The 52,059-nt window shown below is 52.6% G+C and overlaps 1 protein-coding gene, 2 long non-coding RNA genes and 1 pseudogene across 6 annotated transcripts; 1 reads left to right on the top strand and 3 right to left on the bottom strand.

Moving 5' to 3' along the window:
- Positions 1–3,523: 3,523 nt before the first annotated feature.
- On the bottom strand, positions 3,524–6,657 carry LOC147828192 (uncharacterized). The gene is made up of 3 exons (XR_015451190.1): positions 6,459–6,657; positions 6,216–6,348; positions 3,524–4,688 (listed from the first exon to the last, which is right to left on the bottom strand). It is a non-coding gene; the product is annotated as an uncharacterized LOC147828192 (long non-coding RNA).
- Positions 6,658–12,527: 5,870 nt separating this feature from the next.
- LOC101718104 (synaptotagmin-15-like) lies at positions 12,528–19,434 on the bottom strand (annotated as a pseudogene). The gene is made up of 7 exons (XR_015451183.1): positions 19,306–19,434; positions 18,662–18,804; positions 17,663–17,958; positions 15,982–16,151; positions 14,982–15,102; positions 13,955–14,134; positions 12,528–13,350 (listed from the first exon to the last, which is right to left on the bottom strand). The product of XR_015451183.1 is annotated as a synaptotagmin-15-like (transcript).
- Positions 19,435–19,548: 114 nt separating this feature from the next.
- Positions 19,549–23,829, bottom strand: LOC147828191 (uncharacterized). Its single transcript, XR_015451184.1, has 5 exons — positions 23,784–23,829; positions 23,601–23,708; positions 23,295–23,372; positions 20,200–20,806; positions 19,549–19,885 (listed from the first exon to the last, which is right to left on the bottom strand). It is a non-coding gene; the product is annotated as an uncharacterized LOC147828191 (long non-coding RNA).
- Positions 23,830–28,205: 4,376 nt separating this feature from the next.
- LOC147828190 (anthrax toxin receptor-like) lies at positions 28,206–50,864 on the top strand. Of its 3 annotated transcripts, none has more exons than XM_087210906.1 (15): positions 28,209–30,232; positions 35,090–35,161; positions 36,333–36,404; positions 38,617–38,698; positions 38,798–38,831; positions 39,536–39,615; positions 39,691–39,759; positions 39,901–39,981; positions 40,071–40,131; positions 42,530–42,625; positions 46,843–46,912; positions 47,486–47,564; positions 48,542–48,739; positions 49,709–49,747; positions 50,694–50,864. In XM_087210906.1, exons 1-15 carry the CDS (start codon positions 29,988–29,990, stop codon positions 50,847–50,849), a joined length of 1,434 nt encoding a protein of 477 aa, XP_087067032.1. In that variant the 5' UTR covers positions 28,209–29,987; the 3' UTR covers positions 50,850–50,864. The 3 variants fall into 3 exon arrangements, with proteins under 3 accessions (XP_087067033.1, XP_087067032.1, XP_087067034.1); XM_087210908.1 differs by having other exon boundaries at positions 28,211–28,485; XM_087210907.1 differs by lacking the exon at positions 49,709–49,747 and having other exon boundaries at positions 28,206–30,232.
- Positions 50,865–52,059: the final 1,195 nt, after the last annotated feature.

Raw genomic sequence — 52,059 nt, 5'->3', positions numbered from 1 at the left:
TTCTAACTGTACACGATAAAGAATTTCTTTGAATAATCCTCTGCTTAGTTCAGGTTTGAGACTAGCATGTCTTTCTGTAAAAGAGCCCTACAAATCGGGCAAACAAGACCATTTTCAACTCGTGAAAGGGGGAAGAGAGTCGTGTGTGAGTCGCATCCAGGACTCAGTGCCTTGGTGGATTAACAGTGCCTGTAATTTGTTCTCCAGACCAGGGCAGAGTGGCTTGTGTGTCCGAGCTGCGTGAGTGAGGGATGCAGAGAGCCTCTTCATCCCGGAGTCCCAGGGCTTGGAAACCACTAACTCTATGCTGAAATGAATGTGTTTATTTCATTGTACGTGTTTAAAAATTCTTATGGTTTGTTGAAATTTTTTTCTCTAATTCAGGTTATGCATGCACAGACATGAGGCCAGCAGTTAGACAGGAATGGGCCTGAGAGCGCCCCTGATGAGATGTGGAAATGCAGATGTTTTATATTCTCCATCCTGGAAGGGCTAGAAGTAAAGTCGAACCAGAAACCGTGCTGAATTGGCTCCCATATATCAGGGTTCAAGTGAAAAGCAACTTAGAGAAGCCTTGGGAAGGCGCACTGTGCCTGCCCCGGGCCTGTAAGGTAGAGGTAGCGTTCACTCCTTTAAGATGGTCTCAGCTCCAGACATTGGAAAGGAGTTGCAGTTGTCTCTGGGACTCAAATTCCCATTGATGACGTGGACATAGAGGAGGAATAGGGAAAAGGAGGCTAAGATTAAATGAGAATGGCAGACAGAATCATGTGGTGCTTCCCACTGAATTACCAAATGTTACCCAGTGGGTTTCCCTATCCCACCTGCTGACAGGCCACTGGGAGAGACACCTCCCTAATGGCTGCCAATTTCCTAAGTCACCTTGCCCTAAATGTGACCAAAACAGGACAGGAGAGGACTTACTGTCCTGGGACGTGAAGGATCCCTGGTCCAGATCCCCAGTTTTTGTACCTGGAATGAGGAAGCTCCAGTTGTTTCCCAGCCCATCATCACCATCAATCGGACAGAGTCTTGTGTAACACTGGACGTTGCAGGTGAGACTACAAACTTCCTCCTTGACAGTGGGGCCTCTTATTTTCTGGTAGCAGGAATCGAACTCGGGACTTTGCACTTGCCAGGGAGGTATGGCACCACTGAGCTAAATCTCTGTCTGGGGCCTCTTACTCCGTTCTTACCTTCTATCCCAGACAGGTGGCCTCCGACCTGTCAGGTTATGAGCATCAGTGGGACTCTGGTGACCAAATGGTTTACTCTTTCTGTATGTTGCTTATGGAATACTTTTTTCCTTACTCATGCTTTTTGGCAATGCCTGGATGTTTTGTCCTTTTCCTGGGCTGAGACTTATTAACAAAGGTGGGAACTCGAATTATTTTTTGCTCACCTGACAGCCCCACAGTTAGGACAAGGATTGCCTGTCCCAGAAATGTCAACAATGACTTGATCCTTCCTGTTAAATTTCTGGTGTGAGCACCTACGCATCTGGGAGGGCTATCCCTTCCATCCCAGCAGTGAATCCTTAAGTTAAAGGATTCTCATCCCTTCCCACACTGGAAACAGTATTTTCTTCCACTTGAAACCCAAACAGGGCTGCAGCCTCTGATAAATAAGCTCCTTCACTATGGGCTTTTAGTGATTCTTCACTTTGTAATACCCCTGTTTTAGCTGTCAAGAAGCCCAATGGTGATTGCTATTTAGGGCAAGATCTCTGTGCTATAAATGAGGCAATTATTCCTATACATCCAGAAGTCCCCCGCCCCCCTTGCTGGGCCAGTACCTTCAAATACCCAATGGTGTATGGTGCTAGATCTTAGAGATATTTTACATTCTGGTAGCACCTGAGTCCCTTTGAGTGAACTGACGAGCTAGATTGGAGCAGATGGCTTACCTAGACTGTCTTTCCCCAAGCATTCAGGGACCACCCCTCTATTTTTGGACAGGCATTCGCCAGGGACTTAGGTGACCTAACTTTAATGAATGGGGCCATTGTATGATATATGGATGATCTTTTGTGTTCCCCTTCTCTAACAAAGGCCTGAGTTCATCTGGTTCAGAGTTTAAACTTCCTGGTTGGCAGGAGATGTTGAATCTCAAAGCCTAGGGCCCAGTGATGGCCCAAAGAGTCCACTACTTAGGGTTATTTTAATCCCAGGGCATCAAGCACTTTCAGCAGAATGTATACAGGCCACCAAGCCCTTTCAAGCCTTATGCCAGAAAACAGCTTTATGCTTTCCGAGGATTAACAGGCTACTGTTGGCTATGGAACCCTGGGTGTAGCCTAATGGCTGAACATGTATGAGTCCCTAAAATGAAATAATCATCAAATTCCCCTTTCCTGGGAGTAGGAACAACAGCAGGCCTATGATAAAAATCCTCTCTCCTCAAGGCCCTGTTTTGGACTACCTTTCAGGTTATAGGTGTGGCTTCAGGATCCTTAGCCAGGCCTTAGGGCCTGTTCAAAGGACTAGGACATTTATCAAGGTGGTGGACACAGTAGCCCAGGGACAGCCTGGATGCGTCAGGGCAATGGCTGCTTCTGTTTTAGTAGCGGCTCAAGCCCCAGGCTAGTGCACATCTACACTAAATATTTTCCAGTAGGCAGCAGGACAATATGCTTTACAGGTATTGCTACTAGTGTCCCAAGAGTCTGAAAGGCCTCTCCAGCAACCTGGAGCATTAGTGCTCATGAAAACCTACAGGGAGGACCTGCATGGTCAGTTAACTTCTTTGGAAGGACCTTCTAAGTACTCTGCAACAGCTAGCAAAGTTCCAGGAATTGTCAGCCGGATCTGTCATTCCCAAGTCAAACTTTGGAAGGAAGAGCCCCTCCAGAGACCCCACTATCTTGGGAAAGCCAACCTTTGAGAGACTGAAATACTTGTTCGAGCAGACATCAGTTAAATACCTGTAAACGCCTCACCATCCCCGCCCGCACATCCATCAGAGGGCTGTGCACTTTGGGTATTCTAATCAGAACATTTATTGTAATTGCTTTCTCTCATCTGTGCCTGCAGGGCATATGGGCTCACCTGCTGGTGCCTATAAGATGCCCCATAAAAGTGGTTATAGGGTGCTCAATTGCCATCCCCCTTATTTAACTATATTTCAGATGGACTTTTTTGTCCTGGACCTGCCTTGCAGGACCTAAAACAATGATCCCAGGCTACACCAGGTTCCAATCCTAGCTTTGGGGAAATGTTATGGTCTTGGCTTTCTGGATCAACCTGATGGAAAAGGTTCATAACCATTTTAGTCTTGGTTCCAATTTGGATCGTCTATAATAAATTTTCTCCTGAACTTCATTTCTTCTCATTAATAGTCAATCCATGTTTAGATGGTCCTGCACACTTCTGACCCAACTATCTATATTGATGCCTCAGCCACCCATCGGAGTTAGCAAGGGAAGGGACCCTAACTCCTTCCCTGCAACAGCAACACCCTCACTCAGTAGGAAATAGCCAGAGTGACACAGCACCCCAATACCCTAAATGATTTTAGGGTCTAAACTGTTGGAGGGGAATGTTAGGCAGGTATTTAGACATTAGCAGGCCTGAGGGACAAAGAGGAATCCAAAAGAGTGTGCTGGGTGAGTTATCGTTCATTGACTCCACAGAGAACTCAGTGTATAATTCATAATCATTTGTCAGGTCTCAGACCTAAAGCAGCCCACAGAAGACAAACCATCACTGTACCACCCCACGAGCTTGCTCAGATACCCTTCCCACCAGGCTCCGATGAGTGTAGGTAGCAGGTAAGCAGCTTCTCTGAAGAGGTGACCAGAAACAAGACCTCACACATTTACATAATGTATCCAGTTTGTTTAACATTGTAATCATTCTGTCTGGAAGACTCTTGTTCATATGGTATAGTTATTATCTTACATAGGGAACTAGGGCCTGGGTTTTATTTTATTTTGATTAACATGTATTAATTTTACATTCTAATGGGGTTTGGCATGATATTTCAATTGAAAAATTAAATATATTCAGTGCAGTATGGCATGAACCGGCCAAATCCAGCCTCCCCTTGTATTTTGTTCATTATTGTCTTCGTTTTGCAGTGCTGGAGATTAAACCTCAGGCCTCAAACATGCTAGGCAAATGCTCTACCCCTGAGCAGTACACCAGGCCTTTCTTTATTTCATTTTACCTTTTGAGACAAGGTCTTGCTATGCAATTCAGGCTGGCCTTGAACTCATTATGTAGCCCAGGATGGCCTCAGACTCATGGTGATCCTCCTGCCTTAGCCTCCCCAGAGCTGGGATTACAGGCTGCACCACCACATCTGGTTCTTTATTATCATTTTTATCTGATCAGATAATTAAAATCTCCCTTAACTTTTAAAGAATAAAAATTCCACATAAAACTGAGGCTGTAGCTCAGCAGTAGAGTGCTTGTTTAGCATGTGCAAGGTCCCAGGTTAGATTCCCAACCCTTAAAAATATATATGAAAAGATCACTCGTGATGAAATATAGAAAAAGATGGAATGGTTGTGAACACAGAGCCTAACACCACACAGTAAGTAGTGCTGCTACGTGGGTGGCAGCCACACACAGACTGATGCCCCTTCTTTGGGCCCCACTCTTCTGTTTGCTTTGATTCCTTGGCAGAAACTGATTACTCCAGGAAAGTGAGACCTCTGACTCAAATGACCCATCAGATTCTTTTGCCTGGAATTAAAAAGAAATCAAGTTAAAATATATAGGTACACCTTGCTGATTTTTTTCCTGATAAATCTGTTTTTCTTTCTTTCTATTTATTTATTTATTTATTGCTTAAATACTTTTATTGGTACATTTTAGGTATACAATACATTTATATTTATCATGGGTACTTGTACCTGTACATGATGTATCTTGGTTCTTATTTTTTCCCCATTACCTGTGCGCCCTTCACCCCCTCCATCCCTCCCCATTTACATAGACTTTGTTTCCATTTTTTTCTTTTCTCATAATTTTTCTTTTCTCTTCTTTCCTTTCCCCTTCCCCTCCCACTTCCCCTATCCCTTTCGACCTTTTCTTCCTATTTCAAATTATCAATTATTCATTTTAATCGTTTTAATCCTTATTTATACTTTCAGTTTCTCACACTAGAGAAGCTATTTGTTATTCACACACATGTGTCCTATATATTTCACTTAAGAGTATGGCCTCAATATCCTTCCATGTAGCTATAACTGTCTCTAGTTTGTCGTTCTTTATGGCTGAACCTTGCTGAGTTTTGACAAGCACACACGTTTATGAGACCAACAGCCCAGCCTGTTGGCCTCCTGCATATCTTCAGGTAGGAAGTGCCTGCTCCAGTCATTGTTTAATTAGTTTGTGTTTTCATTGAGCATATGTGCATCTAAATAAGAGTCAGATATGTAATACATATGTATAGCATAAATAGATGGTAAAAACAAACAACAACAAAAAACCCCTAAAGAAGTGATCACCACTGAGAGCAGGGAGGAGAGGCAGTGTTTGGAGGGGCTCAGCCCCAAGCTCCAATCCATCCTGCACCACGTGGGCCAGGAGTCAGCCGCAACCAAGAGAGCGTCTCTTCCGCGGCGAGGTCGACGCTGGGCGTAGAGGGCTCTGCAGACACTGCGAGAGCGGCGCGGTCCCTGGGCCACCTGGCTGCCCGCCCGCGCCGCCTGTCACCTCCCCTCCGCCACCTGGCGGGGACTCCAGGTGTTGCAGGCTGCGCCCCCACAGTGCCCCCCCCCCCCCCAGCGTGGTGATCCGCAAGCGGATGTAAGCCAAGATGGTAGGTGAAAGTAATCAGGCTCACGTTTGAATATCGCATGACTATTACATGAGAAACCCGAAGTTCAAAAATATTCAAAATATTATTTAAAATAATTTTTAAAACAAAATAAAAGACAAGCAATAGGAAACAGGGTGGGGAGGGGAAAGGGAGGGGAATAAAAAGAATTAAGATGTGTTAAGTACATGTAGCTGCCTCTTAAAATGTATGTAAACACTATGTACTGCAAACATGTCCTAAGAATCTTTTTTTTAAAGCCAAGCCAGATTTACTTCTCCCTCTGTGGAAAGGAACAGGTGATTTTCCTGAAAAGAGGTTGGGAGAGAGCCATACCGCCTTGCTAGCCCCAAGTAGGGCACAGAAGGCCCTTGGAGACCCCACCCACCGGGGCCGCGTCCCTATCACCTTGCGGCGCTCTCTGAGGCTGTCATCGCGATGACACTCACAGACATCTGGAATCCGATTCAAATTCCAGCTGCGGGCCCCTGGACCAAGTCCTCCCCATCCGATCCTCCTTGGGCCTCCCTCCTCGCCGTCCTCAGTCTTGGGGCTGTGCGGGTATCTTGTCTGCAGCGCTTCCTAATGGCATATAAATTCAATCAAAATAGATCCACTGTGTTGAAAGAACTGGGCTTGTGGACTCTGATCAATCCAATCAAGGAACTGCTCCATTCTGTTTTTTTAGTTACCTATTCAAAACTGCTGCTGGGTGTGGTGGCCCACCCCTCTGATCCCAGCACTCAGGAAGCTGAGGCAGGAGGATCGCTGTAAATTCCTGTGAGATTGCTGTGAGCCAGACTATAAGTAGTGAGCTCAAGTCCAGCCTGAACTACTTAGCAAGACCTTGTCTTAAAAAACAAAACAAAACCCTGCTAAACAGGTTGCTTCTCTTTTCCCCTTGCATAAAATTTAGGGCAAGTTCTGGGATTTTTTTTTTTTTTTTTTTTTTTTAGTCCCATGACTATTTCTATCAGTTAGGCAACACAGAGTTTCTCATGCAACTTGTAGTTGCAAAAACAGGCTCTGTTCAGCTCTAACAGTGCCCAATCTTCCTTAGTTGGTGGCACAACTGGCTTCCTGCTCATGCCTCTTACTCCTCTCCCAAGCTGGCCTGGGCTGCAGCCTGGATGGACACCAGGCACTGCTTCCTGCCTGTCCAGTTTGAGCTTCCATCCCTCCTGCCCCAAATCCTGGGGGATGGACGATGTGGAAGGGAAAGGAGGGACATCACCTAAGGGACAGGGGCTCTAGGTGAACCTGTCACTGTGGATGTCTTCTGTGCTGTGCTGTCCCTGTGGACTTGGATTGCCCCCATGTGTGTCCTGGCACACAGCATCATTCCATCTCTTTTACAGGTTTGTATTACTTTAAAAAAAAATTTCCCAGACACTTTCCCCACTCCCCTTTTTTGTGGTGCTGGGTTGGAGCCCAGAGCCTTGGGAATGCTAGGCAAGAGCTGTGCCCCTGAGCTCCACCCAGTCTTCCACCCAGTCTTCCCAGATACTGTTATGAGCAAAGTAGATACTGCCAAATAAGAGGTGCTTAGGTGAGACCAGAGATCAGCAAGACGGTACAAGTCATCATTTTTTCTTTTGCCTCTGGTAATTATGGCTGCAGGATGCTCAAGTTTCTTACAACAATTTGGGCAAAGAATCCCACAATGAAAAGAAAAAATATACCTGGCAAATGGCCATGTAGATGACAGCCCCACATCAGTACAGGATGCCAGGTCAGCTGCAATGGCATTGAGGCCCAACTGCACCTGCACAGAGGGGTTCTCCTTGGTGACACTCAGGCACAGCCAAGCACAGGCCCCTGCTGTTCCTGCCCCTAGGGACCATCCAGATGGTGAATGGACTTAGCCACTCCAATTCCCTCCTCTGGCTTTGTAGCTATGCCCATTGTGATGTAGTCTTGCAGGTTCTCTCACAGAAAAAGACAGTTAATTTCTTTGCCTTTGCTCTCAGCTTGGTTATGTGACTTGTTCTGGCTAAAGGACATCAGGTCCTCAGCCAAGGCCAGAGATGTGCTTGCATGCTGAGGTTCACCCTTTTGTGCTTCTGCCTTCACCATGAACAGAGCTTTCCCTGGGTGGCTGTGATACATCAGCCTGTGCTCAGAATGAACAAACAAGGAGCAGGCTGAGGAGCCTAGCCTGACTCAGCTTGAAATCCAGTTATCTACCATAGATCAATGCAACCAGCTGACCCCAGGGTGCAGGAGACATGAACATACATGCTGTGATTGTTTGTTATGCACCATTACTGTACAAATAGCTGATGGACACAAGCACCTTTTACCCCTTTGGCTTCACCAGCTTCCCAAGAACAGTGAGACTAACTCCCTGTACAAATTGTTCTCTACTGAGAATTATTTGGCTGGGAAAAGAATTCTTCTTCTGCTCGATGCAGACTGATGTTCATGCTGAGAAAAAGGGAGAAAGCCAAACAAGATCCAGAAAGCCTATTCTTAACATTGTTGGAGATGCCAAGTTGAAAGCACTCAAAGGGCTATGATCTCAGCAGGAGAGCAAAAGGTGGTGAGGTGACATTCTGCAAACACTTCCCCCAGGAAACTCTCTGGCTCTGGCTAAGAGGCTGAGCACTTCTGTTAGGACAGCAGAGGCAGCAGTATCTCCAGAGCTGGGGAGATGAGACCCTGGAGACTGAGGTTGCCCAGGAGGGGCCCTGGAACAGCCAAGATATCAGAGAAGAGAGGGACACAGAAATGTCCCTAGGAGTTTTCCCTGGAAGTATTTGCTGGATTACTAAAGCAAGCAGAAAGCCCATGAGTTGTAGCAGTTTTTGTCAGTCCACAATCAGAGTTCAGGACCCACAGAGGGAGAGAAGCCTGGTAAATATGCCAGGCTCTCAGTTGGGATCCTTGCAAAGCTGCACTGCAGAAGAGGGGGCAAACCAGAGGTAGAGAGAGCCCAGATTCTAGTCAGTTCAGGGCCAGATTCAATTAAGATGACCTCTCCACTCTGTCTGCCAGAAGACACAGTAAACCATCTCTGCAGGAAGACATTATCCACAAACTATGTTTCTGGAGCCACTAAAATGGGTCATAACCATTAGCATTCAACCATATATGATCAAGCAAACCAGCGAAAATGACCAAGGATGAAAAACATACGCACAATAATGACCCAGCTATTGATGTCATCAGACACAGACTTGTTGGGAAAAAAGATGGATACTTTCATCAAAGACCTGGAAGTTATCAGAAAGAATCACACAGAAATTTAGAACTGGAAGATGCAGTAATTTAAATTAAGAACTTAGCATATGAGTTAAGCAGTTAGCATAAGAAGGATTTATTGAACTAGTAATATAGGACAGTAAAACAATTCCAAGCTATAGCACAGAGGTACAGTATGGCAAATACAGAAAAGAACCTAAGAGACTTGTGGGAAATGGTGAGAAGAGCTAAGATATATGGAACTGGAGTCTTTGAAGAAGAGGAAAGGAGGAATAAGAGCAGAAACAATAGTGAAAGGAAATTAGTTAAAAGGCTGATACATGGAAAATTAGGCTATTTTCCAGCATTGATAGAGCTTCATGACCCCCAAGCAGGATGAATACAAAGAAAGGTGCATCTGAAAACCAGTGACAAAGAGAAGGCACTGAAAGGAGAGCAGGAGACACATGATTTTCAAAGGAGAAACAATAGCACCGACAGTGACTTGTTAACAGAGATTATGGAGGAGAGGAGATATTGGAATGCCACTTTTAAATTGCTGAAAAAAAAAATCAACCCAGAATTCCACATCCACAAAAAATCTTTAAAAATGATTAGAAATGGACATCACTATTTAAAAAAAAACCGAGAAAATGTGCAGCCAGCAGATCTGCACTGAAAGAAATAATAAAAGGAATTCTTGGGTGGAAGGAAATTGATTTAAGATAGAATCACAGAAATATGGGAAAGAATAAAAAAGCAGCAAAGAGTAAATGTGTGGTTGAATATAAATGAATCTTGATTGAACATAGCATTAATAGTACTGTCTTATTGGGTGTAAAATATAGATGGATAAATGGATACTATAACACAAACAGAACAAAGTAGAAGGGGAGTAAGTAAAGATTGTTGTGGGATTAAAGCACTGTCTGAGAAGAGATTAAAAACTAAAATTGTATTATACTATAATAAATAATATATACAAATAGTAATCTCTGGGAGAACCATTAAAGGAATAACAGAATGTGCAAGTCACAACTAATGGTTAGAGAGATGAAATAAAAAGCCCAAGTAAATCTAAAAGAAGGCAACAGAGGAGAGAAAAAGAAACCTTAATTAGGGAAGCAAATGGAAAAATAGCAAGGTAGTGTCTATGAACACAATGGTACCTGGAATTATATTAAATGTCAATGCACCACACACACAGAAGATGGAAACTCATAGACTTGATTTTGAGACTACAGTTAGGAAACACTGTAATTATAAGAAAAAAAGGGTATTGAAAAATAAAGAGAGAATGGAATAAATATACCATTGTAAATGGGTTCAATCTACCAAAAGCATGTCAATTTTAAATGAGCATGAGCCTAACAACACAGCCTCAAGATACATAAAACAAAATTTGACAAAACTAAAAGGAGAAATGAGTAATCCATCAATTATGGTGGAAGGTTTTAACCTTTCTCAATAATAGAAAAGCAGACAAAAATATCAGTAAAGACAGATGATTTGATCAATCTGATTAACAAACTTGACCAATGGAACTACATATAATACTTGCTTATGAATGCAAAACACACATTCAAATGCAAGAATCATTACAATAAAATACCATAGAAAAATCTCTCATGAACATGACTTAACTGAAAACCTAAGCCAGGTGTGCTGGCAAATGCCTGTAGTCCCAGCACACTGGGAGGCTAAGGCAGGAGGATCTCAAGTTTGAACCCAGCCTGGGCATCTTAGTAACTTAGTGAGAGCCTGTTTTAAAAAACAAAGAAATAAATGGCTGGAGATGTAGCTCTTGTGTTCAACTCCTAGTACCACTAGGAAAAAAAGAACTTCAACATAAATAAATGCAAATTTTAAAAATTCCAAGTATTTGTGTGTGTGTGTGTGTGTGTTTGGGACACATGATTGGTGTCTGTTATAAAAATGTAAGTTTGGTTTGACATCCAAAATTGAATCACTATAATTCATCACATTAAAAATAAAAGAAGGGCCAGGGATTTAGCTCAGTGGTTCCCCTGCCTGCCTCACAAGTGCAAGGACCTGAGTTTGATCCCCGGTACCAAAAAAAAAAAAAAAAAAAAAAAAAGAAAAGAAAAGAAAAAAATATTATCTCAAAAGATACAAGAAAAATCCTTGATAAAATTTAATAGTAATTGTGATGAAAAGAGAATTTTAATGAATTGGGACTATTGATCATGAATACGTTAAAAATCCTATACCAAAGCCAGAGATTTAGCTTAGTGGTTCTGCCGCCTGCCTCACAAACACAAGGTCCCAAGTTCAATCCCTGGTACAAAAAAAAAAAAATTCCTGTGGCAAACATCATGCTTAGAGGTGAATATTGACAGCCCAAACCCAGGATTGAAACTGAGAGAATATCCACAGTCATTATTTTCAGTCAGTGTTCTGCTGCCTGTGCAATTTGTGTACTGATCTATCTTGAAACTTTGCTGAACTTATTGGCCCTAATAGTTTTAAATGTGGTGTGTGTGTGTGTGTGTGTGTGTGTGTGTGTGAGTGAAATGAATTTAGCAAGACCACTCACTAGATACAAAGTCAACATAGCTTTTTTTGTAGTGCTTGGAATTGGAATTAAATTCAGGACCTTGTGCATGCTAGGCAAATGCTCTACCACTGATCCACACTCCCAGCCCAAATGTACTTTTGTGTTATTAGAATCTCTCTATATTAGCAACAGACAAATATACAATACCATAAGAATAAATCTAGTGAATGATGTGCAAGGACATTTTTACTGGAAAATGTTCTAACAAAACAAGACTAACCTTGAAGAAATGGAGAGATATACCATGTTAAGGGATAGGAAGAGTCAATATATAATGTTATCAGATGGTTCCCAAATTACTCTACATATTCAATGAAATTCAAATTCTAGTACTTTTTTGGAAGGAGATTGACCTGCTTCTGTTAAAATGATTTATGGAGGTGCATAGGGCTTCTTTCTGCTGGATCACATGCACACAGGATTTGAGATGACTCAGGCAGTCCTGGCCCATGTATTTATTGCTCTGGTCATATGTGTAGCCCCATGTAGCAACCTATTTTTCCTCCACATCAGAGTAAAGAATCTACTAGTCTTTTGTCATGTAGATTTTTCAGGGAGGAGTTAGAGACATCAGTCCTTTCTGTCCTGCAAAGAGGACATTTACCACCTTTCCCAATGTCCCTAGAAAGGCCACTGCTAATCAGGAGCCTCACTCACCTGGAAGGAATGTGGGGGTGATTGGCAACTACAGGGTCCTCAGATGAAATAGAAACAGTTCCATTTTAGTAGCTTGCTCTACAGACATACAGAGAACTCCTATGATGTGTGTGCTATGAAGTATCAGAAACAATTGAGGTATGGACTGGATTGAAAATGTGCAAGACAAATGAATGAGAAAAAGCAAAGACAGTCTGTCCATATGGACCATTGCCAGGCAAAGCTTGGGAGTGTATTTGTGCACTGACAGAGATCAAAAGTGAAGTAAAGAGACACAAACTCAACATAATGGTCAGTACTTCTTTTGCAGAAGTTGCTTTACTGCAGAAGAAAAAAGGGATGCTAGTTCTAGTTCTGGTCTAGTGATACAGTGACAATGTGTGAACTGAAAGCACCACTGCCCTGGGGTACAAAGGACTGTGTCAGTGACCGACAGGGAGTACGATGACTCATCTGAGGGCTGTTGGAGTTGCCATCTTCATGGATGTTACACTGACTACAGCCCAACAATCATACTGGCATTGCTGGAGTTATAATTTCTCAGCCTGAGGACCACAATGTGCCCCATGTTCATCATTTCCTGCCCAGAGTGGGAGGTCCAGAAGCTATATGCTGTTAGCTGAGGTGATCTGGAAACATGCAGTGCATTAGCCTGGCATGTCCTGGGGGTTGAGGTTTACAGAACATGGAGCCAGATGCAATGCAGCTCCGGGAGGGACCTGGCACATAGGAGAGGCCCAGTCCACCCAGCACAGCACCTGTGCTGACCACTAGTCCACCTGCTGTTCACAGCAGTCTGCCAACTGTGGTGACCCAGTGCTGGGGTCCAAGTCCAGGTGGCCTGCAGGAGGGTGCGTGCATCAGAGGGGCTCTCGACCTGGGCTTCCTCACTCCTCTCTCCAGCTGACAGCACTCACACCCCAGGTCTCAGGCTGGCCCACAGCCCAGGGCAGTGTGGAATGCAAGGTCTCTTCTCGTGGCTGTTTTGGATACTATGAGAACAGTGGGTGGGTGAGGCAGAGCCGTGGAGCTGGCACCACTGGATCAGGGCTCAGCAGGGCAGCAGAGCGCGTGCCAGCGCCTCACCAGCTCCTTGGGCTTGGCCAGCATCACATCCCAGTGCTGCGGCTCTCAGCCCACCACCATGCGGCCCAACAGGTGACTCTCTGCAAGGGAGGCATGGAAACCACGTGGCCACATCCCACTGACCCCAGCTTCGCTCCTTTCCTCCCCATCACTCCTCACCCTGGGAAGGAAAGAGTGAGCCCACTCCACTCTAAGCATGAGCAGTGATCCCTAAAGGGGAGCCTCTTTCCAGGAGCCTTCTTTCCAGGAAGCTGCAGGGAGGGATTGCAGAGGGACGGTCTGCTCTCCCGGGCCACTGGCTTGGCCTTTCACCCTCCTGCAGCCAGGGTGAGCCCACCCAATGCCAAGCTGAGGGGGAAAGGGCCCCTCCAGAAAGAAGGCTCTTCTGTCCCCTCCTTTGGTACTTGTGTGAACCTAATCTGACACCCACCCACCACTGCACCATGGAGAAGAGTCCCAAGTTCAGCCATGTGACCAGCCACAGCTGAGCTCTGCTTCCTCAGACGGAGGCAGAGCATGCCTGAGCACTGCAGTGAGAGAGGCCTGATCACTGATTTTTTTAACTAGGTAGGACACATATGGGCCAGCCCCTCCGGAGGTCTGCATTCCCTCCGCCTGCCTGCCTGCTCAGCAGCCTCACTTTGCCCATTGTCCCGACAGTCTGGGCTGGGGAAGAAGCCTTACTGTCCCCCTCGGCATTCTGCAGCACCGTCAGGCTGAGACTGGTGGTGTCCAGCTTGGTAGCGTTGGCCTTGAAGCTGAAGGTCTCATTGTAAAATGGGTTGGGAGAGCCCAGCACGGCCGATGTCTTCTTGCACTGGACAAACTTGTTGTGGTTCATCAGGGACACTTTGACAAACACACCTGGGGTGGGGGTGTACAGTGTGGCTGGAAGAGGGACAGGACCCCTCCCTCACCCGTGGGAGCTGGGCGAGGGTGGCAGTGTCCAATCAGGCTCAGGTCCCGGGCACTGAGGGCGCAACAAGAGGGAACATCTTGGTGAGCTGAATGCCTCACCTCACACTGTCTGTGGAAACACAGCTCCCTTCCTCTTCCTTCCTCTCTGCCTCCTGTGGGGTGGCTCGTGTTTACCCAGCCTGAAGCCTCCCTCCCATCCTTCCCTGTTGGTGGGGGGCTGTCTGCTGGGTCCTTAGGCCCCTGGGGCTCGGAAGACACCTGCTGAGCCAAAGGCTGAGATTTTAGGGCTGTGTTCATTTCAGGTGTGATGGCAGAGGCAGGTCTGAGTCTTGGGTTATACCCAGATTACTGCCACCTGGCTGGGGACACCCATGTGCGTGAGGGTGTGGGGTAGCCGGGCCACTGCTTCCTATGCCTGTGTTCCAGGAGGCTGGGGGGAGTGGGTGCACCAGGAGTGGCCATCAGTGTGCCAGTGGGCACTGGAGCCCTCCCTGGGGGCAAGAGGTTTGGCCTCACCCTGTGGGCACTGGGCCCAGCTGAGGGGTAGGTACCAGCAGAGGTGGGCAGGAAACACTAGGAGCCATGGGGCTGTCTTGGGGAACAGGAGGGCAGGGTGTGGCCTTGGCCTGCTTAGAGCCGGGAGGTGAGATTGGGTTCACTGTAGGGACAGGCTTCTCACTCCAGGATGTCCCTGCCAGGGGTGGCACCAGATGCCCAGGTAGGAGTCGAGTGGCTGAGATGAGCACCCCACTCAAGAGGAATGACTTCCCCAGGAGGTGGGGAGGAGACTCGCTGGCAATGCCCCTGTCCTCCTGGAGGCGGAGGGCCCTGGCACGCAGCACCATGACCATCGGGCGGCAAAGGTAGTCATCATAGCTAAGGCAGAACTGCAGGTTGCCAAGCTCCAAGGGAGGCTGGGGACGGCAAGACAGCGGCTCTGGCAGGGGCAGTGGGGCCACAGGATGCCCCAGTGCCTCTCCCTGCTCTGAGCTGTCACACCCAGGTGCATGTGACACAGCCACGTGGTCCCCTTTGACTCCGGCCCCCATGTTACAGGTGGAGAAACTTGAGTTTTAGAGAGCTGAAGAGACTTGTGCAGCATAGGCTGTGTGTCCCTGATCTGAAAACCTATAATTCAAGAGGCACCGATGTCCACAACTTTTTGAGAGCCAAATGGAAAATTCCACACCTGGAAACTTTGTTTCATGAACAAAATTATAATAAGCATTCAATGTATGTGTATAAAGCACAGAGGAATCAGAGATGAATTTTGTGTTAGACCTTCCTCCCATCCCTAACGTATTTCCTTGTGTATTTGCAAATATTGCAAAATCTGAAAAAAATCCCAAATCTGAAATCTTTCTGGTCCCAAGCATTTTGGACAAGGGATTCTTAGCCTGGAGTGGGGAGCAGAGCTGAGAATTCACACCCAGGCCTGTGGGATTCGAAAGCCTATTGGAGTGCCCCCGCTGTGTTTCCTGGGGCTGGAGGAAGAGGGGGGTAACTGGGTCAGTGTGTGTGGGGGGTGTTGCTTTGCACAGGGTGGGAACCCAGATGTGTATTTTCCAGGATGTTACTAATGACTTGACAGCCAGTGTGAAGGGCCTGCCCAGCAGCTGGTCCACCCCAACTTGTCCCCTGCAGCTTGGGGCAAGGCAATCTTCCTGGGGCCACCCCCGGAAGGGAGTGTGCTGATGCTGTCCAGCAGGTGCCCCTGGGTCCAGAGCACATCTGCCAGATGCCTACGGCAGTGCTGCCCCTTGGTGGCACATGACTGGTGGCCTCCACCTTACTTCCAGGCTCTCAGCCTCCAGGCCTCTCCAGACAACGTGGTGGCTATCGCCACCAGGGTCTCGCTTTTCAGGGGGAACAGCACCTGGCCCAGCAGCTGGTGCCTCCTCTGCCTGTCCACGTGGTACACTGAGAACTGCAGCACCCTCTGGGTGACACTCTTGCTGGACACCTAGGAGAGACCTGGTGGGATCAGGCATGGGGCAAGGGGAGGATGGGGTGACATCCTGTACACAGGCATTTTTGGGAAGCGGTGTCTGAACCAGGGTCCTACACACCCCAACACAGGCACATCTTAGCAGAGGGGCAATGTCCCCTGGGGAAGTGACTGAGCCTTGTCACCCAGCATGCTCTAAGGACCTGTGGTATCAGAAAGGCAGGCTGAGGGCCTGCCCCAGGCCTTTGCATCAGAATCTGCCCCAGAATAAATAAAACTTCCAAGTGATCTGCCCTTAAGTAAGTGTCCTTCTTCTTTGAGCCATAAAAGCCCAGTCACAGCATCTAACCTAGATCAGAGGATGATTCATACTTACTGCTCTGGGTATATTTAGATGTTCCCCCAAAGCCTCATGCACTCACAGATTGGGCTTTTCAGAGCAGGATGGGTATAGTGTGTGTAATACTGCGATTAAAGGTGTGTAGTACTAAATTAGTCCACTGATTGGAATTAGCATAGTTCTGGGTGTGGTTGAATGGATTTACTGAAGACAGAAGCGCCACCCTGGTGTGGGTGGCACCATCCAAAAGGTTTGTAAATCTGTTTGGGATAAAAGGGACAGAAAGAAGACAGGCTTGTTTCTGCTTGCTGCTGCAGCCTCCTGCCTGCCCTGCCAAGGACTATTTTTCCTCTGCAGTGCCCCTCTGCCACGCCACTCTGCTTTGGAGCCAATTGACTATGGACTGAACTTCTACAAACTGCGAGCTGAAATAAACCTTTCTTCTGAACTTGTGGGTGTTGGGTATCTCAGGAACAAAAATAAATAACTAAGACACTGACTTTCTTCTCTGACCCTTTCCCTTCCCTTTCTCCCTCAAAGCACAGAGAGGCCAGGACCGAGTTGGGGTGGGTCCAGTGGGTATGTAATGAGTTAAGAAAAAAGTGGGCAAGCACTATGCTTGCCTTGAGACTCTCAGCTTGCTCCTGATGTCCCAAGAAGCTCAGATTGACCTGTGAATCCTCACAGCCTTGGCCCGGGATTCCAGCAGGATGGCTGGAGATCAGTCTGCAGGCTGCCCTTCTTCCCACCTCCGCCCCCCAGGAGGCATGGAGCATGGCTCTGGCCTCAGCAACCCTACTCTAACAGAAGCTGAGGCCCTTTTCTGACCTCCTGGGCCTGACTGCCACACAGGTCTTGAGAAAGTGTCTATCCAAGGCCTCTTGGCAGCTCTCAATGTCACCTTCCCCAAAAGGCCCTGGTCACCTGCTCAGATTCCCAGGCCCCTGTAGGCCAGGTGCCCCACTGGCCTTTGCACTTGTAGCCCAAGGTGCACAAAGGTAATACACCCACTCCAATGTGGCAATTCTGCCCCACTCCAAGGGGTCTGGGATGTTCCCAAGCAGAACATCCTGTCTTCCTTGGGCAGCCTTGCCAGAAACCTCGTACTGCTCAGTCTGGGGTTGCAAGACCCTAGTGATACACGAGCCAGGCTGTCCCATGCATGCACCCAGCTCCAGAGCCACACCTGGAAGATGAAGTGCTCATCAAACTGTGGGTTGGAGGTTTTGCGTTTGATCCTAGACTGGAGGAACCGCCGCTCATCAGGCAGCAGGTAGAGCTTCACAAGGGGGCTGCAAGTCTCTGAGGGGGTTCGAAGCTGCTGTGCCTTGATCAGGCCCACCAGCAGCTTCTCAGCCTTGGGCTGGTACTCCATGGAGAACAAGAGCCGGCCTAGTCAGCTGGCAGGGAAGTGGGTCTCACTCATGTCCTCTGCAACCTGGTACAGCTCGGGGTTGATGGTCCCTACCACACAGGCATCTCCTACAACAGAGGCCACTGTGAAGTCTGCTGTTCCTGGGAAAATGGGGTGTAGGGGGCCAGTGCCAAGCTCTGGGCTCACCCCAAGTTCTGGGCTCAACTAGTCTGACTCCCTCACCCTGTTTTCCTTTCCACACTGAACCTTCTGAGCCACAGGCATTGCATGGACACGACAAGGCCCTAACAGTTCAGATTATTCCTTCAGCCCCCGGCCTGCACACCTGTCTCCTCTGATTGACCCCATCCCTGCAGGCCCAGGGCTGCTTCCAGGTGCACGGTGCCCCATCCTTGGCTTGGCCTTGTTCATGGGGCCTAGAGAATGACTCAGTCATAAAACCTATCCCTTTTCTTTCCTCTTCCAATTAGAAGGGCCATGCTGAGGACTGTCCGGTTCTTGGGAAGGCCTCTTGAGAGACTTTCAGAGCAAAGAGGAAACCCCACCCCGCCCCGCCCTGCCTTCTTAGCAGCCAACCCATCACTTGGCAGGACCCAGAACACTTGCTGCATCCTGGCAGATCTGGGTTCTTATCCCTGTTCTGTTGCTGCCTCAGTTTGCCAATGTGTAAGATGGGGGCGAAACTTGCTCCCCCGCCAAGAGGGGGTGAGGTCAAACTCCAAAACAGCACAGGAGGCCAGATCTCATAGGCTGGAAAGCAAGTGGATCCACCGGACCCCAGCCCTGGGCCTGCCTTGCAGCAGTACTCACGGTAACTGCCCCCCGAAGCATGGGCCAGGGGCTGTGGGGTTAGGCAGGAGTCCTGCAGGGCCTGGCTCCCCACTCCACTGTGCAGGGCCACCCAGTCTCGGCCTTGGAGGGAAGGAGGCACCACGAATGGCATGCTTGGTGGCCTGTCCAGCAGTAGGGAAACAACAAATGGGTGGGAAGTGAATATGTGGCCTCAGATGGTTTGGCAAGAGAGGTTGATGCAGAGGGTTGGGGGAGAAAAGCCCATACCAGGCACATGTACACACACACACACACACACACACACACACACACACACACACACACACACACCACACACACACACACACACCAGTGCCTCTTTATCCACAGCTGAGGGAGGCTGGACAAAGAACACAGCCCCTGCCCCAGCCTGTCAGCTTCTAACTCTTTTTCTGCCTCTTCTTAGTGGTGCTATCTGAGCCTCAGTTTCCTAAAAACAGGTTGCATGATGCCTGCCCCCAGCCTGAGCCAGGTGCCTGAAATTCGTTTGTGGTGGCCTTCAGCAGCCGCACAGTGGGGAGCGGGTTCCACAGGCTGAACTTTGCTTCCTGCTCCACCCAAGGGCACCCCCCCAGGAGCCCAGAGAAAAGCCAGGGGCCCAGCTGGTCTCCACCCTGGCTCACCTCCCCGGCTGGGTTCCAGAATGTGGCTGGCAGAGACTGTCCCCTTGCCCATTGGTGGCCATGGCTGGTGATTCCGGCAGCTCCTCATAGGCGAAGGTGGTCCAAAGCCTCCTCCACAGGTAGCAGCTGACTCAGACCAACAGCAGCAGCCCCCCAATGATTCCCCCAATCACCAGGGCCAGCTGCTCTTGGGCAAAGACCACATGCAGACTGTAGTGCCTGGCTGGGGCTGGGGCTGGGGCAGGGGGCAGGGGGCAGGGGGCAGGGCCCACCCCACATGCTGGGTCATATCCCAAGAGTGACAGGGAGGCAGGCCATGGGCTCTGTCAGGTCCCAGGGGAACAGACATTTCCCTGGGGTCCTAGTGCCCTGGTGGGGCCTTCTGACTCCAGGGAAGCAGCTGGCCCGGACTTGGGGCTGTGATTGAAAGGAAGCCAGTGGAATCCAAACCTTCCTTACCAGACCTGCTACCCTTCCTCAGTGCCCTAGGGTCCCGCAGGGAGGCTGGACTGACTCTGGGGGATCTGCAGCCTTCTAACACCAGCAAATCCAGGTTTTCCATTTGCTATTAAGGGGAGCCCTACTTAGGAGAGAAGGTCAGAGGCGGTGAGGGGTGTGGATGAGGAGTGGGGCTCACGTGTGAGAAGCTATGGACCCTCTGTGTGGCCTCATGTCCCCTACTAGGCCTGGAAGGCTTCTCCAGAGCCCCTGAGGGCTCTCCTGCTTGGGCAAAGAAGGGGACCTCTGGACACCTGAGGGGGCGGGGCTTTCCGGGGGGATCCGGTCCAGATGGGGTAGGGAGGGCGAGAAGGCGGGATCCGCACACCTACTGACCCAAAACTGCCCTCTTCTCCGTCCTGCGCCCCTCTAGGATCGGGCGAGATGAGCGCTTACCCGCCTTGGGGCTGCGCACCGCCCGGAGGGGCTCGGCAGGGTTCCAGGGTGTAGCTGGAGGGCCTGTCTCCTGTCCCCTGGTGCCTGTGAGCGTCGTCGTCATCGTCTAGTGTCCTCTGTACGGTGCGTTGAGGGGCAGGAATTTAGCGCCCCGAAACCGCAGCTCCACTCCAGCCGGGCAGGCACGGAGAACCAGGAGGGGCAAGGAGCCACGCGTGCTGGGAAACCGCGGGCTCTGGCCCTCCCTGCAGCTCTGGGTGGGGGAGGAGCTCGAGCTCCCCGTCCCGTCCCCCCCCCCCCCCATGCAGAAGCCTCTCCGCAGGACCTGGCAGGGGGGGTCCACAGCGGGGCCCTCATACCAGGTACCTTGGCACGCGAGCTGGCAACTACCCGGATGCACCTTCTCCGGGTCCAGCGCCTACCGGGCTCATGTGTGTCTGTGGGGTTCCAGGGCTACCTGCCTGAACTCCCTGGAGGGGTGGGGGGTGGCGCTCGGGTTTGTCCCGTTGTCGTCGTGGACAAAATAGCTGGATTCTGGAGCCAGGTCTCCTAGGTCCCCTCTTGGTCCTCGCGAGACCATTTACTCCAGTGCTCTGTGCTCCTGGCCCTGGATTGGGTTAGCATCAGCATCCTGGGGGTCACTGTACCTAAGGGGCTCCCACAGTGTACCCCAGGAGCCCTTCAAAGGTGCGTGCCAGCCACCATTGCGCAACAATCCGACAAGGGGGCCTCGCCTGAGTCCTCTCAGCCCTCACAGCCCCTGTTACTATGTTGTCTTAGCAGAAGGCCCAACCAGGTGGGGATGAGCCAGCTTCGACCTCCGGTCCCCTGTGGGCCTGGCTCTGCCCCCACGCAGCTCCCCAGGAGCATCTGGAGGCAGAGTCCTGGAGGTGAGGGCCAAGGAAGAAGTTTGGGCCCGCTTCCCAGAGAGCCTGTGCTTGTGGAAGCCCTGGGCGGCAGGATTGAGGGCGGCCTACGGCCCTGCCGGAGATGGAGGCATCTGAGGCGGGAAGGGTGGTGATTTGGGTCTCCCTCACGTCCTGGGGGCTTTCCTAACCATGTGCTGCTCCTTCTGAGGTCTGAGTGGGGAGATGGTAAGAGAACGGGACGCCTAGACCTCTTCGCCCCACTCTTCCCTGAGAAATGGCCATACTCTGCTCGACCCTGCCACCCTTCTGGGGGCCAAGGCAGGTTCCTTCCCCTTACAGCCTCTAGCACCAAACTCCATGGGACCCAGTCAGGGTGGTTGTCCTGCCGGGGGACTCTGCCTTCTGCTTCCATGGGTGACAGTGGGGACAGTGTCTCTAGTATGGGGCTTGGGTTCCCCAACCTCCTGAGGTGGTTAAGATTAACTGAGTCAACTGGGTTGGCTGGGATGCCTGAGGAGTAAAGCACACTTCTGGGTGTGTCTGGGTGGGTCATGGAGGCCTGGCCTTGGGGACTAGATCTGGTCCCTGCCTCTAGGGCACTGTTCCCCTGCTCTGCTGCCTGGTTTCCATGAGTTTAGCACCCTTACTCCACCACTTCCTTCTACCTTGGAGCCAACAACCAAGGACTGAATCCCCTGAGCAGAATTAAACCTGTCCTCTTTCACTTGGTAGATGTGGAAAGCTGCCTAATACCCTTCCCATCTTTCCCCTCAGGTGTGAGTGAGAAACCTGTGCTTAGTATTTCCTGTTGCTGCTGTGACAGTGACCACAGATTGAGCAATTCACAGCACCAATTTATTATCTTATAGTTGTGGGTGTCAGAAAGCTAAAGCATGTGGGGGGGAGGGAGTTGGTGGGGGGACCCCTTTCCAGCAGCTGGAGACACCTTCTGTTGTCCTCAAAGCCAGCAATGTGGCATTTTCTATTGACTCTGGGTCCTTTTCCTATCAACCCTACCTCCCTCTTACAAGGACCTTAAAAGTTACAGGGGCCCCACCAGGCAATCCAGGACAAACTCCCCATATCAGAGTCATTAACTTAATCACACCTGTGATGTCTCTTCTGCCGTGCAAAGTAAACCTACTCTTAGGTTCAGGGGGTGGACATTTTGGGGTCATTACTGTGGGAAGGGGATGGCTTACATTTTGCCTCCTGCTGCCTAGAGGGCTCAGTGTGCCCCAAGACAAATTCCAGCAGGTAGCAAGGCCCATGTGACCCCATCCTGATGACCCTGCAACTGCCCTGGCCCCTCTCCACAGCTGTCCTGAGCCAGGGCCTGACCTCGTCTCCTGGGACATGGCACCGCATCCACACCACTGTGGTTTGCCTGAGCTGCCCTGGGTTTGCTCTGGGTTAGGGTGGGGAGCAGGTACTCTCAGAAGGGAAATGCCAGATCCAGAGCTGCCATCCTCCCCTGCCAGGGCCCTATCTTCTTCCTTGGCCTCCTTCTCTGGCCATGTGGTCACCACATCCTGTCAGATCTTCCTCTACTCATCTGTCACTGCCAAAACCCTCAGCCAGACCCACACTGTCCCTCCTTTGCAGTCCTGCATTGGCCTCCCCTGGGTTCCCTGGATGCAATCCTAGGCCCTTCCCAGCTTACACCTCTGAGGCTCCCACCACTCCTCTGCATGCTCAGTGCCCAGACCAGTGCAGCTGCTCTGGAAGCTCTGCCAATGGGTCAGCTCCCTCTTACCACACCTGGCATCGTTGGTGCCTCTGCACACCCCTGCTCAGCCTTAGGAATGGACCTCCAGCACCCCCTCCATGAAGCCACTGTCACTGCTCCTTGTGGTCACTGTCCCTGCAGCCACCAAGCTGATTACAAGATGCTGTGCCTGTGGCTGCCACCCCACCCCTCCCTCCCCAGCAGACTGGCATCTCCATGTAGGTGGGGATATTGGCATCTCCAGGGCCCACTTGCAGGAGCAAGGCTGTGCTGGATAATGGGGGAAGGACTTGTGCCAGCATGGCCCGTGTGTCGCACTGACCAAGGGCCATACTTCCTGGCCCTTGAGGAGCTCCTTGTTCTCGTCCTGGAGAGCGGCTGCTGGGCTGGCATTTGTGCTTTTGTCTCTGACTACAAGCCCCTTCCATGTCCAGCCAGCCCCCTGTGTGCTGGGGCTCACTCTTTTGGAAGACACAGCGGGTGGGAGGATAACTCACCTTTCTTGGGCTCCTGATGTTCTGTATAGCACGGTGATGCAGACTGGATGTCACCTTTCCCTTGGACCTCATGTCAGCCTGCAGGGTTAGGACAACATCCTCAGATGAGGACATCAAGGAGGGTTCATGGCCTGCCAGGTAAGTGGTGCAAACAGAGCTGGCACCTGGCCCCTCATTCTCTCCTCCCCATGCAGGCCTCATGAGACCATTTCCTATGGAGATACCCAAGAACCAGGCCAGGAGCCACAGGTGCTATGGTTGGTTTCCCTCCACCCTCTGTCCCTCAGGGTCTCTGACCAGGCTAACCTGGGGCTGGCACCACATGATGGAAGCACTGCCTGAGGCTGGCTGCAGACCTGACCCTTCTTCCTGTTTTCAGATCTTGCTCCTGCTGAGTCTGTGGAGCTGGGAAACCTGGAAAGGACAGCAGACATGGTCTCTCTCTTCCGTGGCCAAAAGGAAGTCATATTTCCACTTGCAAAAGCATACCCAAGGAGAGTTGCAGGAAGCCCGAGTTTAAAGGCCTGCAAATGTCTGCATGTGGTTAATAATTCAGTGCAATGATGATTCATGAGAAAGGCCACTTTCAATTAACCTTAAGAAGCAGTCCCCATGGAAGGCAGTGTCATTTCTCATTGCTTAGGAACAGAGGGGCCTGGGCAGGATAAAGGGCATGCTGAGATGTGTGTAAAACTATGTTTCTCACATTTATGCAAATTCTACCCTGGTGACCCCAGGTCTCTCTCTGTGAGTCAGGGGAACAGTCCCCCACCAGCCTCCTCCTGAATCTTCTCCAATTCTGCTATGCTGGCCTCAGTTTAATTTCCTACAGCCTTGTTATGTTGGAGCCTAAATGTCTCCAAAAGTCCCATGTGTCCAAGGCTTGGCCCCCAGCCTGTAGCCCAATTGGGAGGTAGTGGAACCTTTAAGAGTCGGGGCCTAGTGGAAGGAAATGAAGTCACTGGGGGAGTGGCCTTGAAGGGGATATTGGGACTCCACCTGTTCCTTTCCTTCCTTGTTTCCTGGCCATCACGAAGTGAGCAACGCTTACGTTCTACCATGATGTTCTGCCTTGCCTCAGGCCCCAAAATAATATACACAACGATGGACAGAAACCTTTGAATCATGAGCCAAAACAAATATTTCCCCCTTACAAGTTGTTCTCAGGTATTTTGTCACAGTGATGTAAAGCTGACTAGCATAAGCCCGTTCCTCTGAGGCGCTTGGAGGGAGTAGCTCCCCATTGGGTGCTCCTTGCCCACACTCTACCATGCCAGCTCTGAATGCTCCCTGTTCTATGGAGAGCTTCCCAGGGTGCCAAGATGGAGCCCAAAACTCACTCCTGGGTGTATGGCTACCTCTCAGAGGTGTTTTCTGTTCTCCTGCCCTGCTCTTCTTTCTTCCTCTCCCTGCTTGGCAGCCTCCCCCATTGCCACTGGCACCACATACTGCCTTTTCTTTCTATGGAACTCCCTGTCTACACCGTCCCTGCAAATCTGATCCCCTCCTCACTGTTGTCCTGGGACTTTGCTCGTGACTCAGGCCTGGCTGTCTTGCATGCTTCATTCTTTGTCCACAGTGGTTTGGGGATAGACCCATTCCCCCTGCCAGGTGAATCAGGATCAACTGTGGAATTGTTATAGGGCTGCCCTGGGGAGAGACATTCCTTTTGGGTGAGGATTGTTGAGCTGAAGTAGCTAGGAGCCTGGCAGGGAGGAGTATATGAGACCAGGATGGTGTGAGGCCACTGAGCAGAAGAGAGAGTGGCCAGAGAGATATGATGAGCTCTCCATCCCTGAACAGTTCAATACATTGACTTTTGTATTTTCTTGAGCTAGAGTGAGATAATTTCTGCTTCTTGCAACTTGTCTTTTTTTACAGTAGTCTCCCTTTATCTGTGGTTTCACTTTCTGAAGTCCCAGTCACCAGAAGTTAACCATGTTCTGAAATATTAAGTGGAAAATTCCAGACATAGCAATTAGAAAATTTCAATTCTGTGGCATTTTGACTAGTGTGATGAAGTATTATGCCACTGGATTCTTTCCCACCTGTTGCGTGAATCATCACTTGTTCCTGTGGATCTGTGCTATGTGTGCAGCACTCCTGTTAGATATAGCAGCTCTCCTGGTTATCAGGGTCATGGCACTGACCCTGTGGATTGCAGTGCTGGTGTTGTTAGGAACCCTGACATGGTAACGCCTGTGTCATCGACATCATGTTGTCTCCTCATGTAACCATTGCATCTTCTCATATTATCTTGAAATGCATAAATACATTCCAATGTGATACTCATTCATACTTTTATTATAGTACTTGTTATGATTGCTGTATGTTATTAGTTATTGTTGTTAATCTCTCATTACTGTGCCTAATTTATAAGTTAGAAAGCAGCATAGCATATGTAGGTTGTGATGTTCCCTATGGTCTCAGGCACCTACTGGGTGCCTGGGAGTGTGGCCTGCAGGTGGGGGCCACTGTAATGGTTAGCAGGCACAGAGGACACATGGGGGCTAGGGTGCTGCATACCCTGATATGCAGCTGGGAGGTGAAGGCAGTGGAGGTCAGGGGCTGCCCAAGGACACTTAGTGAGGATGGACCTCTGCAGGTTGCACATCAGCTGTCCCAGCTCCAGTCCTCACCAGCAAGGCTGCCTCTGGGGAGCAGCCCAGATCAAGAACTGAGGTGAGGTTTGTGTTCCTAAATTGTCAACTTTGGTCATGCAGGTGTCCCAAGGGTTATTAACCCCTTAGGGTGGGGTCTTACCAACCAGGACTGTTGGTGGCTGCAGTAGTTAGTTTGCTGCTCAGCCTTCACTGCCCAGCCTGCCTTCAGCCAGTCACTCTGTTCCTGGCAGCAGATCCCCATGCATGTGGGAAGCAGTGAGCTCAGCCCCAGGGAGGGGTCTGGATGCTTGGACCATCAGAACACCCAACCCTGTTTCCCCCTTGGCTGGATTCTGAGCTGTCCAGCCTCCCTTGCAGCTAGGGTGGCCTGTGACCATGTTCTGACATGTGAAAGCATCCTCCAGGGGGCTGCTGGGAAAGACTTTGCTTACCAAGATGTTAAATGGACAATTTTCCTGAGATACTAAGAAGCTAACTATCAAACTTCAAAGAGTGGTGACAGATGGAGGTGCAGATTTTCCAAGGTGACTGGACAACTGGCCCACAGGGAGAGTGTGGAGGGAGAGGATTTGCCATGTTCCTCTGGCAAGGGCTGGACTGTGACAAGGCCTCAGGGCGTGTCAATCTCCACAGGAAACTCTCAGAGCTTGCTTTCTGTCCCCTGGGGCCTAGAGACAGAAGGACTGGTGGTTCATGAACACAGGTAGTCATGTCTGCTAACTTGGGGTGGTGGAAAATGGGCAAGGGGGACAGACCAAGCTGAGGGGCCTGGCTGAGAAGCATCTGTCCTCCTTCTAACAGTGGGTCAAGGGCTTGTCAATCTCGGGGGCCAGATGTGCCATTTGGGGTAAGAGAGTAGCTTTTAGTGTGATGGAGAATTGCCTTTGGCCTTCATCTAGTTTCACTTGTGATTCTGGTTGCTGAGAGTTTAAACAGCATGGTGTCCACTGGCAAAGGCACCATGGTTGTGGCAACACAGCGGACAAGTGGAAAGGGGACCGTACATGGGGTGGCCTTGCTTATCACAATCCACTTTCTGGAGACTGAACCCAGTCACAAGTGGCTGCCCAAATCCGGAGAGATCAAGCTGTTCAGGACAGTACAGCCCTCAAGACCTTATTACCTTCCGGCAGCCCCACCCCTTCCTTAAAGGGCCCACCACCGCAATACCACCACACTGGGACAAGCTTGTGGTCAGTGAGTCTTTGGGGGAGAAGTCATATCCATGCAATAGCAGTGGTCATCTCTCATCCTGACCCAAGGTCCTGGTCAGAAGGTGTTACTGGATGGAGGGTCCTGAGGGATTCTTTCCAGGTCCTTAGTGTCCTGAACAAAGAATTGGGCAAGACACATAGAAAAGGCAGTTAGGGTGTATATTTATTGAAGGGGAAAAGTGGAATGTTCTATAGGGCCAGAGGAGGCTAGTGAACAGACTCATGGCGGCTCCAAGGATAAGGGAAAGGGGTCTTTGTATCAAAATGTTTAGATTGGCTTCTCCCTCATGCCAATAAAGCACTGGGACAGTTGTCCTATCAAAACCTCACTTGGCCTGGCGCCAGATTTAAACTGCCCTATTGAAAAACTTGTGTGTACTGCTTCTGGTGTGTGAATTTGAACTTTTCTAAAGAGTGCTTTAGAACTAAAGAAGACAACAAATAGGGGTCATCTGAATTGTTTTGGCTCCCAGGACAAAGTTGGAGATCATTGCTCAAGCATAAGTTTTCCTAACACTGCTACAGACATATTTGATGTAAAGGCTTGGGCTGAAGAATATGTTGTGGAACGGGCTGCAAAGGATGCATATGATTTCCTTATGACAGTTATTTTGGCTCTTACTCCATTGTTCCTAGCAAGTGCTGTCCTGTCCTGGAAATTGGCCAAGATGATTGAAGCCCGGGAGAAGGAGCAAAAGAAGAAACAAAAACATCAAGAAAATATTGCAAAAGCTAAATGACTGAAAAAAGATCGAAGGGATAAACAGGTTCTGCAAACAGAAAGAAGTCATTTGGAAAATTAGGCAGCTTTGGAAGGACCCCATGAGGTTTCTTCGGATTTCATGGAAGTTATTACTGTCCATACAGAAGAATCATTCTGGAATGTGACCTCAATACTGTACTTTTAGACCTGGGCACAGATGTTTGCTGGTGACCATTGGCAGTTATTATAAATTAGTATTTGATTGTATTGGTTGAGTGTATCTGATGCCTAACCTAGAATACTCCAAAATTCAAAACTTTATAGACTGGGCGGCGCTGGCTGGTTCCCTGGCTGCGGCTCCTCAGTCGGCGGCGGCTGCTGCCGCCTGTGGCCCGGGAGGCTGGGAGAAGCGGAGTGTTGGCGAGTGACGCGGCGGAGGTGTAGTTTGACGCGGTGTGTTACGTGGAGGAGAGAATAAAACTCCAGCGAGATCCGGGCCGCGAACGAAAGCGGTGACGGAGGCGCTTGTACCACCAGTAAAAGGAACAGGAGGAGGACGCAGGAGCCGGAGAGAGCCGGGGGGACGCAGTGGGGACGGGGAGGCGCCGGACGCCCGCGCGCGGGGCCTTCCCTTCGCAGGAGGGGCCTCGGTAAAGATGGCGCCTCCGCCCGAGCCCCACAACCCCGCCGCCGCTCGCAGCGAACAAAGGATAATGGCGGCGGCCTGGAGCCACCGGCTGCCGGGCGGCAGCCACTCCGCCTGCAGCCAGCGGCGGCGCTCATGGCGGGGGGCGGGGGGCGGCGGGCGGCGGGCGGCGGGCGGCGGGCGGGGGGCGAGCCGGCGGCCCGGGGTGTGTACGTGCGGGCGGCCGCGTTCCCGCCGCGGAGCTGGAGCCGGACCGCCCGCCCGCTCACCCGGCCCAGTCGCCCGCCCGCCTCGCCTCGGTCCGTCCACCGCCTAGTGCCCGTGGGGGTTGGAGGAGGAGGAAGAAGGCGACGGCAGAGGGCAGCGGGGGTGAAGGTGCTTGCGGCCCGCCCGGCCGGGAAGCGGAGCGGCCACGTCCGACCTGCTCTCGGCCCCGCGCTCTTTGTGCAATAAAGTTTGATCCCCCCCCCCCAAAAAAAACAAAAAACAACTTTATATGCACAGATGTGATGCCGCAAGTGGAAAATTCCCCAGCTGACCTCTTGTTGGTCTTGCTCAAAATATAGATGCACTAAAAATGTATAAAATTTCTTTCAGCCTGTATGAGTCAAATGAATTTCCTGAAGATGTCTCATTATGTATATGCAAATATTCCAAAATCTGAAAACATCTAAAACATTTCTGGTTCCAGGCATTTCAGAGAAGGAATATTCAACCTATAGTACAAATCCTTTATCATTGACTTAGTCATTTGCCATTTTGTAGCTATGTTCTGAAATAAAAACATCCTGTGGAAACAGGGCTGAAAGCAGCAGCAGAAGCAGGAGGAAGAGCACAGAACTAGGTACACAGGGGCCATGACTTCCCATTTTCTTGGCTGTCTCTGTGACCTCTTTGCTCATGAACCCTGCCCCAGGGCCTCCTGGTTGACGACCTCCCCTGTGCCCAGGGACCTTGGCTGGCCCCTGGAGCCCTGTCACCAATGCCCAGTGTGCCCACAGAAGTTCCCTCTCAGAGCACAGAGACTGGGAACACTGCTGCCCCAGGTGTCCAGCCGCCAGCTGTCCCCAAGGCCCTTTCCTCCTCCTCTAGGCAAAACACTGGGATTATGATGGACAGAATGGTTGACATGGTGACTTTGTGACCTACAGCTCTGCCCAGGGACCTGCATGTGGTCATGATGCTGACCATGATCCTGATGCTGTCAACAAGCAGGTCCCTGGGCAGAGCTGCGGGTCACAAAGTCACCATGCCAACCATTCTGTCCATCATAACCACAGGGTATTCTGCCCTGGGGTGGGGGGAGGGCCTTGGGGACAGTCCGTGTCTGGACACCGAGGGAAGCAGTGTCCCCAGTCACTGTGCTCTCAGAGGGAACTGGTGTGGGCACACTGTGCATTGGTGACAGGGCTCCAGGGGCCTTGGTCCCTGGGCACAGAGGAGGTGGCCACACAGGAGGCCCGAGGTGGCTGGTGTTCGGCCTCCCGGGGCTCTGGACAGGGTCCCATGAGCAAGGAGGTCACAGAGATGGGCAGCAAAATGGGGAGGCACAGCCCCTGTGGGCCCTGCTCTGTGCTCTTCCTCCTGCTCCTCCTGCTGCTGCTCCTGCCCCTGCTCAGCGCAGGGAGCTCCCCAGGCCCCAATCCGTACCGCATCATGACCCATAATCCGGAAGCTAGGCGACACCGGGACCCCAGTCAGGAGGAGAGTGATTGTCCGGGCTCCTTCGACCTCTACTTCATCCTGGACAAGTGAGTGTCCCCTAGGTCATCCCTCCACCTGACCCCAGGAAGCAGCGGTTCCCAGTCATTACAGGCAGGACAAGGCCTCATGGGATTCCAGCCTCTGCAAGAGGACAGCCAGAGCCCTTCGGGTTCTCTGGGAGAGACCACCTATGGCCTTGGGGTCGGGGAGGGGGGTGCTGCATCCCTGCCCAGTGGCCTCTCCTCTAAGCCTTGCTCTTCCTCCCACCCTGCAGACCTGGCACAGTCCCTCCACTTTCGGGGCAGCCAGGGGCTCATTTGGCCCTGGGGAAGCTGTGCTGTCCCTGGGGCTCCTACTGGCTGTCAGAGAGGGAGGCAGGTGGGTCTTGGTCTTAGAGAGGTGGCCGGGTTCCATCCCAGCCCTCCTCCCTCAGCCCTCTCCCTCTGGATGCACAGTAGCCCGGGGGTCTCCCTGTGATGTCCTGTTGCAGGGTGAGCTCCTAGGTGGCCAAGGTGCCTGGAGGATGCTGGTGGTAAAAGACCCGGGCTTCCTGGGCTGGGCTCTTTCCACAGTCACAGGTGTGGTCCTCTCATCTCCCTCTCTGTGGGCACTGAGGGTGGGGAACACAGGGCCTAGTCCCAGCTCCTGAGCCAAAACAGCCACCTAGGAGCCCCCTGCCCACCGTGGGAAAAGTCCCTCCTCACTTCCAGCCCAGGGACTCTGAGATGCCCTGGGCAGGCGGTGCCCTCGGATCCTTAGCACAGCAGGGGGTGGTGGCTGCCTTTGGGCATCAGATCTGGGGAGGATGGGCACCCAGGGCGCTGACAGCCTGGTCAGGCCAGTCCTGCTGCAGAGTGGGCATGACCTCAAGGCCCTTCTTGGCCACCACCCTGTTGCATGTCTCTGCTTGCTTCCCTAGGCCCTGCTGTGAGGCTCCAGGGTCCAACCCAGCCCTGGGATGGATGAGCAGGGCTGTTGGGACCAGTGGGGATGTGGAATAGCATTAATTGGACACTTTCTCTGTGTCAAGCAATGTGCCAGGCACACAAACCACTCTCAAGCAGCTAGCCATGGCTTATCCGGCAGGTCAGAGGTGAAGAGCTTGCTGGGTAGGGTACAGGGTAGGGACAGGTGGGCCTGATTACTGCTCTGAGCCCTGACTCATGACTCCTGGGCTCATAACCTTCTGCACTTGGCAGTGGGTGCTGATTCCCATCCCTGGCAACATTAGCCTGCCCAGGCTGCCCTTGTCTAAGAGGTCAGTGTTCTGAGCCTCCCGGACCTCCCTGCTTCTGGTGAGGAGCCTGCTAGCTCACTGGATACCTGTTTGGGGGTGACCCAGAAGGCTCTGTGTTTGGACCTCAGTAAACACAGCTGATGGAAGGTGGGGGTGTGGCTCTGAGTTTTGTCGGCAGGCATTTCCTTGGTTCTATCTCACTGGCTAGGTATTGGGTACTCAGAGCTCAGAGAGAGCTGTAGATTGAGAAAACCTCCGCCCACTGAAGGGCAAGGTCAATCTCTTCCAGGCCTCCTGGGCAGCAGGGACCTGTTATTTCTCTGTCTCCAGGCCCCCAGCGACGGGCACGTCAAGTACCAGGACTGTCAGCACTGGCTAACGCTGTTTGCCTCATCTGCACCCTTTGTACCAATGGTGTGCAAGGGGATCAGTTTGTCCACCATCTTCAACCCTTGCTACCTAGGCTCTCTGCTCTGAAGCGAGCTCTGGATGTGCCGAGCACCAGTTTCCACACTGCCACCAAATGTCTCCAGACTCTAGTGTCTTTGACAAAGCCTGATGTTTTGCTGTCTTGCTTTGCTCTGCTTTTCAGTGTATTCCCCAGGAATACTTTCTGCTCTGGGCTTACACGTCCCCAGGCTCTGGTCCTTCCTTCCTGCAGCCTGGGCCTTGGACTTCAGGCTAACCTGAGCTGTGGGTCGAGTGTGTGCACAGTAGGTGTTAGCATCCCCACTGCCCCTGAGATGGGGCCAGCTCTGGGTCAGGGTGGAATGGGCTTGAAGAGGTTAGGCAGCATGTCCATGACACACAGTAGAGGCTGAACTTGGTTCTTCCAACTGGAGCCTTCCTGGTCTCCAGCCCATGCTATGAGGTTTTCTGTTGTTGCTGTTATTTATAAGCTGCTTTTGTGATGGTATGATATGCATTATATATTCACATCCTTTGCCAATTTTTTAATTGCATCTGGATACTAATCCTTTATCAGATAAATGATTTATAAACATTCTCTACCATTCTAGATGAAGTCCAGTTTTAAAATTATTTTCTATTGTTGCCTGTGCTTTGGTTGTCTTATTCTCAAAGTTAAATTTTGCAATGATGTAAGTTCATGGTTTGAATTTATTCTTTTTTTTTAAGAGTTAGAAAATTTACTGGAGAATAGGAATGGGGAATAGGAATGAGGAATAGGAATAGCTTGTGAGAGACAGGAAAGATCCTGAATGGGTTGTTAATGAGCCCACTCCACTGAGAAAGTTGTATAGAGCAAAATCATGAAGTGGGTACAACCTGGGTCAAAGCTATAATCAACCAGTATGATTATAAGTATAGCTGTTTGGCTAATATTGATCCAATAATAGCAAGGGCATACAGATGACATCATTAACCTATAATCTATAGTCTTAGTCTTGCTTTAGTTTTAGTCTTAGTCTTAGTAGTATTAGTATTAGTCTTAGTGAGTGGGAAAGGATGGCCCACCCCTAATGAGATAATGGTTTCTTTATACAGGAAATCTCAAAAGGGTGGTAGCAATAATATCAAACTTCTGTTTATCCCTTAGGGAAGTATGCAAATCTGTCCATTGTGACTTTAATCTTCTTCAGATGTACCTGTAGCCACACTTCCTATGTGTTCTCATCTTCTGCATTGACTCCCTTGACTAGCCCTGTCTGATTGCCTATAATATTTCTACCTAACTTAGCTGTCTATAATATTTCTCCCTCTGAAGAACTATCACTAACTGTGGTTAGGGAGAAGGGGCTTAGTGTCCCTTAATCTAGAATTAGATTCTAGCTAATCTAATGGGCCTTGGATAGAAGTCATGTTGCAGTTTAGCAGTTATGAATTCCTTTCACAAGGTTGATCTAGTGGATCTTAGTAAAAGGAGTCTGGCACATTTGTTATTGTTTCCATATGCTTGATCTCCTGGTGTTTGGCAGCCTCTAGGCAAGAATAAACAAATTTTCTAAGAAATTAAAGCATGTATGATCAAAACAGGAACATTAGAATGGAAAAGCAAGTTGGGGAAAGAGCCACATCCAGACCCTGCTCTTAAGTGGCTGGAATATCAATTGTAACCAGTTGGCTCTTAGACCGCTCTACTGATGGAGGTTATCTGTAAGTCTGATATTTCTTGTCATAAGTCCCTCTGGCAGTGGCTGCTGGAAAAGGCCCCTTGGGCCTGCAGGGGCTGGACTGCAGCTAGTGACAAAGCAAGGCTGGCTCCCCCATCCCAGGGGCAGATCTGACACTTGGAACCCAGGAGTCCAGCAGGGAACCACAGGCCACATCTGACGGTTCTCAAAGGCTTCTGATGGTCATGGTGGCAAGGTTCCACCCACCCACAGGGAGCTGGGAAGGTCACACTAAGGCCAGTGGGGACCCAGAGAGCCCATGAATCAGAGGTGCTCAGGGACCTTTCCAACCATGTCCTCTTCTTCCACTTCAGGTCCCCATAGCCCTCACCTAGTGTGACTAGCCACATTAGGTGGCCACCAATGTCCCTTATGCTAGGAAGCCCCTCAATCACAGCAGATGGTCTGGTTGGCCACCCTCTTCCCATTGGTGGCCCTGATGACAGTCACCTCCTGGATACCCCACTGTGGTCAGAAGTATTGGGGTGGGAGCTCAGCCCTGAGTGTCATGTGTCCCTCCACACTGGGCACAATTCTCTTCTGCCTCATGATGCTCATATCTGCAGAGCTGTGGAACTCTAGAGACCATTTCCAGGAATGTAGAGCACACGTGACTGATTCCCACAGGATAGAAGCTCATGCAGCTCAAACAACCTCCTGCTCTTCACTCTCTGTCCAGGGACAGAGTGGAAAAGAGTGGAGCAGGATAGAGAAATTGGGATGAGAAGAGCCTGCAGCCATACCTGCTGGTCCACAGTGCTGATGCCAGAGCAGCAGTGGCTGGGCTGTCCCCCTCCCATAGCAGTGCTTACTGGAAAAGGCGTCCAGGGCCCACAGTGGCTGGGACTTCAGGCTGGTGACAAAGCTGGGGTGTCACAGTCTATGGTACTGGTCACCCTTGCCAAGACCCAGGTTCCCATAGGAAACATCTCTCTCTGCATCCATGGTGCTGGGAAATGTGAGGAGGGAGAGGAATCTGGGGCGCGGTGAGGAGAGGTGCAGAGCAGACACAGCCTGCAAAAGGTTCCCCACTCCAAGGGCAGGTCTGACACCTGGAACCCAGGAGCCCAGCAGGGAAACCGCAGGCCATGCCCGGTCAGCTCTGGACCTGGTGATGGCTCTCCAAGGCTTCTGTGGTGCCAAGGTCCCCACCCATAGGAGGCTGGGAAGGCAGCACGGTGGGCGAGTGGGGACCCAGAGAGCCCACAAAGCAGGGGTGCCCAGGACCCTATCCAGTCAAGTTTCCTTCCTGCATTTGTTGTCCACGCCGCCTTCACCTACTGTGATCGGACACACTGGACAGCAGCCAAGCATCCACTGTGCTGGGAGACCCCTCAGTCTCAGTAGATGGTCTGGGTGGCTCGCTTCTGCCGACTGGCGGCCCTGATGACAGTCACCTCCAGGATGACCCACTGCGGTTGACGGTGTTGGGAGGGGGAGTGCCTTATTAAGGATCCTGTGAGAAGGGAGAAGGCAGAGGATGTTTCCTCCTGAAGGGGTACCTCATTCTCTGACTGGTGTGTTTTTGTCTTTAGGTCCAAGTTCGTGGGTGACTCCTGGATTCACATTCACCAGTTTATGGAGAATATGGTGGCAAATTTACCAGAGTATGCTTCTCCATGCTGCAGGCCGCCTGAATATCCATTAGACTTGGTGGGGTCCCCTGGGTGGGGGCACAGAGCCCAACATGACCGGGCAGGAAAGGGGACAGAGTGCACTGGTCCTCTGGGTCTCAGCTGTGTGCCTGTCCTGCCTGGGAGCCTGGGCACCTGCAGGGACACCGTCTGCCCTGCAGACCCCCAGGCTGGGAAGGAAGTCAGGGCAGCGACTCAGTAGCTGACACCTGGACACAGGGTGCTCAAGGCCAAAGAAAAGGGACAGAGAGTGTGTCAGGAAGGTTAGAGGGGAAAGCAAGGATTCCTAGAGGGAAGTGGTCCTGGGCAGCTTCCCAGAGGAGATGGGAAGTAAACTTGACCTTGAAGGCTGGAGAAAAGTCAGGGCCACAGTAACCCTCAGGGTGCCCTCTAGTGGGGGGTCTGTTTAGGCTGAGGAGTGTGGGTAACTCAGGGGAGGGTTGGAGACAAATCCTCACAAGTTGCTTGGGGCCAATGTCCCAAGGATTTATCGTTCCAGGCCAAGGAGGGCCTTGAATTCTTCCTCTGTGTCACAAGGAGCCATGGAAGATTCACAGGCAGGGGAGTGATATAGTGCTCCAGGAGAAAACCTGGCAACTGTGGGTGAACAGAGCCAGGAAGAAGAGCAGGAGCAGTGGTCAGCTCAGCCAGGAAGGCTGCAGCCACTTTGCCGAGGGTCAGAGGTCCTGGGCCAAGGGCAATTGGTCAGTGGCAGGAAGGGGAGGCATTGTGAGGGAGTGGGATTTCCTGAGCTGGAAGGAGGGAGGAGGAAATGGAGGGAAAGAAGGATGGGGTTAGGATAGAAAGGAGGTGACTGTAGAAGACAGGCTAGGTGGGGGGAGGCCCCATGAGGAGTGTGGATGTCATCTTCCCTGTTTAGTTCATATACATGTGTGTGTTTGGTGGGTGTTGGAGCACCGGGGTGGGGCCTGGAGCCATCCTGATGCTCTCCCCTCCTTGGGACCATTCATTGCCGTAGGCTTCAGAATCGTCCTATATTTGTTCAATTCCTCAGCATCTCGAGGTGTGCCCCAAAGTGAAAGCAAAGGGGTTGGGAGGGAGTCATTTGGCCCAACCTCTCCCTGATGCCTGGGTGGCAGCATGTTGTGCATATGTGACTTCTCACGGCCCTGCTTCCTCCCAGCCCAAACCTGCGCATGTCCTTCATCACCTACTCCTGTAATGGCAACATCATCTTGCCGCTCACCTCTGACAGGTAGGTTGTCTTGGTTACTTCTGCTTTGCTGAGACAAAATGCTCAACACTCAAAATTTAAAGGAACAGAAGTTTATTTTAGCTCACGGTTTATGGAGGTTTCAGTCACTAGTTGGCGGGTTCCAAGGCAGGGTCACGTAGCAAAGGGGCATCACAGGGGAGAAACAGTCTGTGGCAGACTGGAAGCGGTGAAGCAGCAGCCTCCTCTTCCCTTTTGATTACATCCAGGGTATGAGCCTAGTGGTTGGTGCCGCTCACACACAGGGTGGGGCTTCTGTCTTCAGTAAATCCATTCAGCCACCTCCAGAATTATGCTAAACCCATCAGTGGGTAATCCAGTACCAGACACACTTAATCCCAGTGTCACACACCCATGATTCAGCCACCCCCTCACAGTCCCAACTGTGAGCTATGAGGCTTTGGGGGAACATCTAGGTACACGCCATAACATAGCTGCTGACTCAAATCCCAGTGCAAGCCTGGTTTTCAGAGCACAGGGGCAGACTGCTTCACTGAGATGGCCAGAAGGCGCTCTCTGGGGCACAGGGTGGGCTAGGTGGGGTCACTTCAGTGCTACCATTGACCTCAGACTGGCTTCCTGTCCCCGAGAGTCTATAGGCAGGCCCAGAAGGGGCTGTCTGTGACAACCTCAGCATACAAGAAGCCTGGTAGAGCAGGTCTGTGTGTCCCACAGGTACCATGGACAGACTGGAGCCTCCTAAGACAGGTCACACTCTGCCCTGAGCCAGTGTGGCAGGGACCAGGGGAAGAGCTGGGAACGTTGAGCAGGACAGTGGGGTCCTCAGGTGGGTCCCAGACGGGGCATGCCCCAGGGGCTGTGGAGTCCTGGCTGGTCTGGGTGCCACAAGGAGGCCTAAGGAACAAGCATGGGGGGAGAAGGTGTCCCACCTGTGCCCAGAGGCCAGGAAACCCCAAGTAGGGGTGCTGGGGAGGAGCTGACGGTCTGGGATCTGGGAGTGAAGGGTCACCTTGCATACAATGCCAAGGACCCCTTCAGAGAGGAGGAGCTCAGAGGAAAGGAGGAGGGCTGCCTGGAAATGTAGGGGAGCTGGTATGGGGAGGGTCTAGAGAGAAGCCAGGGGCAGAATGAAGCAGGACAGGCCAGACCCCAGGGTGGAAGGGTGGGGGCTCCAGGCCCCATGCACATGTCGTGGCTGGGTATAGCTGCCAGGAGAAGCAGGGAGGGGCTGGCTCAGTGGGCAAAGGAGAGGTGTGGTATACGCTGGTGTATGTTGTGCTGGGGGTTGGGGGAGACCTCCGTGGGCATGAGGGGTGGAGGAGCTCACAGGGGCAGTGGTTGGGCACAGAGCAGGGCTGGCTTGGGCAGGACCTGGCTGGGCCTCCCCTGGGCAGGGCTGGCTGTATCTCCTCCTAGGGAAGGTCAGGCAGGGAAGGGTTGAGGGCCCTCAGAGCTTGGCCCACAGCAGGTCTCTGCCCCAGGAGGAAGCCGCCCTCAGGGTCTTCACTCTAGGTGGCCTTGCTGTGCAGGCTCAGCCCTGTCACAGCCAATCAGCCTGAGCCCAGCCTCTCCTCCTGTCCCGGTGCTGCCCCTGGAGCCAGTGCTGCCTGCCCCAGTCAACTCTGTCTCCCTCACAGCTCCTGACAGCCTGGGGCCAGCAGCCTGGGCACAGAGCTCGGCAACCTCAGCAGCCTGTGGCCGTGTCTCCACCTCAGGCTTTCGGGGTCAGGAGTGTGAGGTCCTCGGGCCTCGCTGCTCACGAAGCAACCTGGCTCCTTCCTTTGGTGGCTAAGGAGGGGCAGATCGGGTCTGTGCAGTGGGAGCAGCGCAGGGCAGGCTGAGCTGGTGATCTGTGTGACTCAGCCCTCCCTGCTGGAGAGCAGGCCTCAGGCAGGTTGTCCTGGGCTTCTGGTCAGCATTAGGCATGTGGGTCCCCCTGGAGCCCTGGGCTCAAGCTGCATATCCCTGGGTCCCACCTCACCTGGAAGTCCCTGAGGGTGGGGAGCCTGAAAGCCAGGCATTGATGTGGGACCTCCTCTTGGCCACCCCGCCTGCCAGAGGTCTCAGCAGGATGGGGACAGAAAAGGGCACAAACCTGGCAATGACCCAGCACAGAGCTGGGTGAAAGGGCAAATTGCTCACATCCCCCTTCTACAGGGTCAGCGGACAAGGCTGTAGGAACAGCTTGGGGTCAACTTTCCTCATGTCATCTTCTTTTCCATCTTTTTTTCAGAGAAGAAATTCAGAGGGGTCTGGACAGACTGAAGTACAGTATCCCTGCAGGTTTTCAGAACCTGGAGAAAGCATTTCAAAAGGTGGGGATGGCAAAACCATAAGGGTCAGTGCTTCCTCTCAGTTCCTACTGTTCTGCATCATCTCACTCCTCTCTCCAACGAATCTTAATTTCCTTGCAGGCAAATTTACAAATTGAAAGAGCCAACTCTGGAGGTGAGCCCCTGCCTTCCCACTGGGGGTGGCTGCACGGAGCCAGCCACCCTCCAGAGAGCTCTGTGTGAAGAGCCCATTGCTCCCCTGTCCCATCCCAGCCCTGTGCAGTGGGCAGAGCGCCCACCCCAGCAGGGTTCTCACAGGACAGGAGGTCCCGCGGGTCCACGTAGGGGGCTTGGCCACTCTGAGCTCCTGGACTTTCACGGGGCCCTGTGTGCAAAAGGAGAAAGCCCAGATCCCAAGCTGCCTGAGGACCAGCATGAGGCACCCATTCTGTCCCCAGGGCCAGACCTTCCTCCCCCTTTCCATCCCTTTCCCCCATGGCCCACTTGCTCCTGGACCTGCATCTCCCACCATGCAAACAGCTGCACTGTGGGTTGGCAGCTCTGTGTGGGAGTGGAGGGGACAGCACTGGGGAAGAATGGGGTCTTCTGTCCAGGACCCTGCCTGGGAGTCCTGAGCAGCTGGGCTGCTGTCCCAAGCAGAAGCCTGCAGGCTGTGCTGGAAGCAGGCACCAGTTCCGCCCCTCTCTGGGCTGCTCTGCAGGAGGGGCTGCTGCTTCCTGTGTCAGGAGCCTGAGGTGTAGGGGAGCACCTGACCCAACTGCCTTGGGCAGTGCTGGGCCCTGATGGCCTACAGTACCCTGGGCCTCTGCTGGTTGCTCCTGTACCGTGTTCAGCGGGCCCCTCCTTTGTGTCCTGCAGGTGTCCGGGTTCCCAGCACGATCATCTCTGTGATGACCAAAACGGTGGACGACAACCTGTACCAGGAGGCAAAGATGGAAGTGAGTCTGCCTGTCTGCAGTTTGTTCCATTTTGTGTATTTTGGCCCTTTCAGCTTAATCCTCCCTTTCTCTTAGGCTGACAAGGCTCGGAAGATGGGAGCATCCATTTACACTGTGGGTGTGGGTGAAGTTGACAAAAATCAGGTAACTCCGCTGAAATGACCTGGGGCCCTCTGACTCTCCTTTGTTCCCAAGGGCCAAGGGCAAGATGCTGTGTCCTGGGTCAGGGGCCCTGGTGTTTCCTGAGCCCCTGCCTGGGGGCCAAGCCAGCTTCTCTCTCTGCAGTTACTAGGACTCTCAGACAAGGAGGAAGGCGTGTTTGAGGTGAAGCTTGGGTTCAAGGGGTTGCAGGAAGTTGTAGAACCGGTGAGTGGCTTGTGTGTGACCGGTGAGTGGGCTGCGACTGACTGGTGCCGGATGCTCACCCTCTTGCTGCTTCCTTCCTTCTGTCCCAGCTGGCCTCCAAGATGTGTGCTGGCATTTCATCCTTGGAAGAACACACTGTGTGTGCAGGAGGTAGGAGATCACTGCTGTCACTCCAGGCAGGGAGGTGTGCCAGGTTGTCTTGTCGTGTGCGTGTGACGGGTACAGCCTTGGTGACAGTGTGTTGTGTGTTGTGTTTGGGTCATGTGCGGTACAAGGAGGAGCATGATGCATGCCTATGTCTTGTATTGTGTGTCCTGCATGTGTGGTGGGTGACAATTTTGTGTGGTGACTACGTGAATGTGTTTTGATTGAGTGTGCAGTACATGCTAAGTATATAGTATATGCTTAGCATATATTGCTAAGTATTTGTGTATACTTGTGCATGCATGGAGCATGTGTGGGGTTTATGGAGCTGTGCGTGTGTGTGCGTGTGTGTGGCTGATTGTGTAGCAATGTGATTCTACACTGGGTGCCTATGTCATTGTGCGTTGGTGGGGATGCTGTGGGGTTGGTGTGTGTATATGTACAATTAGTGCTTACTTATGTCACAACAAAGAGCAAAATAATGAAGACAGAAAAAATGTATGCTAAAAATGCTGAAGGAAACATGGTCAGTGGACTAGAGGAACTTTTAAACAGGCCAAAACAGACATGGCGGCCAGGGTTCAGCCTGGAAGGGGTGAGCAGATCTAGCACTAGAAATATAAACAGTTTCCACATCTTCAAATGGGGACAGACAAAAGGCAGTGACCTCCTGGGACGAAGCAAAAGTGTTGCTCCAGTTCAGCATACAGCACTGTGGGAGGCAGAGAGGAAACCTCCATGCCTGACCCAACATCCACAGGAAAAGCCATTTGTTCCACCCCACCCGTGTGGGAAAATAGCAGCACCTGTCCCCAGGGCTGGAAGTGCCAAGGATGCCCCCAGTCCAGCCCAAGTCCCTGCTTTGGTGCGCTGAGGACGTTCCTAAATGGTCCAGTGAGGAGGCCACCTCTCTGTCATGGGTTCTGTATGTATTTGCATGGTCCCCATGTGGTTGGCTTCTAACACCTAGGTGGAGGAGACAGAGAGGGTCAGGCTGACAGGTGCTGGGTCCTGGCTTCCGTGTCCCTTGTGGGAGGCGCCATGGCTGCAGGCTGTGGGAAGACAGAACTGTGCTCACTTCTGAACTCTGCCACCCATGGCCCAGGGGAGGGATAAGGTGCCAAACACCTGGGCTGCAGTGTGGCTTTCGATGGATAGAAATAGCACTGTGGGGACATTGGGGGACAGAGAGTGTGATGGCATAGCATCAGGGTGGGTAGGAGCTGAGGATGGCACCTGGTCCTGACCTCTCCACCCTGGACCTCGGCTCTGCACCCGAGCCCCTCTGATGCTGGGCAGAGTAAGGGCTGCAGTGCTGGGTGGAGCTGGGTCAGGGACCCTACCCTGAGGTCTCTCCTGCTTCTGGTATGAAGCAGCTCAGCTGTGCAGTCCACCAGGCCTCTGCACATTCCTGATGTGTCCGTGACACACAGGCTCTGACATCTGGGCAGCCAGAGAAACCCCAGGTGAGGACAGGAGCTGTCACTGCTTCCTCCCAGCCACAGAGCTGAGGTGACAGGTGCCTCCAGACACCAGCTCTGCCGCTGACCTGCTACACTGCTAGGCATCCTGAGCAGAGCTGCCATACAGAGTGACAGGGACTTGGGGGGAGAGGCTGAGGCAGGAGCCGGGCCCAGGTGACACAGAATGGGCTGGGTGCTCCGGCCGGCATGGAGAGCCAGTCCAAGTGCAGGGGCTGAGGGACAGGGCTGTTGCAGCCCAGGGTCCTGGGCTGGGTGACCTGGGGCCACTCCAGGGCCATGGGGACAGGAAGGAGCCAGGCCTGGGCCAGGAGCTGCTGTCAGGCCAAGGAGCAGGGAACTGCAACTGGAAGACCCACAGGAACCGAGCCTGGGTGCTATGGGGCCACCCAGCTGCCCTCTCTTGTCCCTTGTGGCTTGGCCTGAGGGGCAGGGAGGGCCACATTAGTGGAGGGAGGGGCTTGTGGGTCCACAGGGCAGTGGGCTGTGTTCCTTCTGGGTCAGAAACAGGCTGGGGTGTGGAAGGAGGTGTCGACCCCCATGAGTCCCCCTCTTGGGGGAACAGGCACCTTCAGTGCCCCCATCCTGGCCCTGCTCCTGGGTTCTCCAGTGGGAACCATGGGAATTCAGGTGGGAGTCCTCAGCGGAGGTGGCCCCTGGAAGTTGGGTGTCTGTCATGGTGCTGTGGTTGGGGATGGTGGGAGGGGGGCTCCCACATGTGTAAGACTGCTCCACTGCATCCACATGGACCCTTGGTGACAGCAGACGCACCTCTGGCCTGAGGGATGCACAGATGTTCAAACACACCTGCTGCCTCTTTGGGGCCCTGGGAGTGCCCTGAGGGTGACTGCTGTGAGCACTGGGCTGAGAGTAAGCACAGGGCCCAGTGCCCCTCACTCATGCATTGGGATGTGTCTTTGCAGAACCCTATGACATGATCGTCTATGGACGAGGCTTTCAAGATGTAGATCCAGACAAAGTCATTTGCAGATTCCAGTTCAATGACAGCAATGTCATCGGTAAGGAGTCCCTGAATGTCTTTTACATCCTACACAGCTCTACCCTTCTCTCCTGCAGCTGAGCCCCCAGCCCTTGCTGACTGCTCCTGGTGGAGACTGCAGGGTGGACAAGTGGGAGCAAGGACCCTGCTGGGGGCACTCACCTTTCCTTTGGTCTGCAAAGTGGGGAGGTTGTAAATCCCCAGCCTTACATGAGCATGGTGGAGCAGGCTTCTTCCCTCTGAAAGGTTGGGTTTGGGGCTGGGGTGTCCTCAGGGCAGCATCTTTCCTACCCCATCCCCAGCTTCCTCTCTTGAAAGTTGAAGACCCAGCCCCTGACCCTGCTGGTGGATTGGGCAGCAGCATCTGCACTCTGAGCCTGGCCAGCTTCTCAGGGAACCCTCCAAGTGTTGTGCTTACCTTGGGTTGAGAGGATGCCCTGGAATTCAGGATGGGGCTCAATCTGACTACATGGGTATTTCCTACTGAGATGCCATTTCTCACCAAAACGGAGCCCAGGTGGTGGTTGCATCACATGTATACCAAAATGATTTATTTTTTTTTGTCAACCTCCTATTATTTGGCCATGCTTGGGTGTCCGTGTCCCTCTGTGACTGGGAGTGCCCTCAGTCCCACCAGGCTTCCATTGCAGCTGAGGTAGTGTGGTCATCCCACAAAGGCCTAGGCACAGTTGGACTTTCTGTGACCTCTGTTCTCTACCTAACCCCGGGGTCATTGACTTGATCCAAATGTATTATGTTCATGTCATCTTATTCCAGGGCCATTGGGGAAACCCAGGAGACTGCCCTCTCTGGGGATGGCTCTGGTCTACCTTTCCTCCTTCCTCTGAATGTGGCTATCACAGCCACAATTCCAACAGGGCAAGGCTGTGTGGTTTCCATTGGCTTCAGTGTCTGCCAAGTGGCTTGGATCTGAACTGGCCTTCTCCTGCCAAAGTGAGGGTTATTTAGCACTTCTATCCTAGGTACTCTGCCAAGTGCCCCACCTACAGTCTCTCCTTGGAGCCTCCAAACAGCCTCACAGTAGCCCTGGTTTTGGATGGAGAACCAGGCCCAGGGAAATGGCCTCACAGGGCTGTGGGGGAACTGGAAAGAGAACCCAGGAAATGAGGGCCCAGATGGAGTCTTCTGCTCAATGAGATCATGGGGAAGGTGGGGTGTAGCCCACCCCCAGGGAAGAGGTTCAGATGCTCCTCAAGGAAGACCCCTTGGGGTACCACCTGGAGGTCACTGGTTTTCTGTCCTACAGGGGTCAGGACCAGAGTAGGTCAGGAGACCCATGCTGCCATCCTGTGGCTCCTGATAGCTATAGTGAAGTTGGTGGGTGGTGGGGCTAGAAGCAACCATCCATGGTAGTCTGATGTGGCAAGGATTTTCTTGGTGCCTAATTTCATTTTGCTCTCAAAAACACTGGGGTGCCATTATAGAAAATGGAAAGTAAAGAAAACAAATGGAACAAACAGTATTTCCACATGCTTTATGGTTTCCACCTTTGTCATGAGATGCTTGGTTGGTGGCAACCAAAGTAGTCAGTGTAATCTCTTAGTCTTGGTTTGAAAACTTCTCCCATCAACCAGGCTGTGCTAGATTCTCTGCTCACCCTGACTGAGGGTCCCTGTCTTAGTTTTCTCTCATTGCTGAGACAAAATACCTGACACCCAAAGTTAAAGAGGAAAGGGTTTACTTAGCTCACAGTTTTTAGGGGTTTCAGTCCATAATCGGCTGGCTCCAAGGCAGAGTGGCACATGGCAGAGGGGTGTTGCAGAGGAGAAACACCTCTGTTTTTCTTTTGGTACTGGGGATCGAACTCAGGTCCTTGACTTTGCGCAGCAGGCAGCGAAACCACTGAGCTAAATCCCTGGCCCTGAGAAACACCTCTTTGTGCCTACATGGAAGCAAAAGCGGTAAGGGACTTTAACAGCATCTTCCTGTCCCTTCCATTTTATCCAGACTACTTAGGGAAGGTAGCACTCACACTCTTAATTCTAGTGCCTTTGAGCCTAGCATTGCACCATGAGCCAATTCCAGTGTCACACACTCTAGATCCAGCCACTCCATAAAAGGTCTACCTCATTCAAATGAGGCTTTGGAGGGACATGTAAACACAAGCCATAACAGTCCCAACCTAAGTGGACGGGGTATATCTGGACCTTTCACATTCTCACACTGTGGTGTCTGTGTCACCTAAGTGGAGGGATCTTTGCAGGGGAATCCCAGCTAAATTAGTCAGTTTTCCCACTGCTGGGCACAATATCTGACACCCACAACTTAAAGTTAAGAGAGGTTTAATTTGGCTCACAGTTCAGGGGTTTCAGTCCATGGTTGGCTGGCTTAAAGCAAAAGCATCATGGTGGAAGAGTATGGGGGAGGAAAGCTGCTCACCTCATGGCAGCCAGAAAGCAGAGAGAAGGGAGGATCAAGGGAGGGAGATATGCCTTCCAAATGCACGCCCCCAGTGGCACACCTCTTCCAACTAGGCCCTACCACCTAACAGCACATTTACCTACAAACTCACCAATCCACTGATGAGTTATGTGCCCTCATGATCCAAACACTTTCCAAAAGCCCCACCAGTGAGAAGATGATACTCTGGGGGACATTCTAGATCTACACCATAACACTGACCACTCTACCACTCAGTCCCATGGTCATTATCAATGAGGGCATCACGTGGTTCAACAACCCATGGTTAGTATGATCATGGAGTAGGCCCACGTGGAAAAGAATCATTTTGTGAGCATTAGCATCGACCTAAAGAAGTAGAAAAAAAAATAGAAATTACTTTGTAAATAAAATAAAATTTTAACCCTAAGAGCATTTTAGATTTTGCATCATATGGTTTTATAATTTAAAACTTATAAATTATTAATGAAAGTTAACTAGTTTTTAATTAAACAAGTGATATACAGTACAAAACAGGGAGATATAGAAAAGATAAAGAATAAAAATGTACCCTTAACAACAAGCTCAAAGTGAAGTACTGTTAGCACTTTCAAATATACCCTAAAAAGTCTAACTTCCTGAGAGTGTGTGCTCTACAGTGCAGTGTGCAGTGCAGACCCCACCCGCCGGCCCTGTAAAACCACGGGCTATTTCTCAACAAACAACAAGCCTGTTTTTATAAAAGTTAACTTTTCACTCTAAACCTAGTCTCGCTACCCAGGAGCCCTCTCTTCTCAGTGTCCCTGGAGCATGGCCCTGTGCTGGGCAGGGCGCTGTGGAGCTGGCAGGGCGTCCTCTCTCGTGGTTGCTCCACCCTCGAGTTCCATGGCCGAACATTAGGAAACTCTTCTGAGTTTCCAAACTCCTATAGAAACAGAGAAAGAAAGATGGGGAGAGGAAGGAAAAAGGGAAGGAAGGAAAGAAGGAAGGGAGGGAGGGAGGGAGGGACAGAAACAGAGGAGAAATCACCAAACACCCCCATTCCCTCCACAGGCTGCCTCAGCTCAGTGATGACCCCACCTGGTCCCTATGGTCAAATCCCAGGGTCACCCTTAGTCCTCTCACACCCAGTCCCCCAGCTAGTCCCACAATACTGCTGTCCACCCAGTGCCCAGGATCTGCGCACCCACAAGGATTCACTGCACCAGGAGCAAAACCCAGTCCTCCACTTGACACCCACCACTGGGCTCCTGTCCTTCCCTCCTCCACAAGCCCCTCAGTACCTGCCACAGGCCTTGGCCCCTGCCACTCACACAGCCCAGCCTCCGCTCCCATGCATCACTCCCAGCTGCTGCTGCTCTGGTTGGGCTCAGCTGAAACCTGCTGCTCAGGCAGAGCTGACTTGCCAGACCAGGCCCCTGCCTGCAAGGGGAACGAGACTTGCATGGAACTGGAAGCTCTTGATGCCTGCTCTTCCGGCTGCCCATCTGTGCCCTCAGGGTTCCCCCCACCCACACCACAGAGCATTGTGATCCAGTTCCAGGTCTGGCACCATTTCAGTGCCGATATTTCAGTGTCTCTCAAGGAGCAACAGCATCTCCCAAAGGCGGTACAGGTGGCCTGGACCCCCCAGCACCATGCACCTGCCTTTTGGACTGCTCGCTTTGCAGTGTTTCCTCTCTGTCCCCTTTGTCCCTGAGGCTGAGCCTGGGAGCTCAGAGCCTTTGTCGCCTCCCCCTGTCAAATGGGCTCAGTGTTGGCTCTGCTGGCCCAGGGCAGGTGGAGGGCACGGGGGAAGGACGGGTGCACAGACACCTGGGTGCCATTGTTTTTTAGATAAAAACGCCACCGGTGTGAAAGAAGATTCCATAACGTGTCCTGGGCCGAGGATAGATCAGCCTGGACGGTAAAGGCCATGGTTCTGTGTCCTTGGGGCGGGGACAGTGTGGCCTCTGTTTGCCACCACCATCTCCTGTTGTGAATGTGGGTGTCCGCATGCCAGGCAGCACAGGTCGGCCTGCTCTGGGCTGAGGCGCCCTCCCCACCTGCCCTTGTGGGTGACCTTCAAGGTGCCCAGGGATGCACAGAGGCCCAGGCACTGCTGAGGGCAGATGCAGGAGAGGCTGGGCCAGACATGGCTGCCTTTCCTCCGGGTCACCTTTCCTGGCTAGGACCAAACAGCACGTGATAGAAGTGGGACAGTGATGCTGTTCAGACCTCCCTGGTCCCTCAGCCATGGCAAGGATGGCACCATCCGCCGTGAGGGCCACTCACTGCCTGAGCTGCAGCCCTTGCTGAGGCTGACCTCACAGTGACTTGGGGAACCAGCTCTCATGACCCACGTGACTTCCCTCTGGTCACCCTGAATGTGTGACTTTCAGAGTCATTGTCCTGAGCAGAGCAGGGAGCTCTGCTCTGGCCGAGGGCCTGATTGATAGCTGTCAGGTGTATCCCAGCATCTGTCCTTTCTCTATATCAGAGAGGTCTTCGTGGAAGTCAGCCTGGACAGTGGGAGCAATTACCGGGCCAATGACCTCATGTTTACCAGCATGGACTGTGTGAGTACTAGGGGTTTGGGAACTGGCTGGAGCACCTCCCAGGGGGTGAAGAGCCCTGCACTGGACACATGTGCTTCTGGGGAGGTCGAGGAGGAGCGTGCTGCACAGCCCAGAGAGCAGCTGGGCAGAGAGATCCTGTGCCCATCCTGGGCTTCCCCTGGGGCACTTGGGGAGACCAGAGGCTTTTGCTTGTAGATTTTCCAGGGTTCTAGGGCTCTGGCCTCTCCACATGGGCAACCCCACACAGCCGTGCACATGACTAGGAGAGAACGCAAGAGCAGACCTGAGCTCTGCCAGCCCATGGCCAGCACCATCCCCTCTGTGCTCTCAGCCCTGTGCCCTCTGCAGCTTCTCCTCACCCAGTGTGCGACTCAGGGGAGGGCAGGCAGACAGCCTGTGCACCTTCATCGTGACAACCAGGGACAGCGTTTCCTTTCACCCACATGCACAGGGCCTGAGCTGGGCTCCCTAAACCCTCTGACACCTGAGTGCCTGGGCAGGAAGGGGCTCCCACCTCTGTTCCCAGGGGCCCACTGAGGCTCAGAGAGAACGAGGTGAACTCAGGACACAGAGCCAGGAGGTGGGCATCGAGGCCTGGGGGAACCCAGGTTTCCTGTCCTCCCTGGGATCCCCAGCAGCCCGGCCTCCCCAATGTGGCACCTGTAGCTCTCTGTGTCCTCAGGACGAGCTGTGCTGGCCCTGAGGTGGGCAGTGAGGCTGGGGTCACACAGGGGCTCCTGGGCCTCCTTGTCTGGGCTGAGTGCAGAGCGCTGACCAGGGTGGCGGTGGGCCCTGCAGCCTGGGAACCAGGGCTGGCCCCTGCCCCACAGTGTCCTTCATGCCACACAAATTTCAAAGGAGGGTGTGGGTGGTTGGAAACCTGCATGGCAGACACTCAGGAACAGGCCCTGTGGGACCTGAGGCCTTGCTGTCTGTCCTGTCCCTGGCTGAGCTGGCGTGGACCTCTGTACCCACAGACCACGAGTCCTCCACCTCCACCACCTCCGCCTCCACCACCACCACCACCTGCTGAGAGTCCTCCGGTTCCTCCCGTTCCCCCACTCCCCGAAGAGGTGAACTCGAGCAATAAGCAGTTCTTCTTGGTACCCCTTGGGTTATTCCTGCTGTTGGCGGTGCTGTTTCTTGGTTGTCTCCACCAGCTGAGCTGCCACAAGGTAAGTGTACCCTGAGGTCAGACACACACCCTCCTGCCAAGGGACAGGGACATGTGGCAGCCTATGATCCAGCCGTGGACCATCTCCATCTGCTCTAAGGTCATCCGGTGACTCAGGGTCACACCCTAGACCTAGGCAGGCTGCCCCGGCCTCTTGCCCAGGAGAGAGGTCACCCCAGGATCCCTCACTGGACATCTGCAGGCCCCAGGAGGATATGTACCCAGGAGCCTGTGTGGGGAAGGGACAGGGTTCCCTTGGAGCACTGATGGCTCAGATGTAGGGTGGTGCTGACCAGGGAGGACTGGCTGGGGAGGCTGTGCCGTGAATCCCATGGAACCTGGGACCTGCACGTCTTCACCGTACACACCGCCCTGTCACTGAGCAGAGTGTGAGGCCTGAGCTGGGCTGGGCGGAAGAGGACGGAGCAGCCACCATCCACCCACGGGGAGCTCAGAGCAGCCTCTGCTAGGGCACGAGGGTGAAATGTCACCAGTGCCTGGGTGTGGCCAGGGCCTGGGCACAGCAGAGCTGGGGATGCAGAGGAGGTGGAGCAGCTGGGCAGCTGGGTGGAAGGAGGTGTCCAGAGCTGGAGGAAGGAGTAGAGAGCAGGCCTGAGGGGGCTGATGTCCAGCCTGGAACAGGTGCCTGGCTCTACCCAGGACAGAGTAAGCAGGGGACACCTGGCAAGGGTCAGCAGGGAGGGCTGGGGACAGCCAGGTTCCCAGAGGGAGGAAGAGGCCGGAGTGCGCTGTGGTGCAGGGTGGGTTGGGGGTGACAGTGCCTTGGCCCACCATAGAGGGAGGGGTGGGTCAGGTGGGCTTCTGGGCACAGTGGCACAGAGACAGGGTGCCTGATGCACACCCCAAGGCCATGTCGTGCCTGTGCTTCAGACCAGGGTCAGCTCGGCTCATGGTCCAGGCAGAGCCCACCCACCCCAGCAGTCCCTGTTATGTCTGTTTTCCTTTCCAGCCAAAGCAGCTGCCACCACCTCCCCCAGAGCCTGAAACAGTAAGTGGAGGTCTGGGTCCTGACATCTTCACACACCCAGGACTGTGCTGTCCTTCCAAAGGGGCACCATGCAGCCTGTGCTAGGGTCTCTCACCCCTCTGGGCAAAGGAGAAAAGACAGAAGTCAAATAAGGAGCGGGAATAATGATTTCCCCGGACACCACCCTCCAGGCCCTAGCACCTTCTGGTCCTGGCGTTTGTCACAGACAGAGCACCTTGGGGACCTGCTTCAGCAGTTGCTGTTCCTACTGCCCTGATGGGCTATGTGACCCCAAAGGTGTCTCTGGGATCTGAGTGCTCAGGGCTTTGGGAAAGGAGCACTGGTCCTGTGTTCTCCCTGGCAGCACTGGGCTCCTTTGGATTCTCCTTTGGATCCCGTCTCCCACAGGGCCAGGGTTGGGCTGGGTGCAGCCTTGTGGATGCAGGGCTGAGGGTCAAGGGCTTCTGAGGGCTGAGCTGTCCTCAGGGAAGCACAGGGTCGGGGTGGGGGCAGCCTGGGGTTCAGCTGGGTGGAACCGGAAGTGCTGAGTGGCTGGGCCAGGGGACCTGGCTAGGGGTGTGGGGAAAGAGGGTGCTGCCTGGGACCTGTGCTGGCTGCACTGTGGCTTGAGGAGGTGACATTTGAAAAGCCAGGCCCAGGGGGAGGGGGCAGTCACCTGCCAGTGCCCTGATCCCTGCACAGTCCCCTGCCAGGCTTCTGCCAGCCAGGGCAGCCTTGGGAGACCAAGGTCCTACCCTGGGATTGTGGGCAGTTCGGGCAGAGCTGGACTTGAGAAGCAGGGGAGTTTGGCTGTTCTTCCACAAAGAGCCCTCCCCTCACTGTGGGTGCTGCTTTTTGTTTCTTTGTGTCACCCTGAAACCTTAGTGGACCCCATGTGCAGGTGCCAGGTCAAGGACCCCATGTCCCTGCTGCCCAGGGGCTGCATACAGGTCTTTTTCACTTCTAGGAATCAGAAGAAGAGGAGGAGACCCTGCCTCTTCTGCCTCCTCCTCCAACTCCACCACTGCCCCCAGCGCCTGCCCCATCACCTGTCACCGTGCGCCCCCACCATTATCATGTGCTGCTGTGCATGCCGTGGCGTGTGCGTGAACAGGGGGCCTGAAGGTGAGGGCCGGGGCCCTGGGGAACAGGAGCTCTGGAGACCTGGGAGGGGACGTGGTTGTGTGGACTGTGTGGGGATCCTGTGGTGCCAGAGGACAGCTCCAGACCCCCCACCTTGGCCAGCAAGGGCAGCACCCAGTGGGGCTCACCATCCCACCCCACCCCAGCCTGTCCCAGCCCCAGGATCTGTGGCTTCTGGGAGCTTCTTGCCTCTCTGTCCCCACAGCCCTTTGAGGAGCCAGCCCTCTCCCCTACCTCGCTGGGGACACTAAGAAGCCAACACTTGCTCTGCAGAAGCAAGAACACCACTGCCTGTGGCAGGTTCTGGCTGTGGGGCCATCCTCACCCACCCACAGGACCCAGAGGTCCAGCACTATGGCCAGGGGCTTCTGCTCTGGACTGGGCCATCTCTCGCCCTGTCTGCCTTCCTTTTCTCTGTCCTGGTTTCAGGGTATGGGCCTCCCCTGGCCTATCCTGTGTGCCCCAAACCCAGCCCCCTACCGCTCCTTGTGCTCTTACTTGGCCCTGTGCCCATCTTGGTTCCCTTTGATGCCCTCTGCTTCCAGCTCACACCCGGGGCTCCCAGCTTTGATCTCTGTCACCAGCTCTGGGCTTCCTTGCTGCCCCAAACCCCCTTTTAGCCAAATTCCAAACTCTCTGAGCCTCACAGTGACACTGCAGACACCCAGGCCCCCCGGCCTTCCCTGGGCACCTGGAGCTCGGTCTCAGCACCGTCGTGGGGACAGAGCTGCCTGCAGCTTTGATCCCGATCCCGACCTGCAGGAGGCTGTGTCCCTGCTGTGCTCTTCCTCGTGACCTCATCTCCTTTTCAGGGCACCTTGATCTTGCGCAACTTCAGTTACCGCAGCTCTCACCAGGTGTCACTGACACGGTCTCCATCCAGTGACCAGGTGAGCAGGACTCTGGGGCCCTCTTGGTGAGCACTGCTTTTCCCTGAGGCTTGCTTGCTAAGGACTGTCCCCGTGTCCCTGTTTGATCATCCAGCAACTGTACAGTAGCTGCTATTTTTTCCCAGTTTACACTGGGAGCAGAAGCCCACAGAGTTTGTGTGACTCGGTCACAAAGCACGGGACATATAGAATGGGGCTTGGACCTGGGCCTGGCTACCTCCTCCCCCTGTCCTCATTGGCTCAGCCCTGGGTCCATGTGCTGGTCACCCCCAAGTCCACAGCTGCCCTGCTCAGGCCCAG

Source organism: Heterocephalus glaber, unplaced genomic scaffold (assembly GCF_053883595.1).
Source record: "Heterocephalus glaber isolate CG9 unplaced genomic scaffold, H.glaber_assembly_v1.0 deba00001235, whole genome shotgun sequence".
Classification (NCBI taxonomy): Eukaryota; Metazoa; Chordata; class Mammalia; order Rodentia; family Bathyergidae; genus Heterocephalus; species Heterocephalus glaber.
The sequence above is the reverse complement of the archived record's forward strand: the minus strand, read 5'-3'. Positions and strand labels throughout refer to the sequence as shown.

Bases quoted from the DNA above. Each gene is read 5' to 3' on its own strand.
- LOC147828190 (XM_087210906.1), top strand. From the start codon at position 29,988: ATGAGCAAGGAGGTCACAGAGATGGGCAGCAAAATGGGGAGGCACAGC. The intron at 30,233-35,089 runs GTGAGTGTCCCC...TTTTGTCTTTAG, and splicing joins CTCTACTTCATCCTGGACAA to GTCCAAGTTCGTGGGTGACT. The intron at 39,982-40,070 runs GTGAGTGGCTTG...CTTCTGTCCCAG, and splicing joins TGCAGGAAGTTGTAGAACCG to CTGGCCTCCAAGATGTGTGC.